Source organism: Pollicipes pollicipes, unplaced genomic scaffold (genome assembly GCF_011947565.3).
Source record: "Pollicipes pollicipes isolate AB1234 unplaced genomic scaffold, Ppol_2.1 Scaffold_4740;HRSCAF=5597_pilon_pilon_pilon, whole genome shotgun sequence".
Taxonomy (NCBI): Eukaryota; Metazoa; Arthropoda; class Thecostraca; order Pollicipedomorpha; family Pollicipedidae; genus Pollicipes; species Pollicipes pollicipes.
The window spans coordinates 39831947-39904035 of record NW_023596545.1 but is presented as its reverse complement, the minus strand read 5'-3'; the positions used below and the strand labels follow the sequence as shown (position 1 = coordinate 39904035).

The following is a 72089-nucleotide window of genomic DNA, read 5'->3' as shown; positions in this document are numbered from 1 at the left end:
AACCGACTGCTGACTAATCGCGTGACTGCTTTACTGCAAGCTTATGGACGAGCATCGCTGATTATTGGTGTGTACAGCAGATGGCGTGCCCGCTACAGTTCCTATTTGCGAAATTATTCCTTACACCACACCCAGTAAAAATTAATCTTTCGGGAAACTGCCTGTCTAAGGCATGAATTTGTCCATGGGGCATTTATTTGCCCCTCCTTCAGCGCAGTCGACTTGATATGCTTTGTATACAGGACGAAAGAAGAAACTCGTCTGAAACAGGTTTCGTGCCTAGATCTGTCGCAGGCATGGAGCGTAGGCCGGTACTTACGGAAATTTGTTGTTACATGTAATGTCGGCTTGTGATGCAGGTTCCGCAAAATACCATTATAAAGTCAAAAATTATATATATATATATATATATATATATATATATGTATATATGTATATATGTATATATATATATATATATGATACTGTAATCGTAAGCCTTCATCGAAATGGCTACCAGGATGCGGGCACGTTCTATAATCACAATTATTACATCATTTGCCTGACGAATATATAATGTCCCATTCGGGGAGCTAGCGACGGCCGGGTGGGCGGACGGGAGGTCCCTCTCTCAACGAAAGAGTGTGCCCTTTGACGATATTTAAAGGGAATGCTCCTTCTTTATATGGGGTTTTGAACTGAAATAGCCATCTTGAAGTCCTCGACGCAATTCACGGCCATGTCCTTTTTAATACCCAACATCCTGAGTTCCTGAATTACTCGCCCGCAAAAGTGTGAAAAGGTTTATTGGGAGACTATTTGAAAGTCGCCATGGCATTGATGTCGTCATAGAAACGTCATGCGGTCGCCGTTATATTACAGGCTGTTTGCTGCCTATGGTCAAAACAACACGGCCGCTTATACATCCGTAGATGCGATAATGCGGCACGTATGATACAATGCGCGGGAGGTGATTGGCAGTTGATAAAATTTCGCTCCTGAATGTGCGCCGCGGACGTAAGCGTGAGCATTTTCGGGTTGTGCGGCACTCGTCGTGATTTTTTTCATTTTCCTTATTTCTAGGGATAGGTCAATGTTATAAAAAAACGCCATTGTCTGCAAAAAATTACGGCGCCGAAAATACCGTACTCCCCGAATGTTATAAAAAAGAAGATGCGACAGAAAATCTGTCTTTTTTCTCCTGCTGGTGCTTTTTTTTCCTCTACTGGCGTATTTCTTACAGACGGCTTGGTTGACGCATTGTACACCGGAGAAAAGAACCTTACACGGGTTTATGGGTTAGCATGACATTGTAAAATTAGGAAAACATTACAGCTATCTTAGGTATATATTTTTCAATTATTTAACACGTGTTGTGCGGCAAAGGTCAACCTTGAACACAAAAACTGTGTCCTACCAGCACCATCTATTGGGCTGCATTACCATGAAACCCCGTCGAGACTTTGTTTTGAAGGGACCTCACAGTAAAATGCGGTGTTATAACCGAAAACCTGTGCGGAAATTGTGGGAAATCTTGCACTTTGACAGTCCCGCGAGCTGCGCAGGTGTGGGAGCACAATTATTTGATAACGAAATGTGAATCAGAGGCTTGAAATGGGTGTGATCACTGGGGGTACGTGCCAGTGGCTTGTATTGATCTTGATATGATGGGAATGTTTGGGTTTGTACTTCTGACAGTTCTTTTGGTATTCTTTAAGTCTTCTGACTCCCATTAGAATGCAATATACCGTTACCTGCCTCCATTTTTATGTTTGCGTTTGAACATGACAACGTAGTGATGGGGGCAAACTGAAAGAAACATTAGCACCTTTGGTGCAGGGGCGTACAAACGCAATTTACTACTTCATTATGATCTTACCAACATTTTGAACCTATTGAGGTATTACAGCATGTAATTGATCCATTGCATGTCATTATACTAGCAATTCATTTTGGCAGTAGGGGTGATCTGCACGGCTCATCAATGCACATGCTTGGTAAAAGCTCCCATGATAAGGCTTTGCAAAATTGTCTTTCCCTTAAGAATCTTGAAACTATAGTGTTGTATTATTATGGATGCACATACTAATGTCTCGACAAATTTTGTATGCAGGCAAGTATTGCTTGTGAGTTATCAATTTCATAGTCACTGCAACTTCTGCAAGATGCTGGGTGCTGAGAAAGATGGAAAAGTATTGCTGTTGGTTTCTTGGATAGCACATAATAATATCTTTAACATCAGCCTTGTGTGCACTGGCAGCTTCATCACTTCCCTGCGTTTTGCCCATCTAACCATAACTACATGCACTTGTCTTGCCTCCAGCCTTGTTCAAGATTAGCAGACTTGCAATGCCAGTTCAATACATGGAATTTTAACTTTTTATTTTCGAGCGAAGTAGCCTGATGGCTGCAGCATGGTGCATGGCTGTGGAAGCGGAAGTCGTGTTTGCATATTTATCATCTAAGTTTTGTGGATTCTTAAAACAGGCTGAGCAGGTGATATCACATATTGGTTGTGCGCTCTGCTGAAAGTGATTTGTAAATTGTATCATGTGTATTTGGTATGTCATGTCAAATACGAAGTTAATCCAGTAATGCGCACCTGACCCATCTTTGCATAATGGAAGTTATTATGGAAGCAGCAGGGGTTGCAGCACAAAAATATATCAGTGTTCATTATGCCATGCCACAGTACAGCACTGAAGTAGTGCCACAATGGCACTGTTGACCCGTGCCATTACACAATGTACCACACTGGTTGACTACTCTATGTCAAACCTATGAGATAGCAGCTTATTATTTATAAATGACTGGTAACAACTGATTTAACAACGCCAAATTACTAACACCGGTGAGAATGCCCCGTGCTCTTTACCTTGCGGCCGACAATGCTTTGCGGAGGGAAAAGCGTCAACACGTCTGTAATGAGGACCGGCTAATCAGCTGACGAAACGCCGCTGCCATGCCGGGTAAATCTTCCCAACGACAAGTTTGGTGCTCCTCATGACGTTACTGGTAGAAATGTGAAAGTCTGGCTTACTTTACTTATCACGGCATCACAAGGACTCGCGAGCTCTTTATGATGACAACATTAAAATCCAAGCAGGTGCTCGTAACAACAGGTGTCCTGTATCCTGCTGACGATGTCACTGAGACGAATGACTGAATCATCAGTTGAAAACCTCCAGTGGGAAACGTTTTTCGGCTGTGTTATCCGGCATTCCGGGAGACTGCTACGGTGTACTTGCATCTACCTACGTACTCGTCGCTTACATTCCTATGGTGACGCCATTTGAAAAATAAATGAAGTAAAAAATGAGCTACGTTTTACCTGCTGCTCATGACGTCACGTACACGAGTCATGGTCTTCGTTTCGCATCACTAGGGAACCTCATAATGGCGAAAAAGCACTTTTCCCAGCAGGCTTCCTTAAGAAACTACTGCAATGAGCTCCAAGTGATTCATGAACAAACCGCACTCAGGCATGTCCACACTGAGTGGCCAAACGGGCCGGAGAAAGGCATGAACTAACTCAACGTTTTCGGCTACTGGCATTATCTGTCTCTAACAAACATTCCAAAATAGTGTCCATCGGTGCAACCGCTGGCGGACACCATTTTCACACGATTTAATCGGCAATAGTTTCTCCTAGACTTGAAACGCAGGTTCCGTGAGTGTCATGGCGCCCCCACCATTAACCACTTTTCCACTCCACTCCACTCTCTTCCACTCCACTCTTCCCATCCATTGCCCTAAAACTAATGCTCTAAATTCTCAAAGAGTCGACCACAACACGACTATGAGCACCCTCACTTTCTGAGACGCCCCTCCGTCTATGTTTCGGGTGCCAACGCCAGATCTTGTATTACATTTGCAGCCCAACTCTTCAATTTACCTCCCGGTAGTCCGCTATGAACTCTCCAATTTCAATGTGTAATATTGCTTTGCTGCGCTTGGAAACGACTGCAAGGTGTTTAAAATCATTCCTGAACAAAATGCCTTTTAAGTGAGTCCGCTTCGGGGCAATTATATGGTCGTTGATGGGCAAAACCGTACTTTTATCTTTCGGTCGTCCGCCTTATCCACCCATTTCAAGCGTGCCAATATAGTTCCAATAGATGCAACCATTAGCAGCACCATTATAAGAATATGCAGATATTTTCTCTCATATCGTAGAGAAAATGATCTTAGCATTCCTGAGCAAAATGTCATTCGAATAGGCCAATCCCGAATTACCAATAGAGTCGTTCATAGGCATAAGCGGACTCTACATTTAGGCCGCCAGCATCATCTCATCATTTCAAACATGTCAGTACATTTTCCATCGGTGCTATCATCAGCGGATACCTTTTTAAAAGTGTTTATAAGCAATCAAGATGTGCAATCCTCGGCAGATTACTGCTGCACACCACCACGGACTATGTGGCACATACACACAGCGTACATCGAGGCCGACACAGTAACCTAATCGCCTGCGAGCATGAACAATTGTTATTTTGCAGCTATAGACATATATCTCCCATCAAGCATGTTTATCTGACCAATGAAGGGCAATGGCTGCACATGGTGAAGCAGAGGAATTGAGATATCCTATGAAATGTGCCTATGGCTCCTATGCCGAGGAAGGTTCCAGTGCAATGGCATCCCCACTTTCTGAGAATGTAGAACATTCAAGTTATGGAATTTGATGGGAAGAATCGTCAACAATATGACTGGGGCGCCCTCCCTTTCTGAAACGTTCTTGGATGCGTACCGCTTGGTAGTTGGATGTGTACCGCTTTTCTGCGTGTCATATATGACCGTTGGACTGGATTTTTCAGGTAAACATACCTTTCATGGTATATACATTTCGCCGTATGTACACCGTGTTTCACGTTCGAAGGCGTGTGGGTATTGCGTAGGCCTTAACGCACGCTCTGGCTATGTGCTCTAGAGGCCATGGTACTGCCCGTGAAAAGCTAACCGGGGCTAGAATATTTCAGACGCCGTTTAAACAGCTTTAAAATGATTTCCACCAGTCGTTGCACCGGTGGAAACCATATTTACACTTTTGAAATGGACAAACTATATTGGCGGCCGAAACGTAAGGAGTTCGCTTTACGCCTGCCATTGGCCCTATTGGTAACTCCGAGTGGACACACCCGAATGACATTTTGTTCAGGAAGGATGGGTCCATTGTCTCCATGATGATAGCAAAACGATATGCATAGTTTTGAAATGGTGTTGCTAGTGATATCATCAATTTAAACTATATTGGCCCGTTCGAAATGGACAGACAATGGTAGCCGCCGAAACGTAAAGAGTCTGCTCATGCCTACCAACGGCCACTGTTGGTAACATCGATTGGACTGATTTCAGTGCAACTTAAGTCATGAATCATTTGGACCTCCATTGCTTACTAAAGGCAGAAAAGTTAGGCTATGAAGTCACATTGGACATTTCATGGCAGGCGGTCGTAATGGAAATGAGTATTGGTTCGAAGTGGTGAGTTGGCGACCGGCGCTGCCAGCCGGAAGGGGATTTTCTTATTCATTTTCCCGTACTGACGTAGCGTTTTCTTTGTTTTGTAATGTGCGACCAACGCATTTTATGGTATATACACATCACCGCGTACAAACCCTGTATCAGGCTCGCGGGCGGTTAGGTATTGCGTTGGCCTTAACGCACGCTGTGGCTTTGTGCCCAATAGGTCATGGTGGGCCCCCAGAAATAATCTCTCGAGGCTACAATACTTTCAGGGTCGTGACGATGGTACATGAACGTTCAGATAAACACACGTTCTATGGTACATTGTACAGCGAAAACAAGCGAGTTTCGGCTGGCAGGCTGTTATGTCTGACGTCGGACAACTGGGCACATGGCACGCTGCTCCTATTTGACCAGTTAACACCGCTGGTCCCCGGGAATGACCTGCTAACAAGAATATATGAATTGTCGCTTAGACAGTTTTGGAATAGTGTCGACTAGTGATTTCACTGATGGAAACTGAGCTGACACGCTTGAAATCGGCAGATAATGCTGACAGCCGGATCGCAGAGTCCGCTCATAGCTATCACCGGCCCTATTGTTAACTCTGCTTTTCTTGTGTGCTTGTTGGGATATGTGCTTCGTTTCAACATGTCATATATGACCGTTGAACTTGATTTTGCAGGTAAACATACAGTTCATGGTAAATACATCTAGCCCCATACACATTGTGTTTCACGCTCGATGGCTCGTGTGGGTATTGCGTAGGTCTTAACGCACGCTCTGGTTATGTGCCCTAGAGGCCATGGTACCGCCCGTGAAAGGCTAAACGAGGCTAGAATATTTCAGATATTATTTAAACAGCTTTAGAACAATGTTCGCTAGTCGTTGCACGGATGGAAGCTATATTGACACGTTTGAAATGGGTAGATAGTACTGGCGGCCGAAACGAAAGAGTCCGGTCATGGCTATCACTATATTGGTATTTCGGAGTGGACTTAGCACAATGACGTTGTGTCAAGGAATCATTTGGAGCAACTTGCAGTAGTTTACAAATGCTTTTTTTATAAAATCTATGGCGTACAGTGAAATTGGAGGCTGTGTGGGAGACGGCCGGAGGGTGAATGGAAGAGCTTGGCTGGAAAGGCAATATGTGGACTGGCGCTGTCTGCCGAGACGTGGGCGGAGGAACGGCTCAGAAAGAGGTGTCGCCTATACCCATTTTGCATTTAATTTTCCCATTGGTTTCCATAGGGTAAATCTCAACGAACTTGGAAGGGGAGGGGACGGGGTGCCATGAAACGTAGAGATCCCACGTTTCTACGCTTGCAGCCCAAAAGGCACAACGTGATCGATTTCCCCGTCTCAAGTGTGATGGCTTCTCTTTCATGGCATCCGTGACTATTACATTATATTTGTCAAAAAAACACATGTTTCATGATATTCCCATATAACTGTGTGCGAACCTTGTGTCATGCTCACAGGCGGTTAGGTTTTGCGTCGGCCTGAACGTACGCTGTGGGCTTGTGCCTAATAAACAGTGTTGGCACGCGGTAGTAAACTGGCGAGCGATGCATATTGCATTTGTTCTCCAAGCATTTTTTAATGATTTCATCATCATTAAACTCTGTGAATTTATTTCCCATGTTTATGAAGATTTGCGGCCACCCATTAATATATATACGTATGCCTATATACCTAGCCAAAGTGTTATTTTTATGACAGACGAATCTCGCAGAACTTGCACGCTTGCTTCGCAGTGCGTTGGTGCAATACGGTTTTGAGCGTTGTAAGTGGTCAGTGGCAATGGTGTTCTCATGTTGCTCTGGACCTAACACGGACCATACGTCTCTGTATGCCCCATCACACATCACGCTAATGATCTTCGCAATGTTGTCAATTAGCTGACCTCATCTCTGCTGCCGTTGCGTTGGAAGTCAGAAGGTGCTGAAAAGTAAAAGGCTCCATAACGGCAGTCCAGCCATTAACGGGCTATCAACACCATAAAAGTTTATCAACAGTACACAACGGGCAATACCATATACTTGGCGATTCGTCAGACCTCAGCCGTACAGCCATTGTCGTCATTCCGATGCTCGGTTGTGCATAGGCTACTTGACACGTGACGCGCCATCTGGACTCGCAATTACCTAACACAAATCAAATTGAGGTTAAGAACTTTATCCGAGGTCGCTTGACAATGCACGCTTCACCGCCTCCATGCGTAACTAGTCATTTTTCGTCATTCGTCATTTGCCTCCATGCATGAGCCCCTGTATGCAAGTTTTTCCGTGCGGATCTGATTGCGTACCGTTTGGGTCTATGGCTGAAAATCACCTCTGCATATTCCAGTGTTATTTCTACGTCTTAGACAACTGGTGCCTCTTCAGCACGAGACATGCGTGCACTGGCCTATGGTGTCTCTGCCCTCTCCTCACCCGGTCTCTAAGCACACGCTTCCTCAAAATGAACGTACACGCACCATGCGCTCCCTCTTTTGTGGCGCATCATGCTTAATGCCGACAGTATCATAATACTCTGGCATTTGACGCGTTGTTGCTACATACGGTCCGCTGCTAGGCGCCTGAGACCTACTCTATCGCGCATTCTATTTCAAGAGAATTGGCAATAAGTACCACAAAACTTCTCTCTGCTGCCCTCGCCCTGAGCATACGGTGCCGCTTCCTCCATTTCTGAAGACTTCGTAAAACAGTGGAGCGAACTGTGCTTATGCAAAAGTTTTGCTATCTCATCCACATGATACATTCCTGTATCATTGTTATACATCCCTCGGTCTCATTCGATGCCGGGTTCACTGTAATCTGGCCTATGCTGTTGCTATATGGTATATGCTATTGATTTTTTGCTAATGCTGTTGCTATACAGATTATAGCCTATGCTATAATCTGGCGAACGATGGCCTTGGCCGATCAGCTGATCGTTCGCGCTATTTTCGTTCGCACCAACTCGCCTGTCGTCAAGTGCGTGCACTTTGGCGCGTGGATGAAGATGTTCTAATTGGTGGGGCGGGAGGAGTTTCAAAAGCGTCAAATCCAGTCGGCACCCAGCCCCCTGTCATCCCTGTGTATCGCCATAGGTTCCTTTTTGTTAAGTGCTAAATGCCTGGCGTGGAAGAGACAAAATAATTTCACCAACCTTGACTCGCGTCGCTGCGTGCCACTTGCTATTTCTCAGTTCATATTTTTGATGTTTTGTGGGGGTTTGAGGAAGAGGTTGTTGGATTTAGTTATGATGTGTTTGAAGGTTTTGTGTGGTATGCACGAAAGCTAAAAAAGGGTATTGTGCACGATGCTGTTTGTGTGTGGGGTAGCCATATGTAAACCTGTCGGTAATGTTAAAGGCACGGGGTTTTCTCCATGATTTTAGTGCAAGGCGGCGTTGGGCCGCTAGTTGCAGGGAGTTGAGTGCTTTGCCTGCTGTCTTGCATTATGCTCGATTGTGTGTGTTGTGTTTCCATAGCTGCATGTGTGAAGACATGTATGAACCTGGTGGTACAAAATATACCATATAATTGATATTATGTTGTAAAGCTGATGCATCTCTTCAATTAATCCTGCCACTGCTCAGATAACTAGCCTCTTTTTATTTCTTGTCTGATATCATTTTGAGGCATGAAATATTAGCATAACATAAATGACAGCTAGCAGACATTATAATGCCGTGAATATTTATGAATAGGATTGGGTTGCAATCCCATCTGATTATATATTATGGTTGTTGGGGACTGGGTCCCATGTCATGTCAATTTTCCATCATCACATTATCTTTCTTATGTATATGAGTGCACGTATGCACATTATGTGATGAAGAAATAATTTCCACGAAAGTGATCAGAAGATTTGAAAAGATATGGAATTTTTGCAGCTGTTCCACTGCATGCTTAATAACTTGCTGTGTGATTCCAATTATATCAAAGGTATCATAACGAGCAGATCTTCCCTTGAAAGCGGATGGTAACTATAGCACTCTACTTTTTTGCTTAAATATGCCAGGGACCTGCAATGAAATTTTCATAGACAGGTACCTAAGAGGGAGACACGGAAAGAGGGGTGTCTGCAGTCCCTACAGTGAGAAGAACTGACAGAAGACTGTGTTGCTGTTGAAAGATATTGGCAACCATCTGTGCTCCAAGCCACCAATAGTGAGAACTGTGCATGCTGTATAGAAAAGAGATGCTGTGACCAGGTCTTTTACTTATGTACCATTGTCATTGATATTTAGAATAAAGACATCGTATGGCTGCCCCTAGTATTGAGGAAATCGTGCTGAAGTGTGTTATTCACGTATAAATAAAGGTGAGCTGTGCACTAGGCATTGCCTAATTGTTACAAAAAAGTTTGCTTTTCTCTATTGCTGGCGAATTGAAACTGCTACCTCTTCGCAACTTATAAAATCTGCATTTCAAACAAGACATGAACAGAGTGGTAGCTTTTTAGGCAGCAGGTTCAAAATCAATTTCCTTACCTGCACATGGCTATTGAATGCCTTTCAAAGGCCGGAGTAAATTGTAGCAAACAACATGTTTTGATCTCTTCAGGCACTAAGATAACCTGATACAAGATTAAAAGTGGTTATATCGGATTTCTGTGGGATAAGCAATCCAGAAACATGCATGACATTACTAGCATACTGCGTGTCATGATGGCCTCGTATGACCTCATCTTGACATCCTACCTACATCTTGACTATGTTATGACCAGGAAAAATGGTAGCTGACGTTTAAGCTGCATAACGGGATCAAAATAGACATGAAAATATGTTGAATCATAGATCGCATAAATACATCAAATTATCGCGGTAAATTATCAAATTATCACAGTCATGGAATGACCTTGACCTGACCCCATTGTGCATCTGCATGTTCGTGACACAGGATCTTCATTTAGCCAAAGAGTAGACACGTCTTGAGGAAATGAAACGCCTCAATTGACCAGGCCCCTGAAAACACGTAACGGGGGTCTGCAGGCCTTTGCCCTGACCTGGACCTTTCATGTCAGCATGATTTTTAATTGTTGTGTCTTTAAGATACGCCCATTGACTCTTTCCGTTTGCATATATATTTCCAACTTAGGCAATGAATTCCCGAAAAAGCTTTGTGAGAGTTTTGTCTCCCGGCTTTCCAGACCGAAGCGCACGGCTGGGACGCCAGCCAATTAATTATTAATAAACTTTTCAGCCGATATTATGGCCTATTCGGAGAAGAAATAGTCTGTTATGATCCGATCAAACATATTTAACGCCTCCCAGTCTTAGAACCGTTTCAAAAAGCCAAACAAACGGCGGAAGGCATGCATCCGCCGTTGACCATTGCGTGCCGATTACACTTGTGACGTCATCAGTCGAAGCAGCGGAATTTGACCGGACGGTTATACCGTCTGATCCAGGGCCTTGGTCGGCACCGGACCGCGGGCAGATCGCGACTTGAGGCATGGGTTGGTCTTTAGAGGCGGGATCTAGGTGAGGTTAAGTAAGGAGCAAGCAAATATGGAGGGAAGCGAATATATCGCCTGCCATGACTGCAATTACCAACAACATAACAATTAGCTTGTTATGATGCATCATTGCTTATACGTAATGCAGCAATAACATAAAGTGCATGACACAGCAAAAAGAGGCATTTTCGAAAAGTTTCACAAGAGCACAGTGATGGCGCCGTTCGCTAACGGGAACGCTTCTATCCGGAATTGAATTCACTTGAGCTACGATGACCTTTTAGGTCAGCACTAGACCACTCCTGGACGCAAAGTTTAATGCATGACGTAGCTACATGTTCATTGAGTAACGAAATGCATTTACATACATAAGTATGTGGCACACCCGTCTGGAAATGTTTTTTTGCTTAGTGCTTTTTATATATACATATATACATCATTTTTTACACTTTATATTTATTTCATATTCATTTTATTTTATATTATATTTATATTACATTTATATTTTATTCATAGTATATTTTATATGTTATATATACATCTAAATTACCCCAAAACAGTTTTAAATGGTGTCCTCGAACGACTGCACCGGAGGAAATTCAGAGTCGACTAAGCTGTCCCCCAATCATTTGGACCCATTTGGAAAAGTTTTTAAGCGCAGCAAAATTTGGTCGTGTAGTAAAATTTCGATTTCATTGCAGGCGGCGTAAGGTTTGGTAAGGTTGCAAAAACGTTTAGTTGGAAAAGTGATTTCTCGACTTGTGCTGGCAGCCGAAACATGGGCGGAGAAACGTGACTGAAAGGTGACTGTTGCCCAAACTTATTTCGCACTCGAACGATTCATGCTTAACCTTCCTGGAATGGGGGGGGGGGGACACAACACCCATGTAACCGCCGTTCCCTCGCCTTTGGGGCAAAGCACTCTTTTATTGATTTCCACGTCCCAAGTCTTTTGTTTTCTCTGCTTCATCATGTGCAACAATCGTATTTGATTTGTTTAGGGAAACACTCGCTTTATGGTACACACATGTAATCGCTCTCAAGCGTTGTAGACTTGCAGGCGGTTAAGTATTGCGTCGATCTGAAGTTGAAGTTTATATATATATATATATATATATATATATATATACATATATATATGTATATGTATATATATTACTATATGCTTCAATGACAAGTTAAGTTCATGCGCAATTCATTATTCACTGAGGAACCGCAAACATATATAAATATAAGAAGCCATTAATCCGCAAAGATTTATGATGTTGATAAGACAATAGCATTAGCATTATCGCTCGGAGAAAAACCAGGACAATGGAGATAGAGTTCGGTTGATATTTCGGCAACATGCCTCCATCGAAACAGTACCAGAAATTTGCTACCGTTCTTGTTTTTGAATTGCTATTGCTATTGCTATTTGGCAGATTCATTCTGCCATTATTTCGATAAAGTATGCTGCCGAAATATTAACCGAATTATATCTCCATTATCCTGTTTTTTTCTGAGGAATAAGGCTAATTCTGCTGTCTTATCTATGCGAATAATGTTTCTCGCTATACATGCACAAATATATATATATATATATATATATATATATATATATATATATATATACATATATATATATATATACATATATATATATATATATCACTACACGCTGATACTATACTAATGGGCAGATAAACATCCACGCACATTTCATTATTTAATGGGTGGCCGTAAATATTTATAAACATGAGAAATTAATTCCCGGAGTTTAATGATGCTGACATCTGGAATGATGATGAAATTATCTAAAAATGCTAAGAGAACAAATGCAATATGCATCGCGCGGCAGATTACTACCGCGGACCAAACACTGCACAAACCCACAGCGTACGTTCAGGCTGACGCAATACCTAACCGCCTGTGAGCATGACACAAGGTTCAGCTATATGTGGATGTCATGAAACGTGTGTTTGTTTGAAAAATCTAGTGTAATAGTCACGCATGACATGAAAGAGAAGCCATCACATTTGGGACGGAGAAATCAATCACGTTGAGCCTTTTGGGCTGCAAGCGTAGAACCGTGGGATCTCTACGTTTCATGGCACCCCGTCCCCTCCCCTTCCAACATCGTTGAGATATACCCTATGGAAACAAGTGGAAAAAATAAATGCAAAATGAGTATGGGCGACACCTCTTTCTGAGCCGTTCCTCTGCCAAGCTCCCGGCAGGCAGTGCCAGTCCACATATTGCCTTTCCAGCCAAGCTCTTCCATTTACCTTCCCGCCGTCTCCCGCACAGCCTCCAATTTCACTGTATGACATAGGTTTTATAAACAGAATTTTTAAACTACTGCAAGTTGCTCCAAATGATTCCTGGACACGACGTCATTGAGCTAAGTCCACTCCGAGTTACCAATAGGGCCGGTGATAGCCATGAGCGGACTGTTTACGTTTCGGCCGCCAGTACTATCTACCCATTTCAAACGTGTCAGCATAGTTTCCATCGGTGCAACGACTAGTGGACATCATTCTAAAGCTGTTTAAATGGCGTCTGAAACATTCTAGCCCCGGTTAGCTTTTCACGGGCAGTACCACGGCCCCTTGGGCACATGACCAGAGCGTGCGTTAAGGCCTACGTAATGCCCACACGAGCCATCGAGCTTGAAACACGGTGTGTATGCGGCTAAATGTATTTACCATGAACTGTATGTTTACTTGAAAAATCAAGTCCAACGGTCACATATGGCATGTTGAAGCAAAGCACACATCCCAACGAGCACACAAAAGAAGCAGAGTTAAGAATAGGGCCGGTGATAGCTATGCGCGGACTCTACGATTCGGCCGTCAGCATTATCTGCCGATTTCAAGCGTGTCAGTTCAGTTTCCATCAGTGAAATCACTAGCCGACACTATTCCAAAACTGTCTAAATGACAATTCATATATTCTTATTAGCAGGCCATTCCCGGGAACCTGCGGTGTTAACTGGGCAAATAGGAGCAGCGTGCCATGTGCCCAGTTATCCGACGTCAGACCTGACAGCCGGCCAGCCGAAGCTCGCTTGTTTTCGCTATAGAATGTACCATAGAACGTGTGTTTATCTGAACGTTGATGTATTATGGTCAGGACCCTGAAAGTATTGTAGCCTCGAGAGATTATTTCTGGGGGCCCACCATGACCTATTGGGCACAAAGCCACAGCGTGCGTTAAGGCCAACGTAATACCTAACCGCCTGCGAGCCTGATACCAGGCTTGTATGCGGTGATGTGTATATACCATAAAACGCGTCGGTCGCACATTGCAAAACGGAGAAAACGCTACGTCAGTACAGGAAAATGAATAAGAAAGTTCATTTCCGGCTGGTAGCGCCGGTCGCCAACTCACCACTTCGAACCAATACCCATTTCCATTTCGACAGCCTGCCACGAAATGTCCAATGTGACTGCATGACCTAACTTTGCTACATTTAGAAAGTAATGGAGGTCCAAATGATTGATGCCTAAACTTGCACTGAAATCAGTCCAGTCGATTTTATCAATAGTGGCCGTTGATAGGCATAAGCAGACTCTTTACTTTTCGGCCGCTACCATTCTGTCCATTTCAAACGTGGCAGCATAGTTAAAATTGATGATATCACTAGCAACGCCATTTTAAAACTATGCATACATTGTCGCTATCATCATGGAGACAGTGGACCCATCTTTCCTGAACAAATGTCAGTCGGGTGTGCCCACTCGGGGTTACCAATAGGGCCGATGATAGTCGTAATGGGAACTCCTTACGTTTCGGCCGCCAGTATAATCTGTCCATTTCAAACGTGTCAGTATAGTTTCCATCGGTACAATGGCAAGTGGACATCATTATAAAGCTATTTAAACGGCATCTGAAATATCCTAGCCCCGGTTAGCTTTTCACAGGCAGTACCACGGCCCCCTGGGCACATAGCCAGAGCGTGCGTTAAGGCCTACGCAATACCCACACGAGCCCTCGAGTGTGAAACACGGCGTGCACGCGGCTAAATGCTCATACCGTGAAAAGTATGTTTACCTGAAAAATAATAGCCAACGGTCATATATGCCAGGCAGAAAAGCGGTACACATCCCAACAACCACACAATAGAGCGAGAGTTACCAATAGCGCCGGTGATAGGCTTAAAACACGGCTCTTTACGTTTCGGCCGCCAGCATGGTCTGTCCACATCAAACGCTGCAGTTTAGTTTTATCAGTGCGATCATAACCGGAAACCATTTTTGTTTAATAGGGAAATTTAAATATTATATCATTAGTAGGTCGCGCTCGGGGAGCACCACGGCCTACTGGGCACAACAACGTGAGTTGAAGCCGACGCAATATGTAAACGTATGCGAGACTGAAACACGCTTTGTATGCGGCTATACGCCGATACCATGACGTATGTGGTGATGTGAAACTCGAGCATCGTGGTCAGGGCAATAACAACATTCTAGCCTCGGCCGATTATAGCCGGGGAGTGCCACGGCTTGTAAGACACAAAACGACAGCGTGTATTTGGGCCGGTGCAACACCTATTCCCACGCAAGCCTGCAACAATGTGTGTATACGGCTTTAGGCATATACCATGAAAAGGTGTCTCACTGTACGTCACGGTGAGTTCTTGGCCGACACAGTAGGCCGCTAGGTGAGTCAAGGGGCCCCAGTCAATGTAAGTCGCAGGCCCCAGCCATGTCCCTATTTCTAAAATGGATCCCATAGCCCAGGTCACGCTAGTGGCATAATGTTCAGGAATCGTTTGGAGCACCTTGCAGTAGTCTCCAAATGCAACGAAGCTATGTCATGCAGTGCAAATGGAGATTTCGAAGCAGGCGTCCGTAAGTTAAGTTGAAGAGTTTAGATGCAAATGTGATAAAAGGTCTTCCGCTGGCTTACGCAACAGATACGGAAGAACGTTTCAGAAATGGAGGGTGCCCTTAGTAATATTGTTGGCGATCCTTCCCTTCAAATTCCATAACTGCAATGCTCTACATCCTCAGAAAGTGGGGATACCGTCGCACACGAATCTTCCTCAGCGTAGGAGCCTTAGGCACATTTTCATATCTTAATTACTCTGCTTCACCATGTGCAACCATTGGCCTTTATTTGTCAGATAAACACGCTTGATGGGAGATATATGCCTATAGCTGCAAAATAACAATTGTTCATGCTCGCAGACGACTAGGTACTGCGTCGGCCTCAATGTACGCTGCGTGTATGTGTCACGTAGTCCGTGGTGACGTGCAGTTGAAATCTGCCGAGGATTGCACATCTTGATTGCTTATAAACACTTTTAAAAAGGTATTCGCTGATGATAGCACCTATTGAAAATGTAGACATGTTTGAAATGAGATGATGCTGGCGGCCGAAATGTAGAGTCCGCTTATGTCTATAAACGACTCTATTGGCAATTCTGGATTGCCTTAATGGAACGACATCTTGTTCAGACTAACAACACCACTAAAGACCACTATATCGGCAAGTTTGAAATGGGTGTATAAGTCTTACGGCCGAAAGATAAAAACTACGATTATGTCCATCAGTGACCATATTATGAACTCGAAATGAACTCACCTAAAAGGCATTTTGTTCAGGAATGATTTTAAGCGCCCTACAGTCGTTTCCAAACGCAGCGAAGCAACGTCACGCATTGAAATTGGAGAGTTCGTGGCATACGGCCGGAAGATGAATTGAAGAGTTGGGCTACAAATGTAATACAAGGTTTGGCGTTGGCACCCGAAACATAGGCGGAGGTAAGTAAACCGCTGGGCTAACGCCACGTGGACTATGGAGACTGCAGCGCCTGGTGTGGAGGTTTTTGTTGTTTAGATTTGAGGGCGCGCATGTTGAAAAGCGCGTGGCATGAATTGTATCGCTAATAGATTCTGACCGAATAGTGAACATTTCCAGGCAAGCATGGCTTGGTCTGTTAATACACGTTGTGGACCATTCGATTTGCAATCAAATTTTTATCTTCAAATTTTGATCAGACATATCGGTCTAGTTTATTTTTGCGAAGTTCTTAATGTCTGTAGGATCCAGATGAAAATTCTGACAAAGGTTCTGAATTTCATCGGTTTACAAAGTCGTCCACGTTGAATGATGGGCAGTTAAATGTCCGTTGGGCCGATTCATACCTAAGGTAGGCAGCTTCCCGGAGGCTATTTTTCTGCTGTGGTGTGGTGTGAGGGAAGATAATTGGGGGAAAAATACTGATACAGGTGTCCAACAAATGCTTCACACACCAATTGATAGTGATGCTGATCCAGAAATATGCGACAAAGCAGCCATGCGATCAGTTCACAGTCAGTCATGCGGGGGACAGCCGGGCTGGGGCAGTGGCCGCCGACGGCGGACGGAAGCAGGGTCCAGATAATAAACCTACGACAGACAGGCCTTCATTATGTGGTTCTTAAAAGAGAATCTCCAGTTTTACGGTCTTTTCACATTGTTTTTGGCAATTTCAAGCTTCCGAATTTGTTTCCGCCTAGAATGCTGCGACAAGTCTTATCTTTTGAAAAGAAGCCAGCGAAATCAAGGCGCATGAAAAGTCTGGCACGTTGTGAGCCATCAATTCACTTTCGAAATTCCCACTATCCTATGTCCAGGTCGTGTTTTGGCATCCACTCTGTGGAGGCAGATGCCTCCAAAATGCTTACCCGTTAGAGGGATTTCGCCTCCCCAGAAACGACAATGTTAAAATGGACGAATGATTTTGGGAGGCTGGGTAGCCTTATTTGCCGAATGACAGTTATGCGTCGAATGGGCACCAGTAAGAAACAGCTTTAGATGTAAATCTAGCCTAGCATAGCGGCCATGACCTTTGAAAAAAGAGTGATGGCAAACTGCATCTCTACCCCCACCCCGGTCATCGGACTTGCTTTCCAGAAAAAGTTTCTGAAGCACACCCTGAGCTTGCCCCCCCCCCAATTTTTTCAAACGTTCATACGCCTATGCCTGTAAACCAGTGTGTGTTTGCCTGTGATCTGTGATTTATTTTATTAATGGTATGCACAATTCATGAGCGTAGTTTTGCAAACATGCTTTCACTGAGCTAAACAGGGACAAGCGGCTAAACTTTTTTGATTGGGGCTGGAACTGAAGCCTATTAATTGGATAGCAGAATTTTCCCATGGCACAATCTAACTCTAATACCGGGCTGTTTTGGAATGGTTCTCACCATTGTGTTGAGATTTCACCCTCTCAGAATGTAAAGTTGGGTAGTTATATTAACCGTAGGTTGGAAACTTATTAAGCTATGATATTCTACTCCTGAAGCTACGTCATGTCATGGATTATCTACTCATGACATGTCATGCATTGCACACCTACAGCAAAAATGATCAATGCGACATCTTATTATATATTTTTTGTGCAGATAAGTAGCTTCTTTTTTGTATGAAAATTTCCTACAAGCCTGCGGGCTTTTTGGGGAAGGCTTGCCATGCGGGGTGCGTGAGGGTTTTCAAATTTGGATACAGGGGGGTGTGAGTGTTCGAAAGGTCAAAGAGTGGCAGCTCTAGTCGCAACCGACTGCTTATGAAGGCCCGCCGACAGTGGCCTTGGTACCGGTCGTCACGCGCGGTCTGACGCTCAACAGCGGCTGATGACGATACTGCATGGCCCGACAGCTCCGGCCGGCGGCCCTGCATGGTATGACAAGACACACTGGAGTGTGGTCATAACCACAACTCCTGCGAGTTGTCGTTTAATGCACACACTCCAACTCCAACTCACAACTCCAACTCATCAATCTGATGAATCCGCATCACTCCCCCTCTTTCCTTTCCACATTGTGTTTTGTCACATGATGTTTTCGTGACAATGCCCACAGGCGGGCATATTAGGCGTCACAGTCGGTCGTATGGTGACACTCATGACGCCAGCCACTAAACGGTAGAGTCAGCCACACCGACGGGTAAACCCGTTCGTGTCACGCCTGGAACTCGGCTCCCGAGAACCAACGCTGGATTCGCCCCTGCCCGCGCATGACTGCCAGTCGTGAGCGGAACAGCCCCACTGCTCTGCCCCCCGCCATGTCCAGGCGGCCAACCGCGCCTCGCCGCCTCCCCTCCCCCCCCCCCCCGTCCCCCCGCCCTCCCGTCTAACCACGGTCATAACTGGACGGCCGGACAGGCGGCCGCCGGCCCGCCCGGTCAATCAATGCAGCTGAACCCTTCCCCTCCCCGCGGCCGCGGCATGAGCTACGCCGCATAGACACGCCGAGCGGGGAGATGCACAGGGGCTGATCCAAAACAGCCAGCGGGTCGGCTGACCCATGCCAGACCCAGACGGGGTCAAGACTGATGCTTTTCTGTGGGTTGGGTTCGTGGGAATTGACGCGCAGAGATGTGTTCCGAGATGTCCCTGGCAGCGTGAGCCGGCCTTTTCATAACCTCGTGTAACTGAGACACTTTACCCCCCCCCCCCCCCCTCGGGCCTCCTCGCCTGCAGCCCGGTCATTGGGCGCGACGCGACCGCCAGACAACCTCCGTCAGCGACAAACAACGCGGCCTGCAGGCGTGCTGCGCCAGCCAGCAGCCCGGGTCACGGGGCAGGCCGCTTTGAGGGACCGTATCAGGGGTAGCCGGCTGGCTGCTGCAGGCGGCGGCCAGCCGGGGACCGCGTCTCCACGGCAGCTGGTCCCATCTATGACATACAGCAGGGCAGACTACATCAGTGATCGGGGCGGGCAAGCCACCGCTGACGGCAGGTGTCAGAATGGTGTTGTTGATGGCAGGTGTCAGAATTGTGAGTGTCAGGTCAAGCGTCAGGTGTCATCCGTGGGCGACATGTAAGCGTGCATTGGCGGGTATCAGGTATTTCAAAATTGCCAGTCTCTTGTCGAGGAGCAGCCGCATGACACACTACCATGATTATACCTACGGGCAGGGGCAGACGCAAAATGGAAGGATCGTGGCGCGCTCCGGCATAGGTCGCTGACAGAAATTCCTTTCAGGCTATCGTAAACATCCCGAAGTCTTCCTTCCTTGCAGGTAGGTAAGCACGTACCTGCCGACCGCAGGACCGGATGTGACAGTAACACGATAAGCGGGGCGGAGGGGGACAGCGCGTATATTTAAGGACCTTCTGAAAGGCAGGGGACCGACTCCATCAACGAGCGAGGCCTCAGAATGGGACCACATCTAACTGCATCACAATAACGTCCCGGCTAAATGCACCCGTCACCCAGACTTACGATGGAACGAGCTGGATTATATGGTAGAAGCCAAAATGATGCCAGGCGCGGCCGAAATGGAGTTTTGCTGTTACCAATTGACTGCCGGCTATGATGGCTCAATTCAATCGTCAAAGCGGTGAGCAAATGTTTGAAGCAGACGGAGTTTTAGGCTGACGTAGGTTACCGCTGAGGTCAAATAAATGTTAACCGGTTCTAAGTTACTAGCACAACACTTTTCTGTGGTCAAAAATGGAATGGAACATATTATCAGATGCCCAAGATTACAAAGCTGTTGTACATGTTATACAAAGTTGCTTCAAAGCTTGGTAGTGCATTTGTAACGAACTGAGAGTAGGCACGCCGATGCATGAAGTAATGCGCCAGCAGCTTCACAAAGGCGACATGGAGGTGGCTCCACACAGCACATCTGCTTATCTAGCCTCTCTTCTACTGGCGGCAGAAGTCACATAGATAAGACAGTAGTACTAGCCCTATTGTTCGGAAGAACCAAGAGAACAGAAATATAGTTAGGTTTATATGTTGACAACATGCCTTCCTCGAAACAACAGTAGAAGTGAATTCAAAATTGCCTGTCGATGATCGTAATGGATTTTTCAGGTTTTTTTTAAAGTGCAAGCCACAGTTTTTCCTGGATCCCAACATTCAGAGGATTAAAAAAGACGGATTGCCAGCCATTACCAAGATACGGTGCCTGTCTAAGAATTAGAATGTCCGGGCATACGTGTACATGCAAATGAACTCAAGCAAATAGGCATCACGCATTACGCTTCATTCGAACATGCAAATGAGCTGAAGCAGACAGGCATCACACATCACGAACCAATTATGCATGCAAACGATTTCAATTGAACAGGCATCGCGCATCACGCGACAGGAATCGCTTACAGACGTAATCGATTTTAGGTAGCACACATCACACATAGAGGCACATATCACGTTCGCATAAGTGGCCATGATAAGCCCTGTATGTTAAGATTTAGTCGCCGACTTTTTATAAGAATAGACTTACTTATTTTCCTGGCTGGGTGGTCCTATACTCTGTAGATGACCTTGAGCTTTAAAAGGGGCGATGCAGCCACACTTCCCTCTATTTCAACCTGAGCGTGTTTTATTTTAAAAATGGCTACCGAAAGGGGTATTCGCTGTTTTGTTTTTAGCGTCTCGCAGGTGTTCATTATATCTCAAACGAATTGGGCGCATGGACTCCCGACATAGACTATGTCCCCCCTTGTTTTTCATACAGTTTACATTTGATCCTGTAAGCGGCGTTCCTTTGCGTGCGAACCCTTTGAAACCCAGAACTGCATAAATAGCATCTATTGCCACCCGGGCACTTAGGCTTCGAGATGGAAGATTTTACCAAACTTCTTAAGCCTCTTGTCGGTTTTCCATGCTATGCGTACGCGCAGTTTTCATTTTTTTAACAGTGTGTTTGATTTTCCAAAGCAAATGCTCATCTATGTGAGGTAGTTTGCTTTACATAGATGCTACCTCACAAAGATGGTCAGTTGCTTGTCAACAATTGACAACAGATTTCACTTATGCAATTCTGGGTTCCAAGGGGTTTGCGCGCAAAAAAACGTGGTTAACGAAATCGAGTGTAAACTATGTGAAAAACATGGGCGAAACATAGTCTATGTCGGGAGTCCATGCGCCCCATTCGTCTAAGGTATAATGAACACCTGCGAAACGCTAAAACAAAACAGGGAACGCCACTTTCGGTAGCCATTTTTTTCCAAAAACACGCTCAGGCTGAAATCAAGGAAAGTATGGACCCTACGCCCCTTTTAGACCTCAAAGTCATCTCCAGAGCACGGAACCACCCAGACAGGAAAATAATTGAATATATTCTCATAAAAAGTCGGCGACCAAATCTTAATACAGGGCTCATCATGGTCAACTATGCGAACGTGATTTGTACCTCCATTTGTGGTGTGTGCTAGTTAAAATAGTTAACATCAGTCTTTTACAAAATCGTTGTGACTCCTGTCGCACGATGTGCGATGCCTGTTGAGTTGAAATCGTTTGCATGTATAATTGGTGCGCGATGTGCGATGCCTGCTTACTTCAGCTCCCTTGCATGTTCGAATGAAGCGTGATGCGTGATGCCTATTTGCTTTAATTCGTTTGCATGCACACGTATGTCCGGGTATTCTAATTCTTAGGTAGGCACTGTACTGTACTGGTACACTGGTAATGGCTGGCAATTGCTCGTTTTTTAATCCCCTGAGTGTTGGTTTCCACTAAAAACTGTGGGTTTCTCTTAAAAAAACAAAACCTGAAAAATCGAGGAGGATCACCGGCAGGCAATTTTGAATTCACTTCTGCTATTGTTCCGATAGAGGCATGTTGCCGAAATATCAACCTAACTACGCCTTTATTCTCCTAGTTCTTCCAAGGAATAAGGCTAATATTACTGTCGTATCTATGTAACTCATGTTCCTCGCTAATGCACTGAAAAACTGACGACAGAAGTCATTGTCCTTGGAAAGCCTTATATCATTTAAAGTACACGAAATAACCTCAATGTCTTTGTGTGACCATATTTGGTCTCTTTATGTGCACGTATGCCCACAACATTACTACAAATGAGACCACAATATTATTTTTGTGCAAAATTCGAATTCTTGGACATTCTTGATAATTCTTGAATACTTTACTTGATCTCTTTATGCATTGCTGCGATAGTACAATATAGTTTTGTCCAAAATTCGAATTCTGGGCTCAACAATATCTAGAAAAACTGCATGTTGTGAGCTCAACATTTATTTTGCAGAAGGCATCCATGAAGGAAAGGCATGACCTGGATTGAGGCCATGTGCTCTCTGGTCATTTGGTGGTTGTGCATGTGAGTTTGTACTCTTTGCTCATATACAAACACCGAAACTACACAAATATGCGCACAAATATGTCTACTGCGAAAAAAAATTCACCTGACCTCAAGTTAGTCACCTCACCCGTTTCCATAATCCTAAAACATTCAAACGGTTGGTGCTATTGTGTTCCAGTGCATTAGCAGGTTTAAGGAATGGTGAGTGACGCACGAAAACGTTGTGTGTGATCCATTTTCGTTTAAAAGTTGACCTCTTTGATATTACCTAGATCATAGGTTCTAGCACATGGAAACATTAAGCTCGCACGTGCGACAATTTACCGACTGTCAAATGAAAACCAAATAGGTACAGCGATTTTCCTGCTGCTGCAAGCGCTCATTTTTGAGCGTCGCTAGACAAATCTTAGGGGAAGCCAACTTGCCCTGCCGCGGCGTGTGTTAGAGTCACATAGTACGCGGGAAGAGGACACGAGCGAACAGACGACAGAACTCACTGACTTTGGGAAACATAATATGGTTTTGAGTGAACGAAATGACCTCACTGTTCTTACGTGACTCAATTTCATCTCATTATGCATTAGAATGATGCCAGAATTTGTTGTGTGGAATATTGGAATTTTGCGTCCAACATTGCCTAACAAAAGTGTATTTTGAGATCGACATGTGTCTTGCAGAAGGCAACCCCACAGAAATGGCATGATTTTGCCTGAGGTTATGTACTCTCTGGTCATATGATGATTATGCATGTAAGTTCGCACTCTCTTGTTCATATGCAAACACCAAAACTACACAAATATGTGTACAAATATGCATTAAGTACGAGAAAACAAAAAACATTGACCCGACCTTAAGTCACTGACCTCTTCCGTTCCCCCAAGTATGTAACATACAGACTGTAAGCACAGTGATGTTCTATTGCAATAACATTTTGAAGTGAGGACAAATAACCTCCAAAAACGTTATGTGTGGTTAATATTTTTTGGAAGTTGACCTCCTTCTTATGAATTAAATTATTAGGCTTAGCAGATTGAAACCTTAAATTCGCACTCGTAAAAATTTACACAATGTCGAAAGAAGAGCTGAACAAATATCACAATTTTGTTGCTGCTGCTAGCGCTCATTTCTGAGCCGTGCTAGAAAAATCGTTGATGGCAGTCAACTTTCCCTGGCCGGGCCTGGGTTAAGGTGACTTAGTATGCGGGGAGAGGTTACGAGTCTCTGACAGACGGCAGTTTAAGCCGGCTGCATACAGTGCTGTTCCCTACGTCTGTTTCGTGACTGAGCATTCAAAATGCTAGCCCTCCAACCGTTTTCCTCGCCTGCACCGAAACCTTCCGTGGCCCCAAGCGTTTCTTGAAAATCACAGCCGTGCACGTGAAGGCAGGCAGCCGTGACCGAGGCTAGTATTTTACCGGAATGGCGAATAAGCGTGTGTTAACAGATATTGTTGTGAGCAGCAGCTTGTCAGCGCCTTTTGTTGTCTGCAATCAAGGAAAATGGAGTGAACGGTTCTTGTTCCGTCAAGTTGCGTAGCCTTTACCGGACTAGGAGCCTCAAAGCCACCGGAAGTTTTTTATGACACATTGAAACCCACTGAGCCCATGTAACCCAACATTTTAGCGGCCCGGTTTTTAACATCTCTGGATATTCTGGTGTCCTCTGCTTCACATCCGAACCGAACCATCTTGAACTGAAGCCAGCTAGCTTGGTCTACGCACAAAAGTCATGACCGGTTTCGGCCGGTTTCACATAGTGCATGGTGCAACCACTACCAACTTACATCATCGCTGGTTCGGTTTTCAAGGCCAAACGTTACCGCATTCCACATGTAAAAGTAGGCATAGTTCTGAAGACAAAAGGGTTCTGAATTTATCAAGTTACACCCGCCTGGGTACCTGGGTAGCCAAGCTTTAACACGAGCCCGAGTGGCCGGCCAGATACCCTTCGCTCGGGTGGGGGGTCAATTTGACCCCCCTAAGATCTCGAGAACTAAGAAAGCCGCCAAATTTGCAGGGTACGTTGACCTGTACGTGAATTCACTCAGGTCAAAGTTTAAGGTCACTAGGTCATGATCTTTGGGTCAAATAAGATCAAACAATGTAATTTCAGGCTGGTCTCCGAATTGCCCGCAGGACCTAGATAACTGTTTCTAAGCAAAAGGTCACCAGATCATTTGAGGTCAATGACTGCTTGACCTTTTGAAGGTCATGGTGACAAAAATGGTACAAGACCGCCCTGAGTTTTGCATTTGAATAAGCGATAAAGATTACGCTAGGCAGCATGTTCCTTAAAAATGTCGACCTCGGTCATGTTATGTCAATGACTTATTCTGACCTCTAAGAAGTCAATGGAAGATGTGTGATGCGGTTCCTGCCATCAATGAGCTCAAAAGCACCGGGAACTACCCCGTACAGCAACCCCTAGAACGATAAAACAGGTTGGTTTGGCCTTGGTCTGACCTTCATACCTGAACTGAGGTCAACATAATGTGTTCATTTAATGCTTGTGTTGCCTAATAAAGCATCTCAAAGACGTATAGCTTCGTCAAACACTCGGTTGTTGCATCAGATTGAACGATTCCCTAGGAACTGACTTCGCCGAAACCATGGCCTGACGTTGACCTGCCAGTGACCTCACAAGGAACATCTAAATGTTTCACACCAAATGGTCCGATATTCAATTGTCAACAGCTATGCCAAATTTGGCGCGGCTATGCCGCGCCGTTCGGAAACCATTCTGGAAAAACCTTTGAGGGTACAATTTGACCCCCCCCCCCCAGACCGCGTGTTGACATACGCTCGGTTGGTCAGTTTGACCTCGCCCCCCGAAGGTTTTTCCGGAATGACATTTCAGTGGTGCGGTATAGCCGAGCCAAATTTTGCATAGCTGTAGACAATTTAATAGCGGATGGTTTGGTATCAAAATTGGGATGCACCTGGTAAGGTCATTGACCTATGGCAGTTCGAAGCCGGGCCATGAATTTAGCGACGACAATCTCTAGGGCATCCTTCAATCTGATGTCACAACGGAGTGTTAGGCAGAGCCATGCATTCCTGAGCAAGTTTCATAGGCAACACAACAACTGAATAAACAAATTTGATTGACCTAGGGTCAGGAATGAAGGTCAGACCAAGGACAGTACCAACCAGTTCTATTACTCAGAGCTTGCCATATGGGATAGCATCAGATACTCATTTCGACTACGAGTCGGGCTCCAGGTTCGCCGCCAAAGAGAACAGCGACGACCAGCAGACGTCCGGCTACTGCACGGTGGCCCTGCCCGACGGCTGCGTCCAGACGGTCCAGTACACGGTTGACGACTACGCTGGCTACAACGCTGAAGTCACGTACGAGGGTGAGGCCCAGTATCCCGAGGAGCCCGAGTACAAGGCTGCCCCGCTCCCGTCTACAAGGCTGCTCCCGTCTACAAGCCCGCTCCCGTGTACCAGGAGCCCGAGCAGGAGCCCATCTACGCCTACCGTCTCTAGAAGTACATCAACTAAGCGCTGCGCTTTATAATATTACTCTGCTTGTTTTGGAATGTATTTATTTTGTAACTGGCTTAAAGGTTCCGCTCTTCAATGCTGTGAAACATCAAATATATTGGCAATGCAAACAATTAATCTTGTTGTGATTCTTTATTGCACCAAACATCAGTCATCTTCGGGAAGCGAGCAAAATATTTCTAAAACATGTGTGATACGGTAAAAATTTCTACCGACAGGAGTTTTACGAAATTGTCTACTGCTGGTACTTATATTCAAAATAAGTGGTACTCCGCAAAAGTCACACTTTCAAACTTTTTACCCGTAATTATTTGCATTGTAAAATGTCATACAATCGTAACCTATACTGAAAGACGGTGTTCCACAATTCCATTGGGTTTTGAAGTGGAATAGTCACCTTAAAGGCCTTTCGGCACAGTTCTATAGGTCCGCAAAAATGGAGATAGTATTTCAGGGAGGGTATTTTAAGTTGACATTAGTATGCATGATGTGACAATTAGGTCATTCAAATCCTTCCAGTCCAAAAGCCATCCAGCGATCAAGGCCGAGAAAGATATAATGGTCAAGTGGTTCATATTTGGCGTTCGTGAGCACGATTCCAAGACATAACGGCCATCAACTGGCTCTCTCAATGTTGTGCAAGATATGATAACGTCATCAAACGATGACGTATTGGGGAGCACATTTACTTCAATGTGAAACTGTTTTATCTAGAGCAGCTTCTCCACGGCAAAGCATGTCAATAGTTGTAAGTGAGCCCTTTTCATGATGCGTTATGCTCGTTCGAACATCTTCAAATGTGGAGCATTACCTTCGGACCTTTTTCTCTAAACGCCTATGCGCTGCATTACAGGGGTAAAAAAGTATATTTTCTGTCGCGGACGAAATTTCCACCGTGTTAACTGTCACCTTGAGCTCCTTCTTTCAGAAACTGTTACAATATATCTGTAACTGTCATAAACAAAGACAACTTGAATGCAGTGTGGCATAACTGTTAAAAAATTTCGCCTTGGGAGTCCATGTGCACATAGGTATCATTTCCTGTCCATCAAGCACTGAATGATGGTTGAGACTAAATTAATAAGATTATCAGATAAAGGCATACGTAACCTAACCAGCATAGAAGCGTGTAGTTTCGTATTCAGTTGGTTGGGGAGGTGGAGGATTGTGCCTCCTAACCAGAAGTGTAGTTTCCCATGTTAAGCTATCATTTTTATCCATTATTTTTTCATTGATCCTAATTCTTTGGGATTCAGCCTCCAAAACTAATTTGAGAAACTACATCCCTGTTCCCAGGTGCGAAAAGAAGGTGCGTCAAATCTCGAGAGAAAACTGTTTCAAGAGCATTTCGGAAGCAAGTTCAAACATTTTTCCTGCGACCCCCCCCCCCCCCCCCCCCTCCCCCGTAGCTCCCTCCCTCCGCACTAAGTATTTTGCAGAACCGCATGCATTCCTGTAGCTCTACATTAACCTATAGCATGGTTCCGCAAGCATCTCAAAATAATACATATTTTGGTTTTGTGACATTGAAGTACGATCAGCTGGAATCGTTGGCATCCTTCACCATCTCCGCGTAATCATTGCCGGTGCAGAAGTCGCACTTTCTATCATGATCCCAATTATTTGGAGCAAAACCCATGCAATATTGCTATCAACGGATGCAAACTACAAGTATTAATATTTTCAGCACCTTCATTTAGCTTTATATCCAATATGATAACACTTAAAACCTTTTACCTCACGCCTGCCCACCAATCACCACGCGAAGTCTTAGGTGCAACGTGCAATGTGAGAGGACTACATCAGCGATGCTCGGCTTCTTACCTCAAGGCTGCTGTTCCTCTTAGCAGCAGGATGCGGCGGATAAATTCTTGTGTCATATGTCTCTCCAACATCCTTCGTTTATCTCTCAAGCTATAGCCCAGGTATCCACAAACAACAATCGGCCTAGATCGGTAGGGCTTTTTAACGCTATTACCTTAAAGCACCGATGATTAGCTACGTGATTCGAGCCAGTCAGCTTCTCACGATATGAACCAGTGTCCTAGAATTGCCGATTTTGGGTGCAAGGCAACACCTTATGAGGAGGAATTTTCACTCCTGTTCCACATATTTTATGTGAATTTTCACTCCCGCATGGTATTGTCTAATCGCACATGCCAAACCCCTATTTCTGAGGTTTTCAGATGTCATCCAAAACCGAGCTCGCTTGAAACCACCAAGCATAGACGAGGCTTCATACGGCCTGGACACCTATGGCTATGTCCCGCCTCACCTACATCTCAATCATGTCTATATATGCACAGAGCAAGGGCGCCAGGTACCTCCAAGTCCATGAACCCCAGCGACTCCAGCCGCTTGCACTCATTACGTTTGGTTTGTTTACAAAATCCTTCACAATCTGCAGCTGTGCGCCAAATGCAAGGTTTTCACGCATCCCCTATTTTTTCGTCTCACCACTACGCCACGAAAGCAGAGCCTGGCGCAAACACCAGCAAGGCCTGGTAGATAATTTTACGCCACTATTTCCTTTTCCCCGAGGAAACTTGACCACTAAATTGCATTACTCCCGAAATGCAGAAGTGAAGGATTCAAGAAATGTCTCCCAAATTAAATTTACAAGATGAATATCATCATTTGAGCACTTGTTTTAACCGATGTTAAGTCAAATCAGCTGATAACAAAATTTTGCCAGAAAAGTATCAGTCTTTATATTTGTTTAACTACTGTTATTTTTCTTGGTATCATACGAGTGTGATGCCACTTTATTCTTCCTTTGATTTGGATTGCCTTAGGCGGTACCATCTGTTGCTTAAAATGTTGACCAATTTCATTGCAAGATTCTCCAACTGCAAACTTGCATGTGTTTCACACATGAATTGGATTTGTTCGCCCGCCGCCCAAACATGTTTGATATGCACCCAAGAGCGAACGATTCACAGGGAATGAAGGAGATAATTTGGAGCACGGGACTTATTTTTACCGCCATTTTTGCCCTGTTAACGCCTCGTTTAACCGTTTTCTTGGTTCATGGCGGTGCTAAATAATGATAAATCCAAGCCTTTCGAGTGTCTGACTCACCAGGCTACCTGGCAAGCCATAAGCATTAGAATAAATGCTGCTATACAGAGCCTTGGGACAGACCTGACGCAACTAATACAGAAGTGTTTGATGGCGAAATTCTGCCCTCTGGAGATGTTTATCATGCAAACCTCTCACTTGGTTCGCATTTTAATCTCGAAGGTTGGTGGGCATGATTGATATTTATATTTGGAGAGTGAGTCTGATGACTCTGTCAGCCAGCAGACCATACAAAAGGTACTGACTTTTTGTTTTGGGGGGAGTGGGAAGAAGGCTGACTGCTTTATGGCTGGCTGCTTTATCCCTCATGGCTGCTTTAACCGGATGTTTTATACAGTTTTCATGATTTGCTGACCGGCAAATGACTGTACTGTATACATGAGCTATATTTTAAACACAGAGATACTCTAAGCTGCATATCAATTATCATATGAGTTAAATATTGGTATGTAACAAATAGTCAGTCCACCCCATTTAAAATGTGAAGCCAACATTGCAAACTTTGTCATTAAATATGAATGAACAACCCCAAGTGCATTTGCTGCAGTTGAAAAGGCAAACAACAGTACTGACATGGTCATCTAAAAGTTATTTTATTTTTGGAGAAGAGAAATTGTTTTGTGGATCATACCCATTATTGCCCTTGACATAGGTTAACTATGACAGTCAAAATAGGTTGTTCAAAGTGATTTAAAGTGTTTTGATTTGTGTGTTGTCAGCTTTGTCTGATGTCAACAAGCATACACAAATTAACTGAGTAAAAATGCAAATTGAAACCGGCCAAAAATTAGCCATATCATATTTTTATCACAAGTGCTGCTGTCAACAGATAGGTGAGTTGAGATGATGCGCAACATATGGGCTACTCTAAGTTAGGTTAAGTTGGTTAAGTGCATGGCAAGTGGCAATAGACGTTGTACAAGAATCAGTAACTCACAACTGCTGCTGTGATACAAACAGGTTAGAAAGGATGAGATGAAGTAAGGCCTCTTTACGTTAGGCATAGTTAGGCTACTTTCATGGCACAAGCATTGGTATTTTGTAAGAAACAGTGACAAAATGTTTGTTTTCCCTGACCCCATCTTAACAAAAGTCAGAGGTATGTCTATTGCGTTTGACTTGGTGATGGGCTGATGCGTGGGAGTCCAAGGTTTTTCGTTTGAGTGTTTTATGCTTGTTGAATTTTCTGTTATTTGTTATTAAATTCCTTTGATTTGTTTTGTGTTGAAGTGCTGTTGAAGGGAAGTGCAAAGTATAGCATCAAATTATTGGTGTTAATGATCGTCTATGCGCATTACGCTGGCATGAAATTACTATGCTTTAATGTATTCTGTTTCACTTTAACAGCTTAAGATGTTAAAGACCAAAAAGTGTTGTCAGGTTTATGAGAATACGTCCATGCCAACTTGAAATGGATGTCTCTGTTTGCTGAAGAATCAGTCATGAGCTTATAAGTTCCATCTTTTGTAAATGGATTTTTTCACTCCCGCACGGTCTTTTTACGATGGAATTTTTCACTCCCACCCTAGTTCAAAAGTATTTCTTGTTCCCTGATATGAACACAACTAACAGGTGCCCACAGGCTTGCACTGAATCGAACGCATTACCGTCTGGCGAGCACTCTAGCCCAAGCTCGAGCACATATGTCTCCTTTGGCACGACGCTTTAAAACGCTGCGTAGCAAACTGATCCAGTTCATCGCAAGATGCTGCGGCGGTGACGATTCTTATGACTAGTAATAAACCTAGTTATTTGGTATTTTATGCTGCTTGGTATGTGAAGAAAACATTTGCTGAAAAATCTGTGAAAAGTACTGATCTGAGGGGCACTGGAAGAGCACCTTGTCACCATTGAAGTGTGACATAAGCACTGATATAGTGTAGTTTGAAGTATGTTTTTGTCACCTGCTAAAAACAATTCTTATTAATGTGACTATGTTTGGCAGCATCCTACAGCCCAACTTGCTCATCCAGCGAAACGTCAGCGCTTCGACATGAACTTTACACATGCTCACGCTGCAAGCGTTATCGAGTACAGACCAATACAAAGCCTTGAGTTTCGTTTAGCTCGGATGGTCTGTTGTAATATGGCCTGACCCGATATTATTTGTTTTCCTTTTCGCAATGTCATCGCCAATCTCCTCGCAAAAGTGTCAGTTTTTGTTACTGGTTATATCCTGTATATCATGTCTTCACCCTTGTGGCGTTAGTCCCACGCAACAAAATTTATGGTTTAAAACCTCCAACTGTCATTTCTTCTGCTTCAAAAATGTACACGGTCCTCATTTATATGCGACGTTACTTACACGGTGCAATTTGTGGAACGGCATTGAAGAGGATGGAACGGAAACGAACGGAACTAGACGGGCGGAGCAGGGCTGGTCAGAGCAAGGCCGTTGAAAGCAAATGGCAAGTCCGTGCATGTAAGAGAACATGTCAGATAAAGCAGGAGAGGGCCAGTATCGAAAAGAGCTGGAAAAGACCGGCCCGTTCTTGTTTTGCGCCCAATCATTTCGCCTCCTCTGAAGTCTGTTCCTGCCCCTCCGTTGATGTCCCAAGGAATCTTCCCCCAGTACGTAGCAAATCGGTCCTAATCTTGGCCGTCCCCTATTCTTCGTCAAACGTTATCCTGTGGCATATTCCGCCGCTGTCCTGCGTAGTTCTTGTTCCCGCTCTGCCGTCTGTCCTGCCCTGCCACAGGCTTCGCCCGGTCCGATGTCCCGCCCTGTGGACGAACATGTGCTGTGGTGTGCTGTGCGGGCCCACTTTGCTCTGTGTTGTCATCTTCCCCGTCCTAAGGTGCAGCGGAGGGTAGAGACCTCTGTGATGTTTTGCGAACTCTGCCTTTCTATCGCTACCCGGATCTTTGTCCTCATTTTGTTTCCGGTCATCTTTCCTGTCCTTTGTCCAATCTTCGCGCTGTCTTCTGTGCAATCCTGTGGTCCGTCCCCTCATTTGTTGATTGTTTGTTTGGGGGGGGGGGAGAGGGCACCGACTGCTGAGGTTATATTACGCCTCAGTCTGCCCTCACTTCCATCTCCTGTCCCGTCATCCGTTATTACGCCTTGCCCTGTCCTTGATCCTACCCCAGCCTTGCCCTCTGTGATGCCTTCGGTCATGTCCTCTATCTCGTTTTGATTTATTATTCTCTGCTGACCTCTCACCTCGGTACTTTAATACTGGGAAACGTACATGTGCTGCTCTGTCCCGTTGCATCTTGGAAAAATTACACCAAGATGTTTTTGCAGGAGAAGTTATAACCGGTAAGGGTTTTTAAGAAAAAAATTTTGCCGTGTGGCAATAATGCCGTATATAAGCATTGTCAGGGGAGGTAATTTAAAAAAGAATTAGCCATTATACTATATTTTGCATACACGTAATGATCGGTGCATTGTTTAAGTATGGGTTTCGTGGTGTGGCAATAACGTAGCGTAAAATTACTGCTGGCGGAGGTAAAATGGTGCAGAAAAGTCGCTACCAGTTTGGCAATACAATTTATATGGGAGGGTATTTTTAGAGTAATTATTTTGATTATATATATATATACATATACAAACACACAACCTTAGTGCTACACACACACATACATGTATATATATATATATATATATATATATATATATATATATATATATGTCCGTAGCACTTAGGATGTGGATTCGTGTTTTGTAGAAGAAGTAATGTTGCAGCTAAATGAAGAACGAAAAATATTTTTTCCATTAGAAAAAATGCTGCATGAAACTAAGACCGTCGCAGTTAAGTCACTCGCAGTATTTGCAGTAGTACTAACGTTCTGACAACAACGAATGAGCTGAACGTTGAAACAAAGAAAAAAGATTGATAGCCAGGTCCCCATAGAAGACCATCAAGAGTTCAACCCATTCACCAAAAACCCAAACAATAAAAAAACAAAAAACAATAAGAAACTGATGTTGGGGCCATCGAGTAGAGGGCATGGTTTATAGGCAGATCCAGGACCCACCGTTCCCTAAAAACAATCGCAACTAAATTTGACACTGCGCAACGAAATGTGCAGGAGTTGTCTGACTTGCCAAGAGTAGATGACGTCAGCTGAATAAGTGGCCTTATCGCAGCTAAAGAGCTCTGCCCCCGGCCCAGACTTCAGCCAGAGACGAACAATCGGAATCAATAACATATGACATCGCCGCTGACGTCATAGATCACCAATCATACCGCACCTGCACCAGTTTCTTCGAGAGAACGGAAACCGCATTTTCGAGGCCAAATAGTACACGTTATACGCATCTCGACATAGGCTCCACGAACCCGTCGTCACAATCCTCGACTTTACCAAACAACACTCAAACACCAGCGTCATAACGCTCAGACACTGCTACCAGGCGCGGCTGGAGATGACAACTGAGCCCGAGCGGCCCGTGCGCGTTCAGGTTGGCCAGGAAGGGAGGCTGTTACAACTACAGCGCGGGCATGGCAGGCGCTGCTAGAAACGTCGCCGAGGGCAGGTACGCGGCCAAGTACGTCATCGCAGCACGACCTATCATGATACCGACACATTCAGAGTCGAGCCGCATCTCCAGTACCTTGTATACGAATGCCATCCATGCACTGCAACCCCCCCGCCCACTAAACGACCAAATTTAAATCAATCAACATTACTGTCACCTTGATACTTATCACTTCCAGCATTACAACAGGTGGCCAATTCCGTCCGTCCGCCCCCGCCCTCTGGTCCGCCTACAGACGTGACCCACGACGCATCACGCGCTGCTACAAACATTGTTTAAGCCCCCTGATCCTCATACCGCTCCTGATATCGCTGTCGTGTTTCTTTGGCATCAGTCATGTCCGGTCTGAATAAGTCCTGCTGGTTGCGCAGCGGCCGACCGACGAAGAGGTCAGTCGACGACCGTGTAACGATGGCGTGAGGCGTGCCCCGACACTGGAACAGAAGCCGGGCCATCTTCACAGGTCCTAAATAAACGCGATACTGGTGTTGAAGCGTACGCACAAAGCGCTTAGCTAGGTCATCGCTTTTCGGCGACAGCGGAGATGATATCATATCCCAATGCCATTTCATGCACAACTAGTCTTAAGCGCGAGGACAAGTAAAGCACCTTACATTGTCATAACACAAAATATGCGGCAAGTTCCATGTCGCAAGGGAACCCCGGACCATATGAAGCGTGACTGTTGTGGTAGATGCGACCGGTGGTTCAGGGTGTTTCGAGTAAGTACCAACTATGATCAAGCACACGACCCCCCCTCCCCCCCCCCCATTAGACAGCAATAATAAATGTTAACGCAGCCTAATGAACCTGCTGACCATTCCCATGGATGTGTAGGAGCCTTCAGAGCACGGGTGCCGACTTGTACTCCTTTGTGAGGACCCTACCCCCTCCCCCCTCCATGTTTGTGGCTGGAATACTACAAAAAAGTGGGTAAACGACGATCATAGGGCAATGATTACCTTCTTTGATCTCTCTGCGTAGTGGCGTCTCGTACCACTCTCATAATAAAGAGTCGTGGCTGCTCCCACCGCAAAATACAAGTCGTGTCACCTGAGCGGGTAAACAATGCAATAAACTTCACATGCCTCTCGCCATAGGACACGCAATGGTTTGTGGAGCTAAAGTGAAAAGCTCTTGAATATGGGGATTGCCTAAGCCCTTCATGTGTTACCCCGTCCCCGTCCCACACAACCAAATGCGTACCGCCTCCCATGACCGCCATAGAAAAGCGCCATCGGCGCCCTAAGGTGGCCTCTAAAAGGGCATCTTCACGTGCCGATCAGAAGAGACATGTGTGTCTAGTACCTGCTCCCTGGATCCATTCTTGCATTGACTTCTATACTGTTTAAGTTGAATACTTTTGTGAATTATACAAATAATCAAGCCATCCATTGCGTTTGATCAAAATAAAGTGGGCTAAATCTGGTGAGAAAAATTTGGGGAGGAAGTTGTCGGGCCCTCGTTTCGGCCCTCCCCCCTCACTAATGTACCAAAATGGACACCCCTGCTTTGAGCCTAATTCATCCTTTCGTCACCTTAAAGCTTATCCGTTGGCGGCCACCTTACATGCCACCAAGCAAATGCCATCGCACGACACTACCCTTGGTGGCCAGCATGTAACAACAGCAGGACCCTCCCACCACCCTGCGGCCGAATCACAAACCGGCCACCTCACACAAAACAACTTTTCTCACAGCTCAGTCCCTCTGTGCCCTGTTGTTAAGGCCGGTATTTCGGCGGAAAACTGACGCGTGCCCATAACCGCAATGTAATGATATCCAGAGGCCCCATTGCTTCGCGCGGAAATCGGCGCTCTTCACGGGTCAACTCATCTGATTCAGCTTCTTACTCGCATCTCTGCACACAGGCGTTCTTGATAGCCGTCTACAACACACTTATCTGAGACGTCACATGTTGGTATCTTAATGGTCGGAGCTTGGCGATGAAGAACTGGGAACAGGCTGCATCCCCAAATCATAAGGTATCAACCAGAAATCCTCTAAACGTGGCACGGCAGAAGTATTGGCTTCAACCAGCCATGAATATTTTCAATTAAACAATGTCGTGAGGGTGAACAGCTTAATAGTCTTATTAATATTAAGAACGCACATATGCACGGCTGTAGCATAGATCTCAACAGACCGCGTAGACGTGCCTCACGACTGAGAACGCGATGTGGTGCGCGGTGACAGGCCACTAGATACAGAGCGAACAGTCCGGTAGCACGCGTTGCTCTTCCCTGGTACCGTTGCGTTACTGAACAGTCAAAATACTTGTCCTCCATCTGTTGTCCTCGCTTGAACCGAAGACTTACGTTGCCCCACCGTTCCCGAACAATCACGATACCCGTGGGCCATGTTGGTATTTTATCAGAATGGTGGGTAAACATATGCTGCGTATACCACTGTAAATAGTCAACTGCTCGCGGATCTACATGATCCTCTGTAGCACAAAAGTGTTTCTAATGCGCCCTTTTGATATTTACACGGAAAAAGGACAAGAAAATGCATGAATTTTTCTCAATCGGCTATAAATAACCCACTGCATGTTTGTTTTTTCAGCTTTTAGTAGCCCAGTTTATGTAATTTTGCACACTCTATCGCCCGTTGGTTTATCTTCGAACCATTAAATCTTGCAACAAGCGTTATTGCATATCAGGCTTGGCCTGTAACGCCTGAATTGACACTTGACAGGATACCTCGTCTTAGAGGTTTATATCAACATTGGTTCAACGTGCAATCCTATACAACACTGCATTCCCCTGCAATAACCCACGCAGTTTTGAATACGGATTGCTCCAGTGTAGCAATCACACGCTTGGGGATTTAGGCCCATCAAAAGTGACTTGCACGGATGATAATGACGCAACACTGATCGGGTCATGCGGAAGTCGCTCTTAACTCCTTTCCGCGTGGCTATACCGTTCTTAGCTTTCTCGAGATCCCGTGATTCCTTGAGGTCACCTCGTCCGATAACGGTGAGATCAAAGCCATCTCGGTGAAAGCGAAAAACACCAGCCCGGCGAGTGCCATAGAGACGAGAAAAACCCTCACAAACCACAGCAAAGCCTGCTTGGAGTTTTGCGTTCCCGTGCTGTCTTAGTCCCTCCATATTTGTCCATGGACTTTGGTCTAGAATGCCAATCACTACCAACCAGTTCAAAACTGAAAACAAAAATATTTTAGTGTAATCTGTTTTTGTCATTGCTTCCCGCCCCTGTATCCCGTAAGGCAATGAATCTCTGCTATGGTGCAACCAAATTCGATGTACGAATGGTGGCACTCCACTTACACTCTAAAAGTTGGAGGCCTACCCAACCTTGCCGACTTGCTGCAGAATCTGGGTGTGTTATTTCATTCTAGCGAACGCGTGTTATTTAAGTGACCTGAGACATGGTGATGACAACATATTCCTAACAGCCGGTAAACAAACGGCGAGGTGTGCCTGTGACCTGGCCCGTAGCCCAAATGTGGTAGACCTCTCCCACAGGACTCTGGCCCCGCCCACGTGTGAGTCCTCGAGCATCCCAGTTTCTCTCTGAGCCCGAGGGGATTGTTTCCGAGAAAACTCGAACAGAAGACAGCCAGCAGCCCCAAATCTCCAAGGTCATGCGCCGCTCCAAACCCGTATAAAAAAGAAGGTGTTGGACGTCTCGGCATCAGTTAACAGCTGACCATCCAGTCGCACACACACCACCCTCCGCCAGAATGAAGGTCTTCATTGTTGCCGCCCTCCTGGCCGTCGCTGCCGCCAGCGACGCCCCGTCTGCCTACCGGGCTCCGTCTGCCTACCACGCCCCCACCGCCTACCACGCCCCCGCTGCCTACAAGGAGCCCGAATTCGAGCCCTCGCCGTACGCCTTCGACTACTCGGTCAACGACTACGAGTCGGGCTCCAAGTTCGCCGCCAACGAGAACAGCGACGGCAAGCAGACGTCCGGCTACTACACGGTGGCCCTGCCCGACGGCCGCGTCCAGACGGTCAAGTACACGGTCGACGACTACGCTGGCTACAACGCTGAGGTCACGTACGAGGGCGAGGCCCAGTATCCCGAGGAGCTCGAGTACAAGGCCGCCCCTGCTCCCGTCTACAAGGCTGCTCCCGTCTACAAGCCCGCTCCCGTGTACCAGGAGCCCGAGCAGGAGCCCATCTACGCCTACCGTCCCGTCCAGAAGTACAGCAACTAAGATCTGAGTTTTATGATATCATTCTGTTTTGAGATATATTTATCGAGTGACTGGTTTAAAGGCACCATTGCTCGATGTTGTGGAACACTAAATACATTGACAATGTAAAAATTTTAATCTTGTTCTGTTTGTGTGTTGCACCAAACAACAGCCATTTTCAAGTCGCGAACAAACGGCGTCCATGACATTTGTGGTGAGGTAAAAATCCCTACTGATATGAGTGCTTAGACATATACGCCCACTGCCAGTACGTATGGACGACAATGATGCTACTCCGCAAAACTCAGACTTCAAGAATTAACATCCGCAATTAGTTCCCTTGGAGAAAGCCATAAATCGTTACCTATAGTTGAAGAGACGGTTCCACATTTGCATAAAATTTTGAAGAGGAATAGCCATTTTGAAGACCTTTTCGTGCAGTTTACAGCCTTGTTCCTCTTCAACACTAAGCTCTTCTAGTTTCTGGGCTATGGATTCGCAAAAATGATGAGAGTATTTCTGGGAGAGTATTTTAAGTTCACATGCGCATCCAAAACGTGACAATAACGCCATTCAAATACTGTCATTCTACAAGCTTTGCAGCAATCAAGGCCGAGAGAGATATAATGATCGAATGGTTCATATTTGGCGCCCGTGAGTACGATTCCAAGACATCAAGGCCACCAATTAGCTCTATCGATGTTGTGCAATATAGGATGACATAACCAAACCATGGCGTATTGAGGACACTTGCTAAAAAGAGGAGTTGTGTTATCTACAGCAGAAGAATATCACCTTGAACACTTCTTCTGCAAATGCCTATGCGCACCATTTGTGCCACGCGACAAAATGTATGTTTCCGAAACCTACAACCGTCATTTCTTTTACGGCAAAAATGTGCACGGTCTTTATTTATGTGGGACGTTTCTTACAGTATGGATTCGGCTTCTTCCGCCTCAGTACGGCGGTCGCAAAATCCGATATCTCGGTTTGTTTGCAATGTTTGCCGCGATCCTGAGTGACAGAGAGCACTGCAAGTGTGCAGGAACCGGGCCATTGATGTACGGAATCTAGTGAGCAACTTCTGACGCCGTGGCTTTTACCTCCGTGGCTCATATCAGTGAACTGTTTTTGCCGCTGCCATCTCGATGCCCTCAATCGCCATATGCCCGGCGTCACGACTGGGGTCTGCGTCCTCTACCGCATCAAGAAGAGGTATAACGATGGGGTTCCACCAATCAGCGCGTCCGCCCACAGTCTACTTCTTTCTACCACAGTTGCTGGCAGGTCAAGGCCAACGGCTACAGCCGGTCTGGCTGCTGCACAGAGGCGGCGCCAGGCCCTGGAGCAGCGGGGCGGCCGTGTCGTGCATGGAGTGCATTCATTCCAGGTGCCGCACAGCGGCGGAGGAGAAGCGGACGTCTCAAACTGGACGAGGGAGACGATGGGGCACCTGCCCCGAACAGCGCATGCAGCAGCGACGACATTGCATCGACAGTGGCGCGGACTGACGGTGTCGCAGTACGATTTCACCGCCACTTGGACGCCACCTCTGCCTGGCATACGGCCGCGCCCTCATGCAAGTGCTGCTCACGCCTTCTGAGCGTGCCCGTGGCACCGCCGGTAGGCAGAGGCGGGGTGACGTAACCCGACCCACTGCAGCGCCCGTCGTCCAGCTTAAGATCAGGCTTGAACGTCCGTTCTCTAAACAGCAACTTTGATAAAATTAGCATGCTCCTGGTCCACCATAAACTGGACATGCTCTGCCTGTCAGAGACGTGGCTCACATCTCGAGTCTTGGGCGCGCTTCTGGTGCTTCCCGGCTATAGCATCCTCAGCCGCGACCGCGGTGCCCGACGAGGGGTGGCGTTGCTATCTTGCACCGTGCTGAAATACGGCTCAAGCAACTCGCCATGCCGGCAGACGGACCCCTGCGGATCTCAGCTTAATGGCAAGGCGGCCAGCCTACTACCGTGGGGATTATCTACCGCCCCTACCCCTCCCCCCCCCCCCCCCCCCCCCCACTAGCACTGTGACGCCTAGCCTGGAGCACCTACAGGATCAGCTCCCAGAATCCGTCGGCGCAAGCAAGCCCGCTTTTCTCCTCGGTAATGTGAACGTAAACGCGTTGTACACCAACTCGCCTCACATACTCCGCTACTCTGACATCACCAGCGAGCTGGTACAGCTGTTGGACAGCTCGACTTACCTTCACCCAACTCCATTTGCGCTGGATCACATTATCACCAACCAGCGTGACCGCACACCTGACGTCAACATCTTGCCTGACGTCATCAGCGATCATCAGCCTGTCGTGAGCGTACATCTGGGTCGTGTCCGGAGAAATCCGCAGTGGCCTGCTCTTCGCAGGTGGAAACGCACAGACTGGATTGTCATCTGTCTCAAACTTCTGCCATCTGACTGGAGCCGGGTGGGCGGCGCCACTGACTACAACGCGTGCCTGCGGTAATTCATGGCTGTGGAATGCTGCGATAAATCGCTGCTCCCTAGTTAAAAGAATACGTGCCTCCAAACGGAACAACCCCTGGTTGACCGACGACCTGGCCCCGCGAAAAGTCGTGTCCGAGCGAGAGAGCGCACAGGACACCTGGCTGTGTCTGCGCACGCCAGAGAGCAGGGCCGACCTTACGCAACTTCGCAATCAGGCCGAGAGCCGCCTTATTACAGCAAGGCGCGAGTTCCTTTGCGGCGAGATGGCGCGCGGTGACGGCCGCGGCTTCTGGCCTATCTTCAAGAGGCTTGCCATGGCAGCTTCGACGCCGGCTTGCACATCCCTGATACATTGTTTGGCTTCCTGGAAACTCTCGACTGCCGCGTGCCTTGGTGTCTGTCAGCACCTGTCTTCAGATCAGCTAAAAAGCGACAGCGAAAAAAGTAAAGTATCATTTTGTTCTCCAGCTTGTCTGCTCGTTGTAATTAGGCGCGGCGATGCTTCTTGTTCGGGACAGGAACAAAAAAGCAGGTAGATATGTTTGTGTTGCAGATATATTCAGATAGATATCAGATAGCAGATAAAGATATATACCTGGAAGACACAAGTCTGACCAAAATCTTACTGGGTACTGACATTCCAGAAAAAGGCTGTCTTCCATGGCAGAAGCTACAAGAAATTCAGGATTCTTTCCAAGCAACACCGGTCGTAGCAGCCTATGCAATGTTCAATGAACCAGCATTGAACTTGTTCAGACTTAAAATGAACTTTGCCGTTACCAGAAAAGGTACAATTTGAATGGGGTGAGGTGGGAGGGGGAGGGGGAAGGGTAGGAGGGGGGTCCTCCTCTTCCCTGCTTTTTTCGTGGTGGAGCACTGCGGAGTAGTTGTGCACGGAAAGACTGAATGTTAAAAGAGGTACCGCCTCTCCCCTCCCTCCCCACAACACTCACGCTCATTTCATCGTACATACATCTTTGTCAATGTATGGTGGTTTACACTGGGTGTTTTCAGATCAGGTGCTGGTAAACACCAGTTCAAGTGAAACGTGTCGAGTCCGGTTAACATTATATGTGGATTTTAAGATGGCGCCGGTGTCGGCCCGGTATCACTTTTCGAACGTTTGCAATACCTCTCCGTACGGTTTGCGTTAGCTCCTGTATCCATGTTTCCAGCCTCCATCTGAGCCCATTACCGTTCCCGATTCCCGCACGACTGCTGCTGATGATGGCGAAGGTGACGTTGACGAAGGACAACCTGCTGCATAAAGGATTGCTATGCTAGGTTAGTTAGAACAACATTTTGTTCCTATTGTTTTACGCTACTACCCATCAAAGTATTTTAGAGCGTTTTTGTTTTGGGCAGCCAAGTGTGGTAGTTTTTCTTCTCATTTGTTGTAAGTTACCGACGAAAAATGGTGCAGTCACCCCCCCCCCCCCCCGCCGCGAAGACGCAGTCTGCCTCGCGGGGGAACCCGTTGCCATAGCGGCGTGATCAACGCATCACGCCTGCGTTTCATGCACGCGATGTTCCATGGCAAGCCTCTGCGTCCTCTTTAAAGGTCGGTCCGTCTAGCGTAAAGAGGGAATGACATGACATAGTAGACTATTCGTGTCTGAGAACAGAACACCGGTTACAAAGCCCATCTCCGCCTCTCGCGCTCCATCCTGATGGTGGAGTTCATTTAAAACGAAAACCTACGCTATTAATTGCTGAAAACATAACGAAGCATGCGCATAACAGCATGCGTCAGGCCGTTTGGGAAGCGGGCCGAATCATAGCTTCAGAACCTGTTGGGGCATGACCTCTTTGCCCCCCCCCCCTTGGATTCCCCTTGCGTGGATGTGCGGTTATGCATGTGATGCATTCGCGCCCAAAGTTTCTGTTACCTTTGATACTACCGTGATGTGGCATCTACCTGGTACCACACTTAGTTTTGATAATTTCGCAGTTAATTTTCAGACCGTAATTTGAATTTTACTCTCAAGATCACGCATGTCAAGACCGGTTTATAGCCGGATCAGCTTGTGACGGTAGCCATAACCCACATGTGACCGACCAGAGCATCTGGACACTGACCCCGCCCATGTCCGCCACTCCCTGTTTTCGAAAACACTCACATAGGAGGCGTCCACCCGCTGTGATCTTACCAAGGCCATGGGTCGGTCCAGTTTGGTATAAAAGGGAAAGTGCTTTGCGTCTCGGCATCAGTCAACAGCTGGCCGTCCAGTCGCACACACACCACCCAACGCCAGAATGAAGGTCTTCATTGTTGCCGCCCTCCTGGCCGTCGCTTCCGCCAGCGACGCCCCGTCTGCCTACCGGGCTCCGTCTGCCTACCACGCCCCCACCGCCTACCACGCCCCCGCTGCCTACAAGGAGCCCGAATTCGAGCCCTCGCCGTACGCCTTCGACTACTCGGTCAACGACTACGAGTCGGGCTCCAAGTTCGCCGCCAACGAAAACAGCGACGGCAAGCAGACGTCCGGCTACTACACGGTGGCCCTGCCCGACGGCCGCGTCCAGACGGTCAAGTACACGGTCGACGACTACGCTGGCTACAACGCTGAGGTCACGTACGAGGGCGAGGCCCAGTATCCCGAGGAGCCCGAGTACAAGGCTGCCCCTGCTCCCGTCTACAAGGCTGCTCCCGTCTACAAGCCCGATCCCGTGTACCAGGAGCCCGAGCAGGAGCCCATCTACGCTTACCGTCCCGTCCAGAAGTACGGCAACTAAGATCTGCGCTTTGTGATATTGCTCTGCTTGTTTTGGAAAATATTTATTATGTAACTGGGTCACATGTTGGATCAGTTCCATGTCGTGCGAGGAGACGAATATATCTGCAACACAACCATATTTACCTGATTTTTTTGTTCCTGTCCCGAACAAGAAGCATCATCGTGCCTAATTACAACGAGCAGACAAGCTGGAGAACAAAATGATACTTTACTTTTTTCGCTGTCGCTTTTTAGTTGATCTGAAGACAGGTGCTGACAGACACCAAGGCACGCGGCAGTCGAGAGTTTCCAGGAAGGCAAACAATGTATCAGGGATGTGCAAGCCGGCGTCGAAGCTGCCATGGCGAGCCTCTTGAAGATGGCCAGAAGCCGCGGCCGTCACCGCGCGCTATCTCGTCGCAAAGGAACTCGCGACTTGCTGTAATAAGGCGGCTCTCGGCCTGATAGCGAAGTTGCGTAAGGTCGGCCCTGCTCTCTTGTGTGCGTAAACACAGCCAGGTGTCCTGTGCGCTCTCTCGCTCGGACACGACCTTTCGCGGGGCCAGGTCGTCGGTCAACCAGGGGTAGTGCGGTTTGGAGGCACGTACTCTTTTAAATGGGCAGCGGTGATTAATCGCAGCATTCCATGGTCATGCATTACCACAGGCACGCGTTGTATCCAGTGGCGCCGTCCACCCGGCTCCAGTCAGATGGCAGAAGTTTGAGCCAAGTGGCACACCAGGCTGTGCGTTTTCAGCTGCGAAGAGCACGCCACTGCGGGTTCCTCCAGACACGACCCAGATGTACGCTCACGACAGGTTTATGATCGCTGATGACGTCAGGCAAGATGTTGAGACATGTGTGTCCAGTGCCTCCTCCCTGGATACAGCCTTGCATTGACTTCTGTTCTGCTTAAGTTGAATGCTTTTATACATTATACAAAGAATAAAACCATCCATTGCGTTTAATCAAAATAAAGTGGACTAAACCCGGTGAGAAAAATTGGTGGGAGGTAAGTTGTTAGGCCTTCGGTTAGCCCCCCCCCCCCCCCCTCCCCGATAATTGACTAAAACTTACACCCCTGCTTGAGAGCCTAATGCATCCTTTCGTCACATCTAAAGCTTATCCGTTGGCGGCTACCGTACTTGCGACCAAGCAAACGCCATCGCACGACACTCCCCCTGGTGGCCAGCATGTAACAACCGCAGGACCCTCCCACCACCCTGCGGCCGAATCTCAAACGGGCCACCTCACGCAAGACAACTTTTCTCACAGCTCAGCCACTCTGTGCCCTGTTGTTAAGGCCGGTATTCCGACGACAAATTGACGCGTGTCAATAACCGCAATGCAATGATATCCAAAGGCTCCAATGCTGCGCGCGGAAATCGGCGCTCTTCCAGGATGAACTTATCTGATTCAACTTCTTACTCACATTTAAACACATAAGCGTTTTGATAATCGTCTACAACACACTTATCTGAGACGTCACATGTTGGTATCTTAGTGGTCTGAGGTTGGCGATGAAGAACTGGGAACAGGCTGCATCCCCAAATCATAAGGTATTAACCAGGAATCTTCTAAACGTGGCACGGCAGAAGAATTGGCTTCAACTAACCGTGCATGTTTTCAATTATACAATGTGGTGAGCGTGAACAGCTTAATATTATTGTCAATATTAAGAACGCCCATATGCACGGCTGTAGCATAGATCACAACAGACCGTGTAGACGTGCCTCACGACTGAGAACGCGATGTGGTGCGCGGCGACAGGCCACTAGATACGGAGCGAGCAGGTCGATAGCACGCGTTGCTCTTCCCTCTCACCGTCGTGTTACCGAACAGTCAAAATACTCGTCCTCCATCTGTTGTCCTCGCTTGAACCGAACCCTCACGTTGCCCCACCGTTCCCGAGCAATCACGACACCCGTGTGCCATGTTGGTATTTTATCGGAATGGTGGGTAAACATATGCTGCGTATACCAATGTAAATAGTCAACTGCTGGCGGATCTACATGATCCTCTGTAACACAAACGTGTTTCTAAGGCGCTCTTTTGATATTTACACGGGAAAAGGACAAGAAAATGCATGAATTTTTCTAAACCGGCTATAACCCACTGCATGGTTGTTTCAGCTTTCAGTAGCCCAGTTTATGTAATTTCGCACACTCTATAGCCCTTTGGTTTATCTTCGAACCATTAAATCTTGCAACGAGCGTTTTTGCATATCAGGCCTGGCCCGTAACGCCTGAACTAACACATGACAGGATAGCTCATCTTAGAGGTTTCGATCAACATTGGTTCAATGTGAAATCCTATACAACACTGCATTCCCCTGCAAAAACCCACGCAGTTCTGAATACGGATCGCTCCAGTGTAGTTACGGGCCAAGCGAAAAACACCAGCCCGGCGAGTGCCACAGAGACGAGAAAAACCCTTACAAACCACAGCAAAGCCTGCTTGGAGTTTTGCATTCCCGTGCTGTCTTAGTCCCTCCATATTTGTCCACGGACTTTGGTCTAGAATGCCAATCACTACCAACCAGTTCAAAACTGAAAACAAAAATATTTTAGTGTAATCTGTTTTTGTCTTTGCTTCCCTCCCCTGTACCCCGTAAGGCAATGAATCTCTGCTATGGTGCAACCAAATTCGATGTACGCATGGTGGCACTCCACTTACACTCTAAAAGTTAGAGGCCTACCCAACCTTGCCGACTTGTTGCAGAATCTGGGTGTGTTATTTCATTCTAGCGAACGCGTGTTATTTAAGTGACCTGAGACATGGTGATGACAACATATTCCCAACAGCCGGTAAACAAACGGCGAGGTGTGCCCGTAACCTGGCCCATAACCCAAATGTGGCAGACCTCTCCCACAGGACTCTGGCCCCGCCTACGCGTGAGTCCTCGAGCATCCCAGTTTCTCTCTGAGCCCGAGGGGATTGTTTCCGAGAAAACTCGAACAGAAGACAGCCAGCAGCCCCAAATCTCCAAGGTCATGCGCCGCTCCAAACCCGCATAAAAACGAAAGTGTTCGGCGTCTCGGCATCACTCAACAGCTGACCATCCAGTCGCACACACACCACCCACCGCCAGAATGAAGGTCTACATTGTTGCCGCCCTCCTGGCCGTCGCTGCCGCCAGCGACGCCCCGTCTGCCTACCGGGCTCCGTCTGCCTACCACGCCCCCACCGCCTACCACGCCCCCGCTGCCTACAAGGAGCCCGAGTTCGAGCCCTCGCCGTACGCCTTCGACTACTCGGTCAGCGACTACGAGTCGGGCTCCAAGTTCGCCGCCAATGAGAACAGCGACGGCAAGCAGACGTTCGGCTACTACACGGTGGCCCTGCCCGACGGCCGCGTCCAGACGGTCAAGTACACGGTCGACGACTACGCTGGTTACAACGCTGAGGTCACGTACGAGGGCGAGGCCCAGTATCCCGAGGAGCTCGAGTACAAGGCCGCCCCTGCTCCCGTCTACAAGGCCGCTCCCGTCCACAAGCCCGATCCCGTGTACCAGGAGCCCGAGCAGGAGCCCATCTACGCTTACCGTCCTGTCCGGAAGTACAGCAACTAAACTCTGTGCTTTTTGATATTACTCTGTTTTCAGATATATTTATTGAGTGACTGGTTTAAACGCACCATTGCTCGATGTTGTGGAACACTAAATACATTGACAATGTAAAAATTTTAATCTTGTTCTGTTTGTGTGTTGCACCAAACAACAGCCATTTTCAAGTCGCGAACAAACGGCGTCCATGACATTTGTGGTGAGGTAAAAATCCCTACTGATATGAGTGCTTAGACATATACGCCCACTGCCAGTACGTATGGACGACAATGATGCTACTCCGCAAAACTCAGACTTCAAGAATTAACATCCGCAATTAGTTCCCTTGGAGAAAGCCATAAATCGTTACCTATAGTTGAAGAGACGGTTCCACATTTGCATAAAATTTTGAAGAGGAATAGCCATTTTGAAGACCTTTTCGTGCAGTTTACAGCCTTGTTCCTCTTCAACACTAAGCTCTTCTAGTTTCTGGGCTATGGATTCGCAAAAATGATGAGAGTATTTCGGGGAGGGTATTTTAAGTTCACATGCGCATCCAAAACGTGACAATAACGCCATTCAAATGCTGCCATTCTACAAGCTTTGCAGCAATCAAGGCCGAGAAAGATATAATGGTCGAGTGGTTCATATTTGGCGCCCGTGAGTACGATTCCAAGACATCAAGGCCACCAATTAGCTCTATCGATGTTGTGCAATATAGGATGACGTAACCAAACCATGGCGTATTGAGGACACTTGCTAAAAAGAGGAGTTGTTATCTACAGCAGAAGAATATCACCTCGAGCACTTCTTCCGCAAATACCTGTGCGCGGCATTAGTGCCACGTGACAAAATTTATGTTTCCGAAACCTACGACCGTCATTTCTTTTATGGCAAAAATGTGCACGATCGTTATTTATATGGGACGTTTCTTACAATATGGATTCGGCTTCTTCCGCCTCAGTACGGCGGTCGCCAAATCCGATAGCTCGGTTTGTTTGCAATGTTTGCCGCGGCCCTGAGTGACAGAGAGAACGGCAAGTGTGCAGGAACCCGGCCATTGAGGTACGAAATCTAAGGAGCAGCTTCTGACGCCGCGGCTCTTACCTCCGTGGCTCATATCAGTGGGTTGTTTTTGCCGCTGCCATCTCGATGCCCTCAATCGCCATATGCCCGGCGTCACGACTCGGGTCTCAGCCCTCTACCGCATTGAGGAGAGGTATAACGATGGGGTTCCACCAATCAGCGTCCGCCCACAGTCTACTTCTTGCTACTACAGTCGCTGCCAGGTCAAGGCGAACGGCTACAGCCGGCCTGGCTGCTGCACAGAGGCGGCACCAGGCCCTGGAGCAGCGGGGCGGACGTGCCGTTCATGGAGTGCATCCATTTCAGATGCCGCACAGCGGCGGAGAAGAGGACGTCTCAGACTGGATGAGGGAGACGACGGGGCACCCGCGCCGGACAGCGCGTGCAGCAGCGACGACATCGCATCGACAGCGACGAGGACTGATGGCGTCGCAGTACGATTTCACCGCCACTTGGACGCCATCTCTGCCTAGCATACGGCCGCGCCCTCGTGCAAGTGCTGCCCACACCTCCTGGGCGTGCCCGTGGCACCGCCGGTAGGCAGAGGCGGGGTGACGTCACTCGACCCACTGCAGCGCCCGTCGCCCAGCTTGAGATCGGACTTGAACGTCCGTGCGCTAAACAGCAACTTTAATAAAATTAGCATGCCCCTGAGCCACCATAAACCGGACATGCTCTGCCTGTCAGAGACGTGGCTTACATCTCAAGTCTGGGCGCGTTTCTGGTGCTTCCCGGCTATAGCATCCTCAGACTCGACCGCGGTGCCGGACGAGGGGTGGCGCCGCTATCTTGCACCTTGCTGAAATACGGCTCAAGCAACTCGCCATGTCGGCAGACGGACCCCTATGGGTCTCGTCTTAATGGCAAGGCGGCCGGCCTACCATGGTGGCCATCATCTACCGACCCCCCCCCCCCCCCCCCCCCCCACTAGCACTGTGACGCCTAGCCTGGAGCACCTACAGGATCAGCTCCCAGAATCCGTCGGCGCAAGCAAGCCCGTCATTCTCCTCGGTAACGTGAACGTAAACGCGTTGGACACCAACTCGCCTTACATACTCCGCTACTCTGACATCACTAGCGAGCTGGTACAGCTGGCGGACAGCTCGACTTACCTTCACCCAACTCCATCAGCGTTGGGTCACATCGTCACCAATTTATGACTATGGAATGCTGCGATGAATCGCTGCTCCCCAGTTAAAAGAATACGTGCCTCGAAACCGCACTACCCCCGTTTGACCGACGACCTGGCCCCGTGAGAGCTCATGTCCAAGCGAGAGAGCACGCAGGACACCTGGCTGTGTCTGCGCACATCAGAGAGCAGGGCCGACCTTACGCAACTTCGCGATCAGGCCGAGAGCCGCCTAATTACAGTAATGCGCGAGTTTCTTTTGCGGTGAGATGGCCCGCGGTGACGGGCGCGGCTTCTGGCCATCTTCAAGAGGCTCGCCATGGCAGCTTCGACGCCGGCCGAGGGCGGGTCTGCGGTGAGCCCCGAGGAGGCCGAGGTGACGGCGGGCAAGCTCAACAGCCACTTCGCTGCCGTGGGGTCCCGCATCGCAGCCGACCTGTGGAGCGCAGTGAACGCCGGCTCCAAGAGCCCCCACACCGCCCACCGTCTGCGTCGCTGGCTTGACCTGCGACGCCACCAAAGCTGTCGCGGTGCGTTCAGCGTATGGGTACATCGCAGGCGGTGGGCCTGGATGAGGCCCCACTCCAGGCTGAACGGGAATGCCTTTCAATCGTCAGTCCTCATCTTTCCAAACACATCGACTTTTCTCTCGCGACCCAAAATTTCTCCAGGTCGCTGAAAGACGGCATGTGTTGTAGCAGTTGCGAAGCCAGGTGTTCCGGCTCTACCGTCCAATAATAGGTCCATGCCTCTACCCAAATAGGCCCATGCCTCTACTCAGTTTTCTCTCCAAGACCTTAGAAAAAGTAGTTTGCACACAGCTAACGGAATATTTGAATGCAACAGCGCTGCTGCATTCATCCCAGTATGCCTATGGGCCACGCCACTCGACCGAGGATACTGTGCACGCCGCAGTCGAACGCCTGGTCACCAACACCGACGACGGTCTTATATCGTCGGCAGCGACCATCGATTTGTCAGAAGCGTTCGATAGCGTCGACCACGACGTCCTCCTCACCAAGCTGTCCTGGCATGGCGTTCCCGACATGGGATGGTTTAGGAGCTATTTGAGTGGTCGGAGGTAAGCGATGCATGGAGGACGGTTCATTCTCCCCACGTCATGCGGTGTATCTCAGTGCTCGATCATCGGTTCAATTTTACTTCGCTTACGAACGATCTATATGGATCCTTGACTCGTGGTCGCCTCATCTCCTTGCACGTGGACTGCGCCCCCCCCCCCCCCCCCCGACGGACCGGATCTCGCCAACGTCAAAACCAGACCGGAACGTACCATGCGTGAACTTCAGAACTAGTTCAGTGCCAACTCTCTTCATATGAACGAAACAAGAACTGTTTCTATGCTCGTTGAGTCAACGCAAATTTTAAAAAGTCATCTGACGTCCACTTTTAAATAAGCGGTTCAACTGTGCATGCCTGAAGTAGCACCAAAATTATCGGCGTCATATTTGACTCAGGTCTGTCATGGGTCTACCATGTCTCGGGTGTCGCAAAAAATGAAATGGCACAATCGTTTCTCTGTGCCAATTTTGTCATTAGTTCACTTCAGATCTTCTCAATTTATCATTCAGGTGTACGTGTCCTCTAATATCACGTGTTGCCTGTGCGTGTTTGATTTGACAGCCAAGAATCATCTGCACAAGATTTAAAACAAAAACATTTAACTTTGCTGCAAGACAAATTACCGGCTCCAAAAAATACTACCATATAACTGCGGCTCTAAATTCCCTTGGATGGCCAAGGATCGAAGCCATGGTGGCGCGCCGCGGCGTGATGAAAGTGTATCAGTCGCTGAAGCAGGTAGGCGCGCCTCACGAGGTCCGCGCGTTTTTAGTGTCATGCACCGCAGTTTCCATCCGTCAAACGTGCGCCCCGGAAAGAGGTAGTCTGCACCTGCGCAGACAACGACTAACCGCCAAACAAAGGATGTTTTTGCATCGATCTGCAGCTGCCTGGAACCGCATGTCTTCGTACGTCTGTGATGCCGCAACACTGAGCATGGTTAAGACCGCCATACGTGATGTAATTTTTCACCACTGACTACTGACTACTCACCATAGTGTACTGGTAGGTCTGTTTCAGCTCTTTCACCATTGATCGCATAATTGTATTGCACCATTGCCCGTAGCATTCCGTTGCATACCTGTTGTGCGTGCCCATTTGTACTGCAGCCGTATCTAAAATGAAAGTGGCCTCGACCTAAAACTTTAATAGCCAACATGTGGATGGTTTCCAACATACTGATACTGATACTGATGCACGAGTTCATGAACCATGTCCGGTACTGCACATCCCTAATACATTGTTTGCCTTCCTGGAAACTCTCGACTGCCATGTGTCTTGGTACCTGTCAGCACCTGTCATCACATCAGCTTAAAAGCGACAGCCAAAAATGTGAATTATCACTTTGCTCCCAAACGCACCTGCTCGTTGTAATTGAGCACGATGATGCTTCTTGTTCTGGACAGGAACAAAACAAAAAAACAGGCAGATATGTTTGTGTTGCAGATATAATCGTCATCTCGCACGGCATGGAACTGATTCAACATGTGACCCAGTTACATAATAAATATTTTCCAAAACAAGCAGAGCAATATCACAAAGCGCAGGTCTTAGTTGCTGTACTTCTGGACGGGACGGTAGGCGTAGATGGGCTCCTGCTCGGGCTCCTGGTACACGGGAGCCGGCTTGTAGACGGGAGCGGCCTTGTAGGCGGGAGCAGGGGCGGCCTTGTACTCGGTCTCCTCGGGGTACTGGGCCTCGCCCTCGTACGTGACCTCAGCGTTGTAGCCAGCGTAATCGTCGACTGCGTATTTGACCGTCTGGACGCGACCGTCGGGCAGGGCCACCGTGTAGTAGCCGGACGTCTGCTTGCCGTCGCTGTTCTCGTTGGCGGCGAACTTGGAGCCCGACTCGTAGTCGTTGATCGAGTAGTCGAAGGCGTACGGCGAGGGCTCGAACTCGGGCTCCTTGTAGGCAGCGGGGGCGTGGTAGGCGGTGGGGGCGTGGTAGGCAGTCGGAGCCCGGTAGGCAGACGGGGCGTCGCTGGCGGCAGCGACGGCCAGGAGGGCGGCAACAATGAAGACCTTCATTCTGGCGGAGGGTGGTGCGTGTGCGACTGGATGGTCAGGTGTTAACTGGTGCCAAGAATCCAAACACTTTCCCTTTTATACCAATCTGGATCGACTCATGGCCTTGGCAAGGTCATGTCGGGCAGACGCCTCCTGTGTGAGCGTTTTCGAAAACAGGGAGTGGCGGACATGGGCGGGGTCGGTGTCCAGGTGCTCTGGTCGGTCACATTTGGGTTATGGCCACCGTCACGAGCTGATCCAGTTATAAACCGGTCTTGACATGCGTGATCTTGAGGGTAAAATCCCAATTACGGTCTGAAAATTAACTGCGAAGTTATCAAAACTAAGTGTAGGTATATGTGGCATTACGGTAGTATCAAAGGTAACAGAAAATTTGGGCGCGAATGCATCACATGTCTAAACTCACATCCACGCAAGGGGAATGCAAAGGAGGGGGGGGGGGCAAAGAGGTCATGCCGCCAAATGTTCTGAAGCTATGATTTGGTCCGCTTCCCAAATGGCCTGACGCATGCTGTTATGTGGATGCTTCGTTATGTTTTCAGCAAGCAATAGCGTAGGTTTTCGTTTTGTTATTGTTTGGGGCAGCTAAGTGTGGTAGTTTTTCTCGCCGTTTGTTGTCGGTTCCGACGAAAAATGGTGCAATCCCCCCCCCCCGCCGTGAAGACGCAGTCTGCCTCATAGGGGCGCACGTTGTTATAGCGGCGTGATCAACGCATCACGCTTGTCTTTTCACGCACGCGATGTTCCATGGCAATCTGCTGCGCCCTCTTTAAAGGTCGGCCCGTCCAGCGTAAAGAGTGAATGACATGACATAGTAGACTATACGTGTCTGAGAAAAGAACACCGGTTACGAAGCCACGCCTACGTCTCACGCGTCCCATCCTACTGGTGGAGTTTGTTTAAGTAATAGGACTAAAGCTAGAATGTTGAAAATATATGGATGACATCCACCAGTTTTGACAATATGGTGTATAGTGCTGTCTTTCGTTTGGCAATGGCGGGCATTGGGAAGCTCTTCAAAAGAAAGTACGGTGACTGCCATTTGTGATTTTGAATTATCAGGTGAATGACAAAGATAAGACAGTAGTAATGGGCTTATTCCTCGCAGAAAAGCCGGGGAAAACGAGATATAGATGGGGTGCGGACACACGGACAGCGTGTCCTTGAACAGCTTTTAGAGTTCATGAATAACCAGCATCCAAATCTAGCTGTTACAATGGAGCATACAGGGGGCAGCAAGGGGGTCCCATTAATGGATACACAGGTGACAGTGGAAAGGAGGAACAACTGCACAACGTTCGAAAAGAACCTCTTCATTAAGCCCACGAAATCTGATGTAAGTCTGCGTTGCGAATCCACGCATCTAGTTTCCACTAAGCACAACATAATTCGTGCCATGTTCCATAGGGCTTTAAACAACTTATTAAGCGGTAAAAAGGAAGGAAAGGCCATAAAATTTGGGTTTTCTGTTAGGCGATGGCATTCTTCGCGACTTTTAGGTAAAATATCGGATGAAGTAAAAAAAAAAGTCTAGAGCGCGTCGGGGGATGGATGGTAGGACCCGACAACACGTTCTATCGGACGTCGGATGCTTAACGATACGGTACGAATATCAGCATTTGCTTCGGAAAACCAAACACGTTATTAAGAAGACAAAACTGTGCCTACGCATAGCTCGGAAGAACGGCGATAAGCTAATAAAGTCCTGGTGAAATCTCCCATCTCGAAGCCTAAGTGCCCGAGTGGCAATAGATGTCATTTATGCAAGTCTGGTTTTCAAGGGTTTACACGCAAATAGCGTGGTTTACAAGATCAAGTGTCAACTGGATGAAACACATGGGAGGGACATAGTCTACATCGTGGAGTCCATGCGCCCTATTCGTTTTAAATATAATGAATAACTGCGAGGCGCTAAAAATAAACAGGAAAAAACCTTTTCGTTGACCATTTTTTGGCCAAACACGTGAATCTAAAAATAAATTAAAAAAATTAAAAATAATAAAATGATAAGAAGTCGGCAACCAAATATTAACGTACAGGGCTCACCATGGCCTATTATGGGAACGAGATATGTGCCTTTATGTGTGGTGGGTGCTAGCTTAAAGTCGTTTACGTGTGTAAGTGATGCCTGATGCGTGATATGCGATGCCTGTTATATTAAAACCGTTTGCATGTATACTTGATGCGTGACGTGTGATGCTTGTTTGCTTCAACTCTCTTGCTTGTTTGAATGAAGCGTGATACGTGATGCCTATTGCCTGATGCCTGAATGCCTGAAACTTAACAAATTTGTAACGTTGCCATAACTTGATTGCCCAAGCATTGTGCATCGTGATGTTACTGGCGTGCGCTTGAGTCCGCCCCTGCTCGCGCCGCCAGTGTTGCTGTACCTCGGTACCCCGTTGTCCCGACCGGCGGTGTACTGCCTGGGGCGCCGCCCACCGGGATCGGCGCCGCCTGCTCGCCTCGCGTGTTAAGGCAGCTACCGTCTCGCAGCGCTCGTGTCTGTCTGACTGAAAGGAGCGCGAGCAGATAGAACACGTAAGACTTGGATACAATGCCATTGCTATGGTACAAATGGTAAGGTTGGGCTACCATGAATTTTTTTTCTTGCTTAGGATTATTTATGCAGTTAATAGTTAACCCCGGCATAACCATTGTGGTGTAGTGACATTCATGATGTAGACAGTCCTTTGGCATTGTTAAATTAGTTGTTACTAGTCATTCATACATTATCAGCTGCTGCTTCATAGGCTTGACACAGAGTAGTCGACCAATGTGGTACATTGTGTAATCGCACAGGCCCACTGCTTCCTTGTAGCACTACCTCAGTGCTGTGCTGTGGCATGACATAAAGAACAACGATGCTTTTTTGTACTGCAATCCATTTTGCTTTCGTAATAAATTCCATCATGAAGAGGTGGGTCGAGTGTGCTCTCTTGTATTGACTCTCCATCTGACATATGATTGACCAAAAGCACATCATACAAAATACAAATCACTTCCAGCAAAGCAGACATCCAATAATTGGCATCACTTGCTCAGTCTGTTTTGAGAATCTAAAAAACCTAGGTGAGAAAGGTGCAAACACATCTTCTACTTCCACAGCCATGCAACATACTGTAGCCATTAGGCTGCTTTACTGAAAAATAAGGGGATAAATCTACATCTGGTGAAATGACACGAAGTTAGTTACGACTGGATGGACAAAATGCAAGGAAGTGACGAAGCTGTCAGCGCACACAGGGTTCATTATGAAAATATTATTAAGTGCTATCCAAGACACTAACAGCAATACTTTTCCACCTTTCTCAGCACTCAGCATCTAACGCCAGCTGCAGTGACTATGACATTGATGACTCACGAGCAGTGCTCGCCTGCACACAAAATGTGTGGAGACAGTACAATGTGCATCAGTAGTAATACAGTTCAATATTTTCAGAATTATTTATGAAAATGCAATTTTGCAAAGCCATATAATGTGAGCCTATACTGAGCATGTCCATCAATGAGCTGCACACACCAGCCCTTACTGCAAAAATAAATTGTTGATTTGGCATGCAATAGATTGATTACATGCTGTAACACCTCAATAGGCTCAAAATTTTGGCAAGATCATAATGAAGTACCATCTTGTCTTTGTACGCCCCTGCAACATAAGTGCTAGTGTTTCTCTTAGCTTGCCAGCATTTCTTTGTCACGTTCAAACACAAACACAAAGGTAGCGGCAGGTATCAATGTATCGCATTTTATTGGGAGTCAGTAGACTTAGAATACCAAAGCAATGTTCTCTCTGGGAAGTACAAACCTCACACGCATACTCCCCATCACATCAGGATCAATACAAGCCACTGGCACACACCACCATTGATCACACACATTTCGAGCCCCCGAATCACACCCTTTTGTCAAATAAGTGTGATCTCACATTTGCACAGCTCGCGGGCCTGTCAAATTGCAGGTTTTCTCGCAATTTTTGCACAGATTTTCAGTCATAACACCGGATTTCACCGCGACCTCCCTTCAATACAAAGTCCTAGCGGAGGTTCGTGGCGATGCTGCTCTAGAGGTTCTGCTCGTAGAGCACAAGTTTTTATTCAATATTTCAATTTGTGGCGCCATATGTGGGAAATATTTAGTGAAATATATATTTAAAACTATTGTGTAGTTTCCCTAATTTCATTATGCCTTGCTAGCTCAGAAACCCGTGGAATGTTCTGTGCTCCCGTACACAAGGTGCCAACCGAGCTGTCCGTAAGAGATATGTTAGAAGAAGAAGAAATTAAAAAAAAAACGCCAGCAGAGGAAACAAGACAGATTTGCCGTCGTACCTACTTTTTATAGCTTTCGGGAGAGTGCCCGTTTTTTGGGTGCCGTACTTTTTACAGACAGTGGTGTTCTTTTTTATAACATTGATATGTGGCCTAGAAAAAAGAAAAATGACCCGTTCACGACCAGTGCCACACAACCTGAAAGTGCTCACACTTACGTTCGCGACATTCAGTGGCGAAATCTTGCTAACAGCCAATCATCTCCCGCGCATTGTATCATACGTGCGGCATGATCGCTTTTGCGAACGTACCAGCGGCCATGCTGTTTTGACCATAAGCAGAAAATAGCCTGTAACATCACGGCGATCGTTTGACGTTTCTATAACGTCGTCATGGCGTAGGCAACTTTACAATAGGCTCCAAATATACCTTTTTGCACTTTTGCGGCCTTTCAAACTCAGGAACCAGAACGTTTTGGGTCTTAAAAAAGATATGACCGTGAACTGCATCAAAAGCTCCTCAAGATGGTTATTTCAGTTCACAACGCCCTACAAATGTGGAATAGTCTCTTTAACAAACCCCATGCGATGTACTGTGTGTGAAGTAGTTGCGTAGGGTCAGGTATTCCGAGACTGCCTAGTTAACCGATTCGCTGTCGATTTGGTCGTTCTAATCGCTGGAAGCGCAGTGTTGGCCGACGGAATTAGTCGTTTTCAGTCGTTCGGTCAGTACGGAAGACGTCCCCTGTGGAGGGGGCGGCACCCGAAGGGTCACGCGGCCCGACTCTCGGATTAGGAAGGGCGGTGCGACACGTTGGTGGGGGCGAATGAATGAGCAAAGATTCGCCAAATATGGTGGAAGGCAGGTGAATGGGATGATATACACAACCGGTATTTCCCTTTCTATATCGCGTTCGTAAGCTCAAAGTGCCTATGGATAATATGGTCAGCCTCATCGTATCATTTGCTGCGATTTGATATGCGACGCAACATATATATCACAAGACAAAAGACATTTAGCTTATGCAAAGCGCTTCTGTCTTTAATACTTCATTTTGGCTATATAGAAATTCACCAAACCCTCTTTCTGCAAAATTAATATCACAAATGATCCGGTCTCATGAACTGCCGTCCCAATGAGTGGTGACATCTCACATACCTGCTCATTTTAGAGTACATGCCCGTATTCGGAGACCTGCATGTTGGCAAAATGTTGGCGGATAGTTCTGGTACACACATAACTCTCCGCATGATGTACCACGTTTTGCAAGACAGTGTGATTGAATGATATATTACCGACATACCCTGTTTTCTGCGGGTATAAACGCAGTTTTAGGCAATGTCTGAGTTACACGCCATCGTTGCAAAGTCGTTGAAATGGGACGAGGGAAACGGATGCAGATTTTGACGGTGGTATTTTCCTCCAAAATATAATTTGTTTGTTAAATTAGCTAACTTCCCCACAATTGATCTTGTGTCGGAAAGAAAACTGTGATAGCTTGTAGGCTGTGGGTCGTAGCCATCAGTCAAGGCGAGGTTTACCCTTATTTCGGGGAACTGCCCGCACATCTTATGTTGCCAAACGCTTTTTAACGCTCAGCAAATGTTGTCAACAGGCCTGGAGGAACGGGTTGGTTCGAGTCGCTTTAGGCGCTCGCTATTTCGCCTTGACGTGTATGGCCGGTGGCCGGTGGGAGCGGCCGTGCTAAATGTAAGGTGACATCAGAGGGCAGGACGGACCGTGCCGAGCATTCCGGTACGTTAAACTTACGACACAGAATTCTGCCGTTGACCTGGAATTGTACGATTGGATGGTAGGTGTCGGGGGTCACACAACAAGCAAAGCTTAGCGTCAGCTCTAGTCCCACAAATACATCCGTTCAAAAACATTCGGATGAAATCTTTAACAAAACAAAAAAGCCAAATAACGAAACCTTAGTTGATATCACTTGGTGGTTTCAGTTTCTTCGACATCTTCGCGGAGGACGACGAGGTCGTCGACAACCGCCCTCCCTCCCTGGAGGACAGGGTGAAGATGGAGCTAGATGATTACATCCGCGAGCCCAGGTGCTCTCCAGAAGCTAGAGGCGGAGCCCTGGTGTACTGGAGCCACCAGAAGATCTGCAAGCCCCTGCTGCTCGAGTGTGCAAAGCTCTGGCTGGCCATTCTAGCCTCCAGCGGCCCCTTTGAGCGTCTCTTCAGTGTGTGAGGCGAGATGTATTGCCCCTCACGCAGTCGCCTGAGCCCGCGTGTTTTTGAGGCACTGATGTATGTGAAGTGCCCGTAAATAAGTGCCTGGTAACCATAGAAAGCAGGTGTGTGGAATATGTGAGTGTAATCCATGCTGTGATTCAGTCACTTTGTAGGAAGTTGCATTGTGACTGTTGCACTATGTGCAACTTGTCCAGCTCACTACCGGTGCCCACCCCTCGTGCCAGAGGCCACATGAGTACAAAATGTGCTGTGAGCCAGTGAGCCCATGTGCTGGTAGTTGTTACACAGTGAACAACCCATTGATCTCGCGGATCATGCCTGTGCTTGTATCTGAAGCTGTATTAGGTTAGGTTAGTTAAGTTCAGCCTGTGCTGTGGTCTAGATAGTCACATTATAGGAAGTTGCATTTCTGTGTGCGACTTGCCCAGCTCACTGCCTGTGCACCCCTTGTGCTACCAGAAGCCACATGAGTACAAATCACGCTGTGGGCCCATGTGCAGGTAGCTGTGGTTGATGTGCACAGTCAAAGTACAAATCACGCTGTGGGCCCATGCGCAAGTAGCTGCGGTTGATGTGCACAGTCAAAGTACAAATCACGCTGTGGGCCCATGTGCAGGTAGCTGTGGTTGATGTGCGCAGTCAATCAGACTGGCTGCAGCCTGCAGGTGACTTGCCTTTGACTTTAAGCCATACAGTACAACCACATTGAAAACCAGAAAGTCCGTTTAGTAAGCAGCTGCGGTACTGAATGCGGCCCACTGATCGCACTACGCCGTTGCGCTAGCCTCTGGGCGGTGCTGTATGCACGTCGATCGGACCACCGGTCTGCTTAAAGTGCGTTTCATGTGTGGAGAATACAGTCGTTGTCAGTGCCACGTCTGTGCGGCTACGCAGCTCCTACAATGAAAGGACACAACCTATGAGATCATTTATTTAGAAGGTGAACCTAGTTTTGGTGGCAGTGTACATTATGGTAGGTTCTGTATTTCCACTGATGTCTATATTGATGGTATTTGATGCATGACGCGTCCACTTACAGTCAGTCGCGGTGCTGTGTGAGGCACCTCAGTCTGGCTAGTTATGCGCCCCCCCCCCCCCCCCCCCCCCCACCTCTGCGCCGGAAGCTAGGGTCGGTCGGAACCCGGGTTGCAGGTCAACCTGAGCCCGTTATGCTCCATTTCATCAAGATCAGATTATAACATAATTTATCCCTCTCTATTAAGCGCTTATCCTCCATTATCCATTAATCCATCGTTATTAATTATGCATTCTCCATTAAGATACGAACATGAAATCACCGCCAGGTTAATTATGATAGCGAGGCATGAATTTAGCCGGTGGCAACGTTTTCTTGTCATTCATGAAACATCTCGCAGAACCTGCGAGAGCGTGTCTAAGCCTCTTATGCATTCCGTCAGCGTGCACATCAACCATTGACTGGGTGCGTGCCCAACAATAGCAACACCAGGCCCCGGTTTGCAAGCTGATCCATCAACTCTTTTGTCCCACTGTTTTTTTTTTCCCAGGGTGCGTGAACCGGGGGAGGGGAGGAAGACTGAGTCTCCAACTTCGGGAAAATTGGACATTGGCCCTATTAGGGTACGACTGACCGTTGACGTACGGCCGTTGACTAGAAATGAATTCCTAAAAATGGCCATTTCCCTCGTCAACTTGGGATAACTTCCGCTGCCCGTAATTTCTCTTGGATTCACTGCATGATTGATCGAAAGGGAACAGGGATTCATCACAACGTCAATAACTCTCATCACAACTTGCAGTGGACGTTTGTGCTGAAAGCACGTAGATCTGTGCGACAAGTTCTCATTGCCAGCACACTTTTATAGAATAAAAGAATATCTATAATGGAAACGATTTTGACAATTATATAAATCGTGGAAGTTGACCTACGTGACGTCTTCTATGTACGTGTGTGACCAGCGGGGGCACACACACGCACACACACACACACACACACACACACACACACATATATATATAGAGAGAGAGAGAGAGAGAGAGAGAGAGAGAGAGAGAGAGAGAGAGAGAGAGAGAGAGAGAGAGAGAGAGAGAGAGAGAGAGAGAGAGAGAGAGAGAGAGAGAGAGAGAGAGAGAGAGAGAGAGAGAGAGAGAGAGAGAGAGAGAGAGAGAGAGAGAGAGAGAGAGAGAGAGAGAGAGAGAGAGAGAGAGATAGAGATATATATATATATATATATATATATATATATATATATATATATATATATATATATATATATATATATATATGTGTGTGTGTGTGTGTGTGTGTGTGTGTGTGTGTGTGTGTGTGTGTGTGTGTGTGTGTGTGTGTGTGTGTGTGTGTTTGTAAACCCTCCTAAGTGGGGACCGAAGTCCGCTACACTCACGCAAGGTGAGGACCGTTTTCAAGGTGGGGGCCGAAAATCGGTCCTCATTTTGCAAACCATTGGAAAACGCTAATTTCGTCCAGATATTGGTCTGGTATCAATCCCTTAGAGGTCCCGACATGGTAGGTTTTGTCCGCCAAGTGTATGTTTCATAGTCACGTGACTTAGGTTGACTTACACAAATCCGTCGGAGAAGTTTCTCGCCTTTCGAATGAAATGTGTGACGTCATCTTGGAATAGAGATGTGCTAATCTTGTTGTCACCTTGAACGCACCATGTACTGTTGATTTCACAAGACAGAATTGACTGAAGTAACTAAATGATAAACAATAGTTATTTTTATATGCCTTAAGACGTTTAATAATGGCCAAACATTAACAATCATATAGTTTGGCGGGGCACATGCGTAGTACCCATCACTACTGATTGTTATGGCAGACCTTGGCCGCGTGTTGGAATGCCGTGGAGGTGTCGCGTCGCTCTGTTGGCGTCTTGTCACGCGATCAAGGGACGTGAGATATTACTGCGTGGTACTTAGTGGTGTTCCTGTGGGCTGGCACGATATGGTAAGTGCTGATAACTGCATGATGTTCTGTACTGGAAGCTTTGTTTTTTAAGTGCATGAAGTTTCTCGTACTCGGGTGCACCGCAGTATCAGTGACAAGGGAAATTCTTCCAACTTGATGGCGGTGCGGCAGTTTTACCGTTGAAACCTCTGTAGATATGAAGGAGGAAGGGGGCAAGCATGAGGTGCGCAGCGTTATGTGGGGTAATGCAAATTCTTCCAACTTGGTGGTTGTGTGGCCGTCTTAGCGTTGCATCCCATGTAATTGTCGACGGGAAGGGGGGGGGGGGGGCATCAGCGTGCTTTTCACCTCATGTTCCCATTTGCCCCTCAATGGGGTGCACCATTCTCACCTTACCCGCATGCACTGAGTGGGGGCGTAGGTACATAAAGTGAGTAGGGGGGGTTGCCAAAACTTGTGAAATGATGAAGTCTAACCCAAAGATCATCAACAAACCAATTTCTCTCTGAATTTGGCGCCATTTCATTCCTTAGTTGACAGCTGTAGCTTGATTTCGGAGGGGGGGGCCTAGACCCCCCCCCTCCCTAACGGAATAGGAAACGTGAACCCTGATATCGAGTAGTGATGGCAGGAAACCTTAAAGCCTTTCAACCAGCAGATCAACACACGAGATGTGAACAGCCATGCTTTTTGGAAACTGCAATTAATGCGTGCTTGATCACTTCAGAATGAATGCAACTTTGACCAGCATGGCCCTAAAAGCATAGTGATCTGCAGACTAATCTGCTTGTGGCCCTCCACGTCATGGGGAGCAACTAGCTTTTCCTGCCTGCTCACACCACGTCATGTCAGAATGATGTGTCAGTTAATAAAACATCAAAACTCAACTTTTCGACCAATGCATTCCTTGGACCCTTCCACAGCTGCTTGATGTAGCAGTCTTTTGTAACCTGGAGGTGCAATTCTTTTGTTTTTACTTCAGTTTCCATGAGATAACACAGAATACACCAGGTGCCTGGCCCAACTCATTAATCTTTTGAAAATGTGCATATTGCATATGCTTTCCACCCTCTATGTTCTCAATTGCAGGCAAAACATAGTTTAACCTACCATAATGTGTGGACTGTAGTGATTTGTGGTAGTGCTGGAAAGCAGCTAAATCAAGGGCGTAGCCTGCAAAGAAAGTAGCAAAATCAGACGAAAATATGTCCACTCTGTTAGATAAATCACAAACTAAAAGCTTGACGTGTACCTTTTGACCAATAGAGAGCAGCAGGGGGCGCAGCCAGAGGTTTCGTAAGGGGGGGGGGGGCACAGGATTGACAGAGGACACCCTGATAATAAAATCCCCCCCCCCCCCAAATCACCTCATATGACCCATTTGTTATTGAAGACATGTTTTTTCTTACTAAGATCAGACCAACACGGAGCTGACTGCTCGTTGTTTGCGATCTCTGACCGAAATAGAGGATTTTTCTGTCTCAGGGGTCTCCATCGGTGCCAAAGATCATTTTACTGACATTTGAGATCACGGCCCTACGAGCGGGGGTCCTTAATGTGACCTACAGCCAGCCCTTCGGACTCTTCTAATCTTATATTAGTATTTGGTCTCTTATATTAGTCTTTGGTCCTTATTTGGTCTCGAGAGACCCTTCGGCCCCTCTTTGGGCCCCCTCAAAATCGCTCTGACTCGGGGCCACTTGCCGCCACAGTTCGAGACGGTGGCCCCTAACCGACACAGAAGCCCTTCATTGTACCAGGGACCCCGAACATTACAAATCGCGAGCCCCGGCCTTGTTTCTGCTTGGGAAATGGGTCTCAAGGGCTCAGACGGACATGGAGCCGACTGTTCTGTGTTCGTGGTCTCGGACCGATTGTCTCAGGGGGGGGGGGAGGGGGTGATCCTAAAACGATGCAAGGGGACCTCTGAGTAGTATTTTAAGTCACGACCCTGCGGGCCGCGATTCTTTACGTGACCTACAGTCAGTTCTTTAGACCCTTATACCCCCCCAAACAGGCCTTTGATCGTCGGTTCCGGTGTGCTGTTCAAAAGTGCTGTTCAAAAGTTGAAGAATGATGTACATTTAATCTTGGGTGTTTTTGGTTCATCCTTAGCACGCATTAGCAGTTATGAAATTTCGACAGCCAGATGCAAGTATTTCACCACCTTGCCGATAATTATTGATGCTTTGAATGGTCATTCTTTCCGCATGTCAATTTACAAAATTGTAAGATAAACGGCCTAGACTGCTTAGCAAGCGCGCGGGCTGAACGAGTAAAACATTTTAAAACGCCTTCCGTTTCATACGCAAGCGCGCGGGTTGATCGAGTGAAACATTTTAAAACGCCTTCTGTTTCATACTTAGTAAGCCTTTGGCTTTCGTTCGGGCTGGTCAGGTGTTACCGATATGACATAACCGGTGTACTGGCTCTAAACACTAGGGTCAGTGGGTCTGATTGGCATGAAAACAAACATGACGCTATTTTGGTGGTGGGTTCAGGGTATACGCGACACACAATACTTAGCAAGTACAAGCAATGTGGGATTCGTCTCATCATTTTATTACCGTCTCCTACCCATCTTTAAGAAAGCCATTCATTTGCCATTCCTCTTAAATCTGTATTATTTGCCCTTGCGATTTGGAGACCCGCAATGAATAAAGTGTTCGCTTCTAACAACGTCCCTTGACCAAGTGATGTAATGCTGGCTTGTGATGGAAAGTGACATTCACTTCATGGAAGAAAGCATGGCAGCCAAAAAGGTGGCACTCCAGGAACTGATAGATTTTTGGTACATAGACTTGATGACATCGTATTCATGCATTTTATGTGTGAACAGACACGTGAACAGGGTTGACGGGTTTTGCGTGATTGATCTTTGGTAATCTTGACGCGCGTCTCGCATATGTCTGGATTACGTGTTTTTGCAGGGGGTTGGTTTCCTTTACCGGTGGACGACTTTAGCTCCCCACCGACTTGTGATGTAGGCAATCCCAATTCAGTGGTCAGCCTTCTCTTCCCAGTTTATGGCGTCTGCCGTGGCAGGAAGGCTGGACCAGGCAGCATATCGAACCCCGTACGTCTGGTTTCCTATACGCGCGGCTTAACTATGTTTCTCTACCTGTTTGGTACAGTCAGAAGGCAACCAACATGTGTTGTGTTTTACAAATGCTCGTGCTCACTGTTACAGGCATAAATCATACCGTTTGAAGTTATTCAGCATGCCACTAGCAAAGATGGCATGTTTATACTGGTGAAGTTTAGTGGCTTCAGGTAAGAGCATACAGTGTCCCAATCTCATCGAGCTAACAAGTGATCCTTGTTGGTAGGACCCCAGTGAATGACACTCGTGCATTGCGTTTCGTTTGAACAGCCGTGAGCCGATTTTTAAGACATTCAATGAAAGACTGAATGACTTGAGTGCTTCGTCTGTGGGTTTCTTGGCATAGCTGTTCAGGGCATGAATAAACCGATATATACATTGTCATACTTACCTGAAAATGAGCATGGGCGGTGCCGAGATGGGAGACAAACGGGCTGTCCGATCCCCTTTTCTCCAAAGACCTCGACAAAACCCATGACCAATGTGCGTGCCGTGGAAAACCCTGCGACCCATGCGCCCAGAGGCCCATTACCCAACCAAGCAAAAGATGGTAGTCAATGGACTATTTTTGCAGTGAACGCTCAAAGGACCAACGCTAAATTTTCAGAAACATGTAGGTTTTAGCCCCTGCCCCTATTCATCCCCGGTTCTCTTACCCATGTCTTGCAGTGGTGCAACCAAAGACACGTGAGCTGTCTATACCTATGAGCGTGCCCTGGGAAAGCGTGGCTTTTCGGCGATGCTAGCAACCAGCCCTGACGTCTTCCATGCTGATGTGTTATGATCGTTAGGCGAGGGTATGATTGTACGATAAAAATAGCGTCATGAAATGTAATGAAACGGGTCTCCAGGGTGACTCCAGGGTCTCCTAAATGCTTTCTTTCCTCGCGCATGAGAAAATGGTCGTATAGAATAACAGCCAACGTTTCTTTGCTTGATTTTACAAATACAAAATTCTGTGACTATTCTTAAGGCCCGTTCTGGCCACTCCAGGGCCCCCTAAGTTTTTCTGTGTGCCACTCCTGGTCACTAGTTGTCTTCTGCTTGCCTAATTGGCGTGCATTCTCACGTTTTTCTACTTATTTCAGAGTTCCTACATGGGTTTCGAGAGAAAGAGTGCCTCTGAGCCTAATCCGGTCATATTTTGAGAAAGGTTGGTGCATGGTTAAAAAAATGTTTCTTAAAGCATTGAGTGAAGCGTGAGCAGCAGCATAAGCTGAGAGCATCAGATCGCACAGAGCCCTTTGAAAGTAGGTGTAGCAACCAAGGGTGATTGTGCTCTGTTTTGGGTTTAAAACTGATCAGTGGTAGATACCACCTAACAAAATAATGTGTCATGGCATTGACTGTCTGTCATTGCTGCAAATCCCAACTGCTCTGCGCGGGAAATTTGCTCATTGTTTTGTTTCGTAACGTTTTGCAGCTTGTGTGTCTTCATTGTTTTTTGCTTGTTTTTAGTTGGATATAAAGTGGTTCTTTTGTACTTGCCAAGATACCAGTCATCACGAACATTTTTGTTCCGTCCATGAAAGAAACTGTTCATAGAATTTGAACATACGCATGGACACACGCACCAACGTGATCCCATGTAGTAGGCATCACAGAGTAACTGTGGCCAACCATACACTTGCCCGTACCCTAGCACCGAGCGGGGTCAGTAGACCGACGCCCCATGAATCGATGTCCCCTTGGTTAAACAGCCACTTGGCCATGTGGCTTAGTTGGCCAAGGCGTTGGCTTCGGAGCCCAAAGTACCCTGGTTCGCCTCTGACCACCGGCGCATTGTGTCTCGGTCCCCTCGGCATAAGAATCGCAACTCCGATAGGTCTGCCACTGTAGCGCATCGTTGAGTAACTCGAACGATCCTTCTTCCGACGTACTGGTTTTTTGTTTTCGTTTTTGCTTAATACTCGTCATTAGGTAACCAATGGCGATCGGTCTGTCCGCAGATCATGATAATGATGCTTCTGGCCTCATTCCTGATGACGATGAAGATGAAGATCGTACGTACCTTCCCGACCCACGGCCAGCAGCGGACACGGACGAGGACGAGGACCAGGACATGGACGAGGACATGGACGAGGACGAGGACAAGGGCAAGTCCAAGGATATGGACGAGAACCAGGATATGGAGGAAGCCAAAGACGAGAACGAGGACGAGGACCAGGATGAGGCCCAGGTAGTGGCCAAGAACAGCAGTAGGGCTTCCGGCGAACACAGTGTCTCTGTTGAAAAATCTCCTAAAGCAAGAAAGCCATCCCTAAAGCGGAACGTTTGCACCTATTGTGATACCCTGCACACAAAATTTGCACGCCATCTTTTCCGGAAGCATAAACGAGAACCCGACGTACTTGACGCGCTCGCCTTTCCAAAAGGATCAAGGGAGAGGAGAATCACTCTGGAAGGTATCATTCATAAAGGCAACTTCAAACATAACTGCTGTTTTCCGAGATGGGCGAGGAACGATCGTCCCCAAGAGGCGTCCACCCCAAGATATGAATTTCAACGTGAAAGATATGCTGCCATGTGGGAAATTTCACGGTGTCTTTTCTAGACGCGGCCTCTTTCGGCATCGGTGCCACGCCCATGGGAAAACTGCCTCTGGGGGCCGAGTCCAGTCCCAGGGAAGATCCTTGCTGCCTTGCCACAGAGATGCCGCGGCTGGTTTAGAAAACCTGATGGCGAAGATGCGAGACGATGGTATTTCGTCCACTTGCAGGCATGATGCCTTTATCATGGAGTTCGGGGCCCGTCTATACACAAGATTGGGCCACGAGCGCCACTAACATGCACACATCAGAGAACAAATGCGGCAGCTAGGACGACTGTTGCTGGAGCTGAATGCATCAAGCCCAGGATCAGGTCTAGACGTGTTTATTCACCCCGCGAAGTTCATGGAAGTGGTAGGCGCGGTCAAGAACATGGCCGGTGTGAAGGAGGGCAACTATCATAGCCTATCGCTTGCTCTCAAGCTTGGTTATGGCCTCAGCGAATGCGCGCGCATACTGAAAACGCGCGGGATCACCAACGAAGACGCCACCCCGAGGACGGCTGCGGACGATTTCCTCCTGCTCTACCAACGAGATTGGAAGCTACACGTGTCTTCTCGTGCGCTTACCACTCTCTAGGAAAGGAAGTGGAATAAGCCCGTCGACCTTCCCCTCAATGCGGATGTTCAGAGTGTAACGAAGGAGGTGCGGGATGAGTTGGTGCAGGCTCAGCGGCTGTTGGAAGAGGAACGCTCTATCAAGAACTATGTTAAATTGTCGGAGACTGCGTTGGCATCCATCATTTTGTTTAACCGGCGAAGGCCGGGAGAAGCGTCAAGGCATACGGTCAGATCATACACTGAAAGGGACCAAACTCTCAATGAAGATGTCCTGCAGCACCTGTCTCCCTTAGAGCGAGAGCTATGCCATTCGCTGGGAGATGTAGTGGTTCGGAGCAAAAAAGGAGGCGATGTGCCCATCATGCTGACAGCCACAATGCGAGGGGCGCTTGATCAGCTGATCGCAGCGAGGAAAGACGTTGGGATCCCTCTCGACTGTCCACACATTTTCTTCAACAGCGCAGCCCCAGTTGCGAGCACGCTCAGAGGCAGCGACTGCGCGCGGACATTCGCGCGGAGGGCACGTGTCAACAACATCACAGTCACGAAGTACAGAAAGCATGTGGCTACTATGCTGCAGCTGCTGCAACTGAGCGAGATTGAAATGGATATCGTGGCCCGCTTTATGGGCCATGACATACGGGTCCACAGGCAGTTCTATAGACTTCCCGAAAAGACGGTGCATGCTGCCAAAGTGAGTAAAATACTACTCGCGATGGCCAAAGGGATCGGCGGATTCCCAGGGAAGACCCTGTATGACCTGACCCCAGCAGTTACGATGTCGTCGAAGGTGGTTCCGCTCCCAGTGTCGACATAAACGACAGCGCTAGCATTATTGCCCCTGACGACATGGGAGTGGAGATGGGGGTGAAGAACGCTAAAGAGATGGCTTCCGATCCCCAAGCTGAAGCAGAAAACGGACCACCCAGGGGGCCAAGGATTAATGAAAGAAGGCCCAAAGCCAAAAGGAGGGGCGTGCTGTGGACTGAAAGAGAAAAGGAGGCTATACAGAGGCGCATGAAGCCATTTATCGGTTCTCTGAAGTACCCAGGAATGGCAGACTGCCTAGCGGCACTGAAGGAGAAGTCTGCACTGTGCCGGCGTCCCTGGAAGGATGTTAAGTTCTGTACATACGATGTGATCCAGAAGCACAAGTGTACCATGGAAATGTAGTTTCAGCTGAAAGCTTGGAATCCTCCATATCTAGATTCCCTGCTGCGTTGTGTGCAATCGCTGCCTTGCGGTGGCAATGTTCTTTTACCTGCAACCTCGAGAGGCTCCGGACGCTAGATTCTCTGTTGTGTTATGTTGCAACCCCTGCTTTGCGGTGTGGTTGTTTGACCCGTTTGCAAACAAACTAAGAAACCTTTTGCGCAAGAGTGTGTTTGTGGTGGACTGTGATCGGAACTGATGGATTTGCTGTCTCATGCTGCCCTCCCCACATGGAAATAACACAAAAACTTAAAACGAATAGCAGAAAGCCCGCGTCGGGAGACCTCAACATTGCCTCACAGATTGCAGTAGTGACCTATGTCAAGAAGTTTGAAACCGATTTTGTGACCTGCATAGCTGACTGACCTGACCTGCCCCAGATCGTCGTCGATCTGGACTGGTCGATCATCGTCGATCAGGACTATCGATTGATCGTGGTTGTCGTCGTCATCATTGGGGCTTTACGACGCACTCACCTGCTGAGGTCATATGGCGTCGCCTGACTAACCAAGGCAGTGATTTGTTATTGTGATTGTTCTTCATCTGTGCCGTGGGCTGGTCAGACAGGTACCGGCCAGGTACCGAAGACAGGGATAATGAAAAGGCAGCGGAAGAACTCGGAATGTTGAAAAATTCATGGAGGTTCAGATTTTTGTACTGTTCTCATTTTACGCATTATTCACGCTTTGAAATCAACTGCCTTAATGTGATGTAATACCACATAGTTTGGCAACTTTTAATTCGCACACAATGTTGTGCGTCCTGTCTTGACAAAGTTTTGGCGTCCACTTGTTGGAAAAAGTTTCGAACGCAGACGAAGAGACATAATTTTGGACTGTAATGAACAAGGCGTAACATGTAGCATAAAAGTAGGCATAAGAAGTGAAAATCATCTGTTGCAAACCGAAAAATTGCGTGTAGCTCTTGCCATGCGTCAAATATAACATAATATAATACAATATAATCAAATATAACAATATAATGCAACATAATGGGAACATCACATAACATTACAATAAGCTACAAATATAGCAGTATATACTGCAATATAATGCAGATATAACAATATAATACAATATAATACAAATATGACATGATATAGCACAGATCAACATAAATATCACGGCTCCTTCCAAAACAAAGGATGTGCAGGCAAGGCATCAGCAACCAAGTTCCATTTCCCTGTCAGTTGGTTCGCCAACGTGACCGAAGCGACGTTATCACCCAAATTCCCTTTCTTTCCATGCCATAAATGAGGGCAATTTAGATACACATTACAATGCGGAGACCGGTCCCTAACTTGATAAGTGTAAGGCGTATGACGCACCTTTGACGTGATATTAGCTGGTCCCCGCTTCGCAGCATCCTACGGATATTGATCCCTTATCGCTAGACCTACGAAATGCTTACCATCGCGCTCTTCGGGTTTTCAGCAGCACTAAGATGTTAATTTCGTAACGCTAGCTCATGTTTAAAGAGGTGTGTAAGTGGTCCCCACTCTGTAGTAGTCTAGCGCGGTCCCCACTTGGGAGGGCTTACAAACAGGTGTGTGTGTGTGTGTGCGTGTGTGCGTGTGTGTGTGTGTGTGTGTGTAGAACCATCCAACAGCATTCGGAACGAATATTGATCACCTGATACAAATGCGTTTTTCCGTAAGATAAACCTCAACCGGTGTGGTTTCCATGGCAATGTGGAACGGCGACGCACTGCTAGTGTGCGGTCGGTGTGAGGTGTGAAATCTGCGGTATGAGGGAGGTAAGATGAAGTTGCGTCCGCATTTTAACGGACTATATGCATTGTGTTGACAACTTAGAATGTTCCCTCTGTCCATCTATCAGTTACCACCTTATTCTGCAGGAGCGTTTCTGGCAGATGAACTTATGACACTAATGATGTGGAGATTCGGCAAACAAAGGAGTCGCAACTGTTCTTTCTGAAGAACTCGCAACAACCAGGAACCGGGCTGGATGTTACCAAGGTCTGTGGTTGTGTCAAAAGTGATTGGAACCAGGGTCTGGCATTAGCAGTTTTTTTTTCATAGCCAATTTTTTCAAGGCCTCAAGAATGTCAGAGTACTACATATTCTGACCTCGGGCGTCTAGTGTTGATAAAATAACTAGTGTGAACTGTGAGATATGTTATTCAGTGTTCATGGCATGTTGGTATCTCTGTTGCTTGCCAAAAACTTATTGGAACCTGGGGTTCGTTTTGACAGAAAAACAAGGGAAACCAGGAACTGAAGCCAGTGCTCACAAAATAATTAATGGGAACCAAGATGCAGGGTCTTGTGTTGTTTAAAGGAACAGTGGGAACCAAGATCCAGGGTTTTGTTTTGTATAAGAACCAATGGGAACCAGGAAGCAGCATAATGCTTTGGCGAAAGATCCATTGGGAACCGGGATCCAAGGCTTTATTTTTTCGAAAGAACCAGCGAGAACCAAGATCCAGGGTCTCGTTTTGTTGAAAGAACCAGTGAGAACCAATATCCAGGGTCTTGTTTTGTCCAAAGATCCAGTGGGAACCAGGATCCAGAGTCTTGTTTTGTCGAAAGAATCAGTGGGAACCAGGCACCAATCTCAGAAACCAAGCACATGTCTGCCACCCAGCAAGTTCCTCGCTCGTGGCGCCTCACGGGTCTAGTGTCAAAGTGTCTGGCTGGCTCCGTCTTCTAATTTGAACTTTCCAGCGGTCATCCAGCACTGCAGAACCAAAAAGCAAACGGTTGTCGTAGCTGGGGACGTCACGCTCTAGAATTGGTTGAGGGAGCTCAGCCGAAAACGTTGACCTAACCTACCCCCAAAACCTGGATTACTCTCCGGGTCCCTGCTGCTTGAATTTGTGTTATCGATGTTAAAGTTGAACAGAAATGTTTTCATATTTCGTTGTCAACATTGGTCTCACCGCGGAGGAACGACTTTCCATTTTAAGCTCATCTGAGCTGCCGCGTGGTACAAAACGTAGTGTGGTGTAATTCACCGATAAATCTTAAGAAGTTTTAGCAAAGGATCACTGATGACTACCGCTGTCGATGATCGTGTTGTATAATGACTATGCCACGTT

General features: G+C 47.2%; 2 protein-coding genes and 1 long non-coding RNA gene across 3 annotated transcripts; 2 read left to right on the top strand and 1 right to left on the bottom strand.

Moving 5' to 3' along the window:
• Nucleotides 1-37863: 37863 nt before the first annotated feature.
• Nucleotides 37864-46912, top strand: LOC119098373 (cuticle protein 7-like; the record flags this gene model as incomplete). Its single annotated transcript, XM_037221292.1, has 2 exons — nucleotides 37864-38130; nucleotides 46760-46912. Coding segments are annotated over 2 exons (420 nt in total), but the record flags the coding sequence as incomplete, so codon positions are not given.
• A 4881-nt stretch (nucleotides 46913-51793) lies between these two features.
• LOC119098372 (cuticle protein 7-like) lies at nucleotides 51794-52069 on the bottom strand (the record flags this gene model as incomplete). Its single annotated transcript, XM_037221291.1, has 1 exon — nucleotides 51794-52069. A coding segment is annotated over one exon (276 nt), but the record flags the coding sequence as incomplete, so codon positions are not given.
• Nucleotides 52070-61574: 9505 nt separating this feature from the next.
• LOC119099488 (uncharacterized) lies at nucleotides 61575-65861 on the top strand. Its single transcript, XR_005094382.1, has 3 exons — nucleotides 61575-61644; nucleotides 64796-64878; nucleotides 65797-65861. It is a non-coding gene; the product is annotated as an uncharacterized LOC119099488 (long non-coding RNA).
• The last annotated feature ends 6228 nt before the right edge of the window (nucleotides 65862-72089 follow it).